General features: G+C 34.4%; 4 protein-coding genes across 5 annotated transcripts; 3 read left to right on the top strand and 1 right to left on the bottom strand.

Annotated features, from left to right (window-relative positions):
- Nucleotides 1-14,935: 14,935 nt before the first annotated feature.
- On the top strand, nt 14,936-19,686 carry LOC110899676 (deSI-like protein At4g17486). 2 transcript variants are annotated; one of them, XM_022146566.2, is made up of 5 exons: nt 14,936-15,043; nt 15,147-15,387; nt 16,687-16,974; nt 18,375-18,455; nt 19,313-19,686. In XM_022146566.2, the coding sequence occupies exons 2-5, from the start codon at nt 15,249-15,251 to the stop codon at nt 19,453-19,455; spliced, it is 651 nt and encodes a 216-aa protein (XP_022002258.1). In that variant the 5' UTR covers nt 14,936-15,043; nt 15,147-15,248; the 3' UTR covers nt 19,456-19,686. The 2 variants fall into 2 exon arrangements, with proteins under 2 accessions (XP_022002258.1, XP_022002257.1); XM_022146565.2 differs by having other exon boundaries at nt 14,958-15,387.
- Nucleotides 19,687-23,826: 4,140 nt separating this feature from the next.
- Nucleotides 23,827-26,593, top strand: LOC110901920 (butyrate--CoA ligase AAE11, peroxisomal). Its single transcript, XM_022148677.2, has 2 exons — nt 23,827-24,026; nt 24,927-26,593. The coding sequence occupies exons 1-2, from the start codon at nt 23,829-23,831 to the stop codon at nt 26,388-26,390; spliced, it is 1,662 nt and encodes a 553-aa protein (XP_022004369.2). The 5' UTR covers nt 23,827-23,828; the 3' UTR covers nt 26,391-26,593.
- Nucleotides 26,594-42,899: 16,306 nt separating this feature from the next.
- LOC110899677 (putative RING-H2 finger protein ATL21A) lies at nt 42,900-44,013 on the top strand. The gene is made up of 2 exons (XM_022146567.2): nt 42,900-43,566; nt 43,680-44,013. The coding sequence occupies exons 1-2, from the start codon at nt 42,984-42,986 to the stop codon at nt 43,805-43,807; spliced, it is 711 nt and encodes a 236-aa protein (XP_022002259.1). The 5' UTR covers nt 42,900-42,983; the 3' UTR covers nt 43,808-44,013.
- A 7,324-nt stretch (nt 44,014-51,337) lies between these two features.
- On the bottom strand, nt 51,338-53,611 carry LOC110899678 (homeobox-leucine zipper protein HAT4). The gene is made up of 4 exons (XM_022146568.2): nt 53,327-53,611; nt 52,606-52,922; nt 52,436-52,515; nt 51,338-51,973 (listed from the first exon to the last, which is right to left on the bottom strand). The coding sequence occupies exons 1-4, from the start codon at nt 53,496-53,498 to the stop codon at nt 51,625-51,627; spliced, it is 918 nt and encodes a 305-aa protein (XP_022002260.1). The 5' UTR covers nt 53,499-53,611; the 3' UTR covers nt 51,338-51,624.
- Nucleotides 53,612-72,089: the final 18,478 nt, after the last annotated feature.

Genomic DNA, 72,089 nt, shown 5'->3' with positions numbered 1-72,089 from the left:
TGGCCGAAAAGGGCATATTCGGTATTTACCGAACCGTAGCCATAACCGCAGGTTATGAGCGAGGTAAAAATTATTTAAAATCTTTAAAATTCCCAAATATTATTTTAATACAGTGGGTAAAAGTTTTTGTGACGAAATCTTGGGTTAGATGAGCGTTATGCTAATTGCGCCGTTAATTACTAAAATTTACTTTAATTGCGCCATTTAGCATAACTCTCATTCTAGACCTCGGATTGACGTGAAACTTTAAGGACATGCTTATAATTTAATAAGCAAGGTTCTGGTCCGTTCACGTGTCCGAAATACTCGTTTTATTTTCAAAATGGCGTTACGGTCAACTTTTAGGCGAATGACGGAAATGCGCAAAAGACTCGGATAACTCATGAACCGATCACAGAGGTTTATACCGACATGTGACCTGGTCCTAAGGGAGTCCTAAGGTATATCTATACCTCACTAAAACGGGTCAGAACTGAAGTCAAAGCAAAAGTCAAACTTTTGCGACATTCGGCTCCGAACCGGGTCAATATAGCAAATGATCGATTCAAACGAGCGCAAACAAGTTTATATACTTAGTATCATATTTTATAAGTGTCAAAACAGGTTTCATAACATATACATTACAGATTATGCATAAATCGCTAAAATAGCTTTCTGTTGACTTTTTAACCGCACGTTTGACTCGATATTTGACATAGTTAGAGTGGTGATCAGGGGGAACCCTTTTAGGGGTTTATTACCCACATAATTACCTACTCAAAACTACTTTTGATCCGTCATAAGACTGAACCATTTGCAAGTTATTGTAATGACAACCGTTAGTTACGACGGTTGTGTTTATAGGCTAAAACTATGGAAATGTAAGACCAAAATGGTTGTGAACGACTTACAGAAGTGTGTTCTTGCTTATAGAACAGAGAAGGGTGCTTGGGAGCTCCTTAGAATGATCAGAGATGTATGTTTGAGTTGTGTGAATGTTATGCACATGAGTTTGCTATTTATAGCCAAAGAAAGCACCTAAGATCATCACAACTCAGTCTACATTTGATCATGGATCATGGGCAGGTGTCCCTAAGTGATATGGGTCAAGTGTAGGGTGCCCATGCCTCATTTATTGAGGTTTGATCGTTCACAATGCTCAAAAGGCAAGAAACTACAAAGTTTCTGCATCTGGGCACTTAACGCGACCCGCATGGACATTCCCATGCACTTTAACGCGGGTCGCCTGATATTCAAATATCAGGCGCGTATTTTAGGAGGCTCGCGACCCGCCTACACTTAGGCGATTACTTAACGCGGGTCGCGAGAGGCCAGATTTCCAGAAATTTTAAATCTTTTGTAATGATTATCAGAATCCGGTAATTAATAACGAAATCTTTCGTAATGATTTACCTGACCTTTCGGGTTTGAAGGGGTAACTTTGCGGTTTGGCCCTCGGTTATTTACCGATAGGGGCCTCGTGTTATTTACCCGCATTATAAAGTCCCCGGTTAATTTATTAATTATTTGGGAAAGCCTTAACTTTCACTGTTGACGCTTTTAACCCTTCTCATACGAATTTGAGTATAACTCTCTCGTTTTAAGACGGAAATTTCGCGGAATTTATACAGTATATTCTAGTGAGCGTATAATACTGTTACGAAGCCTTGGGAACGTTAAAGGGTCACTCAGAGGTATAATTAAACATGTTGACACAGTTAACCCCTGTAGTTCGTAATCTCTCACTTTCTTCCGCGTTTCGCTTCCGTACGATTTATGATTTATTCGTTTGAAGGTACAAGCATTTATTCAGGGTTATTATACAGTATATTTACCCTTGTTGACATTTATAACCCTCGAATTTATATACTTTCAAGGTTTGTCAAAATTTGTCCTTTATTTATTACAGATGCCACGTGTAATCAAATGACACGTGTTAACACATCATTGGACACAAAAATTCGAGGTGTGGTTTTAGAATGTGGTTTTGACCCAACAAGCTTGCATACTTGTTTAATATGGGTAATATAATCACATTCTGGATTTTGAGACCGAAAAGATATGGTTTGACCCGTTTCGGCTAAAATGGCCAAACTAGTCACATAAGCCGATCTGAACGCGTATAGTGCGTAACGAGTAACCATAAGAGTCAAATACAAGTTTCTGAAGTTAATATGCTTAAAATATGTTGAGATATCAGAATGATACCTTCCATTATGCCCCAAATGATTTTAAACCAAAACTATGCCTCATAAGGGCGTTTTGGTCATTTTATAAGGAGTAAAAGGGTTAAAATAATCACCTGAGTTACAGGTCTGATTAAATTAGTAAATATACTTAATTTACTAAGTTATATCAGTAGGGTATCAAATCTATGTGAAATTTATTATCTTTAACCTTACTATGCACCGTAGGGGCATTTTGGTAATTTCACATGTGCCTAAAAGGTCAATTCTGGAATTCTGAGTTCAAAACATTTGCCTACTGTTTAAAATATAAAAATTCACTGATTACATCAGTAGGTTCAATCCTTTAAGCTTAATAAGGTTCTAGAGCACACTTATGCGTTAAAAATGCCTAAAAAGGCGATTTGGAGCCATTTCCGGGTTTTCTGTAAAAAGCTGATATTTTTAATATTCTAGAAGGCTCAAAATAATTTATTTATCATAAAAAATCAGTAGAAATTGGTTTGAGGTCAAAAGGTTTTGTAAAACTCATTTTATGGCTAAAAAGGGTAAAACCGACATAAACCGAATTAATCTTAGAACACTAAGTTATGCTCAGCCTAAAAATAATTAAAAACCTCCAAAAATCCCACAATATTATTTTATAACAGTGGGTAAAAAGTTTGGTATAAAAATTTGGGTTTTGATAGGCTATACATAATTTACGCCATTTAATTAGTAAAGAAGCTCTTAATTACGCTATTGAGCATAACTCTTAATCTAGACCTCAATCTGACTTCAAATTTTGGGTGCAAGTTTATAAATCAGTAGCTAAGGTGCCTACCCTTTTACATTTTCAAAAATCATGTTTTAAGGTCAAATGGGCATAATGGTCAACATATAAGCGATTAACGAAAACATGCATGTGAATAGGATCTCTAATGAACCAAGTAGTATAATCTCAGAGAGTTATACTAACATGCAAATAGGTTCAAAAGAAGCTCTAAGGCAATCCTAAACTTGGCTTAAACGGGTCAGAACTGATAGTCAATGCAATAGTCAAACTTTGCGACTTTCGGTTCCAAACCGAGCCTAAACTGAAAATTATCGAGTTGAACATGTTGGAACATGTTCTTACATTAGTTACCAAGTTATTTTAATGACTAAACAGGTTGCATGTACCCTACATTGCTAATTATACGTTAATTCGCAAATAACCTTTCTGTTGACTTTTTATAATAAGCTTTGACTCGACAATTAGCATAGTTAGAGTGGGAATCTGGAAATACCCTTTTAAGGGTTTGTTACCCACATAATTACCTACTTAAAGGTACTCTTAATTCGTGATTTGACAGAGCACATTTTAATTAATCAGGAAGTCAAACCTTAATTACGACGGTTTGACTTTTAGCTAATTAACTAAGCTAAAATGAATTTGGAAGGGTTAAGGACACTTACAAGAGTCCTAATTAGGATTAGGGATGCTAAGGATGAGTGCTTGCTGTCCAGAGAGCTCCAGAAGTGTTCTTGTGAACTTTGCAAATGAGTGAACATTTTGTTCACAACTTGGAAGCCCTTTATATACACTCTTTGATCTTACAAGATGATGCCAACATGGTCTATGGATGATTCAAGATCATTACAGGTGCCCCCTATGCATGAAATACCATTGGGACAGCCCCTGGTATATAAAACAAGCATTCTAAGTCGGTTAACAGCTTTAACAGGCACCTGTCCACGTTTTTCTGTTACTGGCACCCTGATGCGGCCCGCTTGAGTTTACAGGGGATCCTAATGCGGGCCGCCTGGACCGGCAAAACCTACCAAACAAGTTTCAAAGTTTGCATTTTTGGTCCCTGGTCCTTTGTAACGTGGTTTTAAGCTTTGTTTTTGCACTTTTGACCTCTTAACCTTATTTTTAAGGGCCTTGGGACTTTTACTAACTTGGTTAAGTCCTTGACCAACCTTGTAACCACTCATAAGGCCATAGAATTCAATGTTGACGCTTTTAACCCCTCGAACACGAATTTGATCATAACTTTCTCATACGATAACGAAACTTTATGAAATTTTAACCACGTATTCTAGTGAGTATATTTTATCATTACAAAGCTTTGGGTCTGCCAAAAGGTCACTCAGAGGTAAACTTTGCACATGTTGACACTTTTAGCCCCTGTAGTTTGTAATTCCTCACTTTCTTTCATGTTTAGCTTCGTATGATCCATAATTCATTCGCTGGGAGGTATAAACATTATGTAGGGCTATTTTAGAATATATTTATCCATTGTTGACACTTTGGACCCTTATATTCACATAGTTTCCCCGTTTGTCAACTTTAGTCCCTCCAAAGTATTCTTTCTCACGTTCAGAGCTTATGACACGTGTTTATACATTATTGGACACAAATTTTCAAGGTGTTACAAGTGGGCTCAACAGTAGATGCCTGAGGAGCAGTGGTAGCTGCTAAATTTTCCTCAGGCACCTCTGCTTTTGTTTTTATAGGTGCCATCATTCTAGAAAATGTTTCAGTTGTCAAACCACTTATTTTAAAAGATGCACCTTGTTTGAGTAAATTTTCATTTTCTTTTCCAAATTTTTCTTTGAAATAGTAGCTTAGAAACCTTGGAAAAAGTAAAAATGATTTGGTATCAACATTCTTTACTAAGTCATTAAAGATCTCCTAGGAATAGTTATAATTTTCATTATTTAAAATAGCATAACCCAGACATTGGATCTTCAATGGTATTTCGTTAAAAGCAGTTGTTTTGTTTGAAACACACATTAAAAGTGTGTGGAATAAAAACCTAGCTGCAGAAGAGAAGAAACCCTTTTCTAAGGTATCTCTTTTTGGTTGTTCTGCATACCCCCTTTTCAAGAAATCAGTTTTCATCTCGGTTTTAGAAAAAGAAGTTTTACCTTTCTGATCATCGAGTTTAAAGACTTGTGAGATTGATTGTGGAGTAATCTGAAATGTTTTTCCCTGTATAGAAGAATTGATGGCTATGACGATGTCTCCTTGTTTTTCAAGGGTAGCATTTTTCCAGAACTCTCTTTGAGTTTGTTGGAAAATGGGAGAATCTACTGTAAGCAAAGTTTTGTACTTTGATGCAGATATGGTGTCGATGATGGAATCAAAGGTGTGGTTGATGGTGGGTTTTGTGAGTAGACCCAAGTAATTGTGACGGGATTTGTAAGGGATTTCAATGGGTTCAGCTGCCGTTTGAGCGACCTCTTTGGAAGATGATGATGATTTTGACTTTGACTTTGATTTAGATTTCGTCATTTTGATGAAGAAGACGAAGAATGGTTCGAAAAGGAAGGTTGGAAACTGCTTCGAGAAGAGAATTTTTAGAATTCAATTCGACAGTGTAAAACACTGTTTGAGGGTTTTGATCAGGCTTTTATTTAGGGAAAAAGTAAGTGCTGATGTGTCAGCGGTTACAAAGATCTGAAGGCTAAAAACTGACCACGTGTCAACCGCTGATGAAAAAACCAATGATTGTAAATTTCAGTGCATGTCAACAATAAAAAGGGGAGCAGTGACTATTTTTTAACTATCAGTGGATATCCAACAAAATGTAACACAGATGTTTGGTCAGTCAGTGGTCAACATGAAGAACGAAGAAACGGAGGGTGGCCTTCAGCAGTGGATAACATTTAACAATCACATGTTTGCGCTTAAACAAATGTTTGACATTAAAAAGAAGTTGGCCCATAAACAACTGTTTGCAAGAAAAGACCAATTTCAAGAATACTATACCAAAACAATCAAAATGAGGAGCTTAATAATAATCCAAGTGTAGTTCATTTTTATTCAGTGGATGTCAACTAACAAAATGTGAGCAGTAGTTGTTTTTTATCTAACAGTGGATAGCCAATAGTAATTGAAACACTGATATTTGGAGTTAAATAAATGTTTAACCTTAAACAGATATTTGCAATAAACAGATATTTGGCCATAAATAGATGTTTAGCCTTAAACAAATGGTCTTAAACCAAACATCTGTTTAAGGTCAAGATGTATTTGACTATTGGGGAACCTCAATTTAACTTTTGATGAACAAATGTTTGACGTTTGGTCAACAGATGTTTGGAAACCCATGATAGATTAAACACTATGAACGAATAAACACTGAAGTATCATAAAACTTTGAATGAAAATCGTGAAACTCTCAACATGATACAACAGTTGAGAGGAGACGTTTGAATCATGTTGAGAATTTTTATTCACACTGAGATTATTAAAATAAAGTATTACATAGAAAAATAAAATTTAATGAAATATTTATAAACTATTACACGCTAGAGTTAACACTTGTTAGGATTTCGTAAACTCTGGCCTTTCTCCATGTCATTTCATGCTCTCTTTTGTTTTTCAGATCCATTAGCATGTTGCAGATTATCTGATCCTGTTTTAGAAGTTGGGTAACAAACTCTTCTGCATTTTTCTAGAAATCTGATGGAGGAGAGTAGAGGACTTCATCAAGCAATGCTATGCTGTTCCAGGTTTTCTTGTAATTAGTGTCATTGATTATGTCGACTTTCATGTTTAGTTCTTCGTCTGTTATTTTTTCTTTAAGTGACCACATCGAGAATTGGGTTTTAACATCGCTGGTGTCTGACCAGTGGTAGAAGTTGAAGTTTGCCATGTAGATTTTTGTTGAATTTTCTGATGTTGAAAATATTTCACAGACAATGATTAGTAACACAGTTTGTTGATATTTTGAATGAAAAGTAATTATCGATCTTTTATAGAGTTTAAAAACGCGTGTACATGGTAAATGAATAGGTTAATGGTAATTATGATAATATGCTTTTGTTCTTTGAACTTCGAAAATTTGTCCCTTGGGTTTCTTGATATTTAATTTTAAAATTTCCCCATAAAAATTGGGGTTTGGAAAGGATTTTGCATTAAAAGAATGCTGTTTTGAAATATACATTAATAGGTTTATATTAAATCTACACGTTTAGATTGATTAAGTATATAAACTCATGACCACTTCACCTGTTTTTTTATCACAATTTCCTAACAAGATTCATAATTTCAAAAAAGTGGACTAATATAGTTTATTGTTGATATGGTGTCATTCACTACTGTAAAATCAGATGATTTAAAGCAGCATTTTGTCAAGCATATAGAGGAACATGTGTATGAAGATAGGACTACTCTTCAAGAGCTGAAGAGATGTTTTGATGGATTGCAAGTTGGCCTGTTCACGAGAGAGCAGGTTTCCAGAAATCTTATGCGAATGCTTTTAACTGCAGTTCGTGACCTTTGTGTTGTCAGCAATATAGAGTGCGGTAATAGAGACGTTGAGTTCATGGCGATGCTGAAGGACATTCATCAAGAAGTTCAACAATCGATGGAGTTGAAGCTGTCATTTCTTAATTCTCACGGTTATTGTTAGATTTAAAAGTTTATTGGTTCAGTATGTTATTTATGTAATAATTGGACTTTCAAGGTTATGAATAAATGAATAAATTTTAATCTTATGAATCTATGTTGCGCTTGTAGGAAAAAAAAAGAGAGAGAATGTCAATCTTAAATTACCATTTTGCATATTTTGCATCTAAAATATGCTAGAAAGTATTATTTGAGAATACCCCTGAATTTTAAATTACCATTTTGAATATTTTGAATTTTAAAAGTTATGGATATTGTCAGTAATTACTGATTTGATTTGAAAGCAATTGTCATCATGACATTTCTAATTTTTATTTTAACTTTTATTAAAAGAAAAGCACCGTCAATTTCAAATTCCCAGTTTACATATTTTCAATGTCCAAAGCTCAAGAAATTAACATTAATTACTGATTTGATATGCAACAAAATGTAATTGACAGTTATTTTTATTTTTTATGTTAACTTTAACTTTTATCAAGAAAACAATATTGGAGGAACTCTTATCTCATTGGAATGTAACGATTAGGTTAAACGGTAATTTCATTGTAATTCTTCATTAGATAATTTCATTCTATAATTAATTAACCGCATCAATTATAAAAATGTGAGCAGTGGATGTTTTTTAGGAAAACCAATGATGGTCAATATCAGTGGATATCAACAATAAAAATGTGAGCAGTGACAATTTTTTAACTATTAGTGCATTGCCAACAGTAATTTAAATTACCATTTTACATATTTTGAATTTGAAAAGTTAACGATATTGTCAATAATTACTGATTTGATTTGAAAGCCATTGTCATCATGATATTTCTAATTTTTATTTTAACTTTAATTAAGAAAAAATATCTGTCAATTTGAAATTCCAATTTTCCATATTTAAGATGTCCAAAGCTCAAAAAATTACCATTAACTTTTAATTTTATATGGAACATAATTTCATCAACAGTTATTTGGATTTTTTATGTTAACTTTAATTTTTAAATATCAGTAGATAGCTAACAGTGATTAAAACACTGATGTTTGGACAGTCAGTGGTCAACATAAAGAATGAAGAAGAGGTTGTCTCTCAGCAATGGATAACATTTAACAATCAGATATTTGAACCAAAACAGTGGTTCCAACAGACTTTTAAGGATTAATGAAAACTATCATTTTTTACTATTTTAAATATCTTTGACCTTAAACAGATATTTGACCTTCAATATCAGTTTTTTGGAGTTAAACAGATATTTGACCTTAAACAGATGTTTGAACATAAAAACATATTTGAGGTTAAACAAATGTTTGAGGTTAAAGAGAAGTTTACCCATAAACATCTATTTGCAAAAAAAAAAAAAAAAAAAAAAAACGAATTTCAAAAACATTATATCCAAAATTTAATAAACAGTTATTTTGATATTTTATGTTAACTTTAATTTTTATCATCAAAACAATATTGGAGGAACTCTTATCTCATTGGAATGTAACGATTAGGTTAAACGGTAATTTTATTGCAATTTTAGTTTTCATTTGATAATTTCATTCTATAATTAATTAACCGCATCAATTATAAAAATGTGAGCAGTGGATATTTTTTAGTAAAAGCAATGATGGTCAATATCAGTGGATATGAAGAATAAAAATATGAGCAGTGACAATTTTTTAACTATCAGTGGATAACCAACAGTGATTTAAATTACCATTTTACATATTTTGAATTTGAAAAGGTAACGATATTGTCAATAATTACTGATTTAATTTGAAAGCCATTGTCATCATGACATTTCTAATTTTTATTTTAACTTTAATTAAGAAAAATTATCTGTCAATTTGAAATTCCCATTTTCCATATTTAAGATGTCCAAAGCTCAAAAAATTACCATTAATTATTAATTTTATATGGAACATAATCTCATCAACAGTTATTTGGATTTTTTATATTAACTTTAATTTTTAAATATCAGTAGATAGCTAACAGTGATTGAAACACTGATGTTTGGACAGTCAGTGGTCAACATAAAGAATGAAGAAGAGGTTGTCTCTCAGCAGTGGATAACATTTAACAATCAGATGTTTGAACCAAAACAGTGGTTCCAACAGACTTTTAAGGATTAATGAAAAATATCTTTGACCTTAAAGAGAAGTTTACCCATAAACATCTATTTGCAAAAAAAAAAAAACGAATTTCAAAAACATTATATCCAAATAATCATAATGAGAAACTTATTTAACATCCAAGTGTACTACATTTTTATTTAGTAGTATAAAGATCAAACAACTGTTGTATTTATAATACAGATCAAACAACTGTTGTACTACATTAAATACTAAAGTTACATAAGAACCACTGATAATTAAATACTAAATTTGAATCCGTTGTAGATGCCGAACCCCTGCTGATACTAAACAGTCGTTTTCCTTTGGTTAATCAAACTCTAGTTACATAAAGTCAATTAATTTATATCTCCAACAATCGCCATGAACTCCATGGAAGGACTCAATGCATAAACATCAGGATTTATAGAAAGCTGATCTCTAGTGAACAGACGAAGATGCAGTACATGAAAACACTTCTTCAGCTGCTGAAGAGTAGCCCTGTCCTCATATACTTAATCCTTAACTTTGTTTATAAAGAGCTGCTTTAAACCAAACTTTATGCTTCTTTTAATACAAAAAATGCAGGAAAGACCATTACTCTAGTAAGATAAAATCTTATCTTACAACAGTAGCAGATCCTTTCTTGGACAAGTCATCATCATCTTCTGCACAAGTCAATTATAATCATCATTTACTCATAAGAAAAAATTATTTTAACTGTAAATTTAATAATCTTTCTTTGTGTTTAATTAAACTTTATACTTCTTTGAATACAAACCTATAATAACCCGCAACATATTGTATGAACTTCAAACAACTGTCATTAGACTGAAATATAAAGCGAGAATTAGAGTATATCACTTCATAATTAAAAACTCAAAATTTGAAAATCGGAGTAGCAAAAAACACATACTTTAAACAATGTTGGAACAATGACACTGGAAACAACAGTAGAACAATCATCATCATTATCATCTGCAACAGATCATTGACAATCATCATTTAGTCACAACTCAGATAACAAAAAACTTTAGTAAAAATCAAAAACAAAAACACATACCATGATTATGGAAAACCACATATCAACAAAAATTAACCAAAAAATCGGAAGATTCAAATCTCAAGCAAACGAAACCCTAATTTCAAAACGAATAAGCGGTGAACATATTCACAGATCAATAATCAACAAATGTTGTACTCTATATCATAACCCTAGCAATGGTTACATGAAAAGACACAAAACACAAAGGATTAGTATAAATAAGAGGAAATGATGAAAGTATTTCAACTAAAAAAAAGAAGAACAAACCTTTTGATGAAGTAATCGATGAACAAAAGAAGATTTTATGGTGGCGTCTGCAAGAAGATTAAGGTTTGCAGGGTTTGTGAAATTTGAATTTGAATCACCGGAATAGAGAGAGAGAAGGAACCCTACGCATTTGTAAAGAAAAAGGAGAAGTGAGAAGAGAGATTATATAAGGAAAAGGGCAGTGGTACTATTGGGCGGGAAAAGAGAACTGAGGATGCCCTAATTAAGTGACACGTGGCCCAAATAACTTTCATTTATTATATATAATAGATATGAATACGATAGATCGATTTTAGGAAATAAAAGTCGAACTAAAAAAATTTGGTCTTATCTTTTTTTATTATATGATCCAGCCTGACTTAAACCAAAGGTAATATTTAGCAATAGACAATCTATAATCCAAAAAAAATTCAATAGATCATGTTCATCATTATGCTTGAGGTTGCTATTCCCAAATTGGTCTTAACCCAACGCAACCCTTCTAACCTTTGACCGCCCTTTCATGGTCCAGTCCCTAGGTTTCATTCTTGGGTTGATTTGGTCTTATATTGACCCAATGCACACCCTCATTATGGTATGGTATGGTATGTATGGTATATATGTTACGTTACGTTACGTTACGTTACGTTATGTTATGTTATGTTATGGTGGGGTTCGGCTACAAAGTCTCTATTTTCCTACAAAGTGTACAAAGTCATAAAACACACTCCAAACCCACAATTACAAAGTGAAGATCTCTAAAACACGATATTCAAACCCTAACAATCCATTAAAACTTCAAACACATCATCGTAGAATTTTGAATATAAAACACAACATGATAATCAACATAAAACACACGAATGTTAGTCATTCGAGAATCAAAGCCATATCAACCAAAACACAACACAAAACGCACAACTATGGCATTTTAGTAATCTTCACTTTGTTATTTGTGGGTTTTGAGTGTGTTTTATGGTTAGCATTATGGTGTTTTATGACTCTTTACACTTTGTAGGAATATTATATTATATTTATTTATATTTTATATTACTATATGGTAATAAAGAAAGGTAATCAACAGTTAAGGAGGGCATGTTGGTAATTTTCAACGCCTGATCAACTTAAGAAGAAAACATTGGGAATACGGCATACGAGAGAACAGTTACAAAGAGAGAGAGGGAATGCGGCATCGAAGAGAGAGAGAGCGCAACGTCGGAGAGAGAGAGCGACCAACGTTTGTGACGGTACAAGAGTAGAGGGCGACGGGGGATGTTAGCTCAGAGGCTGCCATGGCTCTGACAGTGACGACGGTTAAACGGCTAGGGTTCCGATCAAGTTCCGACATCTTTCCGGTAAGCCCTTTTCTCTTGCATGTTCGCTATTTGGTTAGATCCGACAACTCATGTTGATCTGATGAGTAGGTAACCTCCGGTGAGGTTCCAACGAAGATTTCAGGGAACGAACTTGAAGATGCATGTTTCTTTTTCGAGTAGATCAACAAACCCCGAGATGGAAGACAGAGACAGATTAGGCTCTCCGACATCGACACTGTGAATGCGCTGAACATGGCTCTCCATCAAAGACAGGATAAGCCGCACATGGTGGCGGGGTTATGGCAGCGCACCGGCATCGACAACGATGAAGAGGCATCCACCGGCCGGAGGCAATCCGGCGTTATCAACAGGTTATATATTCTTGATATCTATTTCACACTTCGAGGGTTTTCCGGGAACCCTAACAACGGTGGTGGCGCCTTTCAAGGTGTCGATATTGCGCTGATCGTGCAGCTGATTAATCACAGGTTTAATCATTCATATTTCATTTTACCATCATGTTGTTTGAAGTTTTTATGATTTGGAGTTGTTTTGTTAAATTTTGGTTGATATGAAGATTTTCATGTAAAATGGCGCCTAGATAATCAAATTATTAGAATCGGTAGAAATGATGGTGGTCCTGCTTCAAGTTTTGGAGTCCCAAAATGGATATGACAGTTCTATGATATACAATGCATTACATACAAAAAGAAGCCCTAGATCCTTAAACCCATCTCTTGAAATTTATACACACTAAATTGATAGATTAATTTTTAGTGAACTTATGCTTCTTTTTTAATATAATCTTTCATCTCACAATACATCACAAATTTAGGAGGACACTAACCGTGAAACTAGATAATTGAAGAGAACAAAAGAGGAGGGTTGTGATCAAGAGATAGTGAAGATGGTAGCATTTCTTTTCACTCAAGAGTTAATTACCATAGAGTCAAGTTTTTGTTTTTTGACATTTACTTTATTCGTGACATTCAGTTTGCTTCTGCAATTATTTGGGTTGATGTCCATATCTCAAACTACTATAGGATAGAGATGCTGATGATGTGAAAGTTGCTAATTTGGAGGCCCACCTAAGGAGAGACACAAAATTTTCTAACAAGTGGTTAGCTGATGAAGAAGGGACTGATGAGAGGAATGGATCAAAAGAAACTTCGAGGTTAGGTATGCAAAATTTTAACTTTTATAGTCAATTAGTAAGGCATATTAGTTAAATGTTGGGTGATTTATGACCTGATAACATATGTTTCAAAAGAAAGGGTTAATCATGTCTTTGTAAAAGGTTTAACTTGTGAAATATTAATCGATATAAAAGATAATGGTTTTCTTTAAATTTACAGTTACATTAACCCAATACCATGTACAAGAGTTGGAGAGTTGTTGGTGCTAAAGTTTTATCAAACTAGGATGGTTTTTATGTTGTAAGGGTACTGTGTTTGACTAAAAAAGTCAAGATGCAACAGTTCAACCTCGACTATAAAGGTATTTCGGTATGCTTATTGCTTATCTTGATGTTAATGTTTGAGATAATGCTCGCTTATAATCGTTTTTGTGCTTTGTTAGTTTGAAGATTTCCCCTTCACTATCCAATATACATACACTCATCAACAGTGGCGAATCTTGAATTTTTCGGCCGGGGGGGGGGGGGGCGAAAACGTATATACCCAAAAAATTCTATAGAACCAGGGGGGGGGCGAAAACGTATATACCCACAAATTTCTATACGGAAACTACATATATAACACTACTGAGCGAAAAAATCCGGGGGGGGGGGGGCGCCCCTCCCCGCCCCTCTTATCCTTCGCCCCTGCTCATCAAGATTGGCCACCAGTTGTTACACATATTATAGCGGTAGACTTTAGGCCACCACTCAACAACTGGAATAGACTACTACCACCCAGCAACATCAGCCGGCCAGCAAACAACTAGAATGACCCACCACCGCCGCAAAACACTGGAGCAATACCACCAAACATGGTAGGAGGGCCTAACTACCAGCAGTAGGGGGCAGTGTGGACAAACAATGGAGGCAACAATCTTAAATGGATCTGATTTGATACTTATTTTATCCTAAACGTTATCCCGTCCAATTCAATACAGATTGTGTATGTACATCGTATAAAGTCCAATACACACATACTAGAGTCAAGTCCAATTCACACATACTAGAGAATCAAATACATCTTATACGAAACACCATAAAAAAACATATTGTAAATCGCGCAACACGCGACGATAAATAACACTAGTTTTTTTATTAAAAAGTTACTAAGTGAATAGTTCATCTGCTTAATTTTCATTTGGACCCATTTTACTATTAAACAATATTCATATTTAACTTATTTAGTTTTCAGCTAATTTAATTTTCTTTAGTAACTTATGTTCGTTAGTTTAACAAAAAAAAAAAAATTGAACACGCAGCTGCGTTTAAATTTTCTCTCCGGTGTAAATGTTGTTTAGAATACAATTGTGTTTGAAATAATGTATATTTTGGGATTGTGGCTATATGAGTGTCAGTAACGTACGTACTGTACTACTGGTATTTTGACGAACCGAACAGATTTCGACCGAACGTCGATATCAGTATCGTTATTAACAAAACAAGTACCGGTACTCATTTTTATGATTTTTAACCGATGTAAAACGATATGTTGATATTTTCTGAGTATTTGTTCAAAACAAAACGAACTAAATTGATACCAACTGAAATCAAGGTTAGAAATTACATAGGTTATCAAGCCGACATCTCTCTCACACCCCCTCTCCACTCTGGCTTCAACTTGCAGCTCAAATCAATGTAAGTTATCACAATTCACAACAAATCACCAACTCTACCGTCACAACCCACCTTTCAATTTCTTCATCACTTCAACTTCTGAACCCCCAATTTCTGTTTCTAGGGTTTTTCAAACTTCTATTTAGGGTTTACAACCAATAACCCTCACCAGATAAACAATTCAAGAGCTAAATAGGGGCAAAACAGTGTGCTTGAACAGATTACAATGCGGCTGTTTCCGATTAATTCGTCCAGAGAGGTTAACAATGATGAAGCTGTAGTGTATCTTAATGTGTATGATTTGACTCCTGTTAATGATTATCTTTACTGGGTGGGCTTTGGAATCTTTCATTCTGGTATTGAAGGTACCTCTTATTAAAGTTTTTGTTTTTATGATTAATTTGATTCTTGTTTGAATTGGGTATTGCATGTTTTGTTTAGTAATGATTAAGATAGAGTTGACTTTGAGTGTTGAAGTTGAGAGATGAATCTAGTTGACTGTGTATCTTTTAGGTTTATGTTATTATTGTTTGCCCCCTTTGCAATTCTGAGTGTTTTGTAAGTTTTTGGTATGCTAATAAAAAAAAAAGGTTTTAAGATTTTTGTAATTGTGTGGTGTTTAGTTGTTTCGGGTACATTGAAGGTGATAATGGTAAATGTGATACGGATCGATTGGAGGAACTAGTTATCATGGTTTTAAAAAACGTTTGAGGCATGCGCCTCAAGGCGCGCCTCGAGGCGAAAAGGCCAAAAACGAGTCTGAGGCGTGCCTCATGGTGTTTTTAATGTATATGCGCCTCAGAGGGGCTGAGGCGCTAAGAAAGCTGCGCCTCAAGGGATTTGATAGTTGTTTTTTATGTTTTTGACTTTTTGTGTCAATTTCAAGCATTTCATGTCTTTTTAAGTGTGTTTTTGATGATTTTGATGAATCTGATGATGAAATTAGTTAGTATTATTATTTTTATAATATATATAATTTTTATATTTATTTATTAATACCGCCTCGAAACTTGTTTCCGTTCTTTTAAACCTTGCTAGTTATAGGAAGATCTTTTGATGTTTAGATATATGAAAACACCGATAAGTTACTAAGCTAAAATGAGACCATTAGCTGCGAGAAGAGGAGCACAAACACTATGACCATGAAGCCTGCAAAACCAGAGGCGTTAGTTTCGAGAGTCAGATTGATTTAGAGGAATACTATTAAGTATTAACCCTATATTATTTAAGGTTTCCTTGCATTTGGTATCATTATAATCTGCCATATCTTTGATGAAGTCTTCAAAAGTACCACACGTGTTCAGGAAAACAGACTCGGAATTGAAATTTACCAAAAAAAAAGTAGTTATATGGCTTCAATGTTGTGGAAATCTTTACCACACAGTGTTGTCATCCACACAAACCAATAATCACTTAAACAAGTCCTGGGTTAAAAGATTTATTTGATTCACCTTTGACCTTTTTTTAAAGTCAATCTAGAGGTTGTAATACGTATCTATGGCAGCTTTGATCATATTGAGAGATGACCCGTATGGCTGTATTGTCTCGCTTGTTTTTTCATAGACAGGGTCACTTTCTTTATTCACGCACAGTATGGTTTATCAAGAATCCACTTTATGAACTAATTAAGTAATACGTTTGCATTCTCTGATATGATAAACCAGTATATGACATGGAATACGCATTTGGGGCCCACGAGTACCCGACCAGTGGGGTGTTTGAGGTGGAACCCAAAAGTTGCCCGGGTTTTATCTTCCGGCGATCGATTCCTTTGGGCACTACGAACATGTCTCCTTCAGAATTCCGGTCGTTCATGGAGAATCTTTCTAACAAATATCATGGTGATACTTATCATTTGATTGCCAAAAACTGCAATCATTTCACTAATGAAGTGTGCATCCAGTTGACCGGAAAACCAATCCCTGGATGGGTCAACCGTTTGGCTAAAGTTGGTAAGATATATCATCCTCTCGTTTTGTATATGGTTTGACTTATTGACTTTTAAAACCATGGTCATTTGACTTTCTTGCAGAAAGTTATATTTTTTAAAAAGTGATTTTGGATGTAAAGGTTTTTTCTTTTTTTTTTCTTTTTTTTTTTTAAATTAGTTTGCGCTTCAACAATTCATCCACTATATTACATTACTGTAACGTTGTGTTTTATTGGTTCTTTTTTTTTAGAGTAAAATGTCATTTCGTCCCTAAGGTTTGGCCAGTTTTGCAACTTTCGTCCAAATGCTTGTTTTTTCCACATCTGGATCCAAAAGGTTTGAAATCTTGCCATTTTCATCCGGCTCATTAACTTCATCCATTTTCTCTCCGTTAAGTCAGGGGTATTTTCATATTTTTTTGCTAACTTAAAGGGCAATTCTGTCTTTTTTCACTTTATGTACAAGCATTTAGCATAATGAATAAGACCGAATTGCCCTTTAAGTTAATAAAAAAGACAGAAACCCCTGACTTAACGGAGAAAAATGGACGGAGTTAACGAGCTGGATGAAAATGGCAAGATTTCAAACCTTTTGGATCCAGATGCGGAGAAACAAACCTTTGGACTAAAGTCGCAAAACTGGCCATACCTCAAGGACGAAAATGGCATTTTACTCTTTTTTTATTTATATATTTTGCAAGAATTACTAGCTTGTAATCAATGATAGTTTGCAAAGTCCATAACTAATATATATAGGGGTAAAGTTCTTGTACAAATAATCTTAACATACTAAACATACAAATTGAAGGAAAACTCAAAAAGACAAGGTAACATTTTTGTAATTATCAATAACTATCAAAGTTACTCTACAAATATACCTAAAAAACCTAACCCCTCCTTCCCCCCCCCCCCCCCCCCCCCCCCCCCCCCCACACCCCCCCACCACCACCCAAGCTAAAATGCTAAAAACTAAACCCCCCAAAAATCTAAAAAAATAAAAAAAAAACACACACAAATTATTTTATTTTATTTTTTAACATTTTTTATTAAAAAATCGCTACTTTTATAGCAGCAAAAAAAAAAGTTTTTTTTTCGCTAACGAAATGTAGCGATTTTTTAATAAAAAATGTTATTTTATTTTATTTTATTTTTTTTGTGTTTTTTTAGGTATTTTTGGTTGAGTTCACATTTGTATAGTAACTTTGATAGTTGGTGGTAATTACAAAAATGCCACCTTGTCTTTTTGAGTTTTCCTTCAATTTGTATGTTTAGTATGTTAAGATTATTTGTATTTGATCTTTTGCCATATATATAGTATGATACAAACTTTATAAATCTTATTCAACTTATTTTAATATTTAAATTCAAGCGTTTTACAGACAATATCAAATTTCAGTTAAATTTTAATTGTTTTGATAAACAGGTTCTTTCTGCAACTGTTTACTGCCGGAAAACATTCAAGTTGCAGCTGTCAGACATCTTCCTGATCATGCAACATATTCCAGTGAGTCTCTACTTGTTTTTTTTAGCAAAATATAAACATACGAAAGAAAATCGGATTTTAATAATCCCAACTTTGACCTTTTGGCCGAGATTAATTCCCAACTCGGTAAATGTTTACCGACAGTCCCAACTCTGAACATATTTTCCTTCGTCAATCCCATACTAACTGAAAGTTAACCCAGTTAGTTTTTGCCTATGCAGTTAATATCGGTGATATATCAGTCCCTTAGTAAAATATCAGTGTCAAATATCGGTACCGATATTATCGGCGATATTGACCGATATAACCGATACATCACCGATATTTGACCGATATAACCGATATATCACTGAATTATTGGTGTTAAATTGCTAAATATATAAATTCTGCATTATATTAAAATTACCGATATCTCACTGAGATAACCTATATTTCAAATATCGGTCCTTGACCGATATCCGATATTTCACCGCATTAACTGCATAGGTTTTTGCTGACGTGGACAACTTATTTAGCAACAAAGTCAACATTTTGATGACGTGGACTGCTTATGTGGCAAATAAATCAAATTTTGATGATGTGGACTACTTATGTGGCAAAGTTTTTCTGATGTGGACAGCTTATGTGGCAGTCCAAGTCAGCAAAAACTAATTGGGTTAACTTTTAGTTAGTATAGTCCAAGTCAGCAAAAGCTAATTGGGTTAACTTTTAATGAGTATAGGATTGCCGAAGGAAAATATGTTCAAAGTTGGGAGTGTTAAATGTTTCCTGAGTTGGGATTATTAAAATTCAATTTTCAATATATGAATAATCAATCTTTAACAAAGTTGAGGAATGAAGAAGATACAAATTATACGAGTGTTTTATTGTTGAAACAGATGACGGGTCGGGTTCTGGTAATTCGTCTTTCACAATGGAGAGTGAAGAAGACGAAGTAGATCATCATCTGTTAACTGCGCCAAACAGTGATGTAGCATTTTTGCAGGACACACCAGTGAGACTAGCTAAAGACCTCCTTTAATCTCTATTTTTATCAATATTTTACTCGATAATCGGTATTTTTATAGTTAGAGTGTATAGATTTTTCCTTCTTGAGTGCCACTTCTTCCTCTGGTAAAATGCTTATGTTGTCTGTTGTTTTGTGTATGAGTAAGAAAAAATGTTTTGTGATTAATCAAATGACTTGTATAACGGCGTTTTTTCTCGGCACGTTTAAAACTAAAGTTTGTGTATAAATTTAGCGAGTTTATAACAGGTGGACTGACGTGTCACTGTTAGAGCTTTGTTCGGTTTGTGGGTACTCTAAAAATAGTATTTTTACTTTTTAGTGTAAAAGAAATAAAATATAAAATTGTTTTTTCTGTACCAACCTTGAAAACTGCCAGGACAATTAGAGGTAGTTATGTTGTCTCATAGTTTCAAGGGATAATTTTCAGAAATAGTATTTTGTTATCTAAAAAAAATTAAATATATATGTGTAATATGACTATATATGTATGTAATCTTTGATGTATGCAATGATTATTGAAATGTCTTTTACTAGCTTCTTAACAATATCTAGTGTAAAGACAACTGATTATAGATATATTTCTTTGTGAATAACGGTTTCCTAGCTTCTTGCTAGTGGTCTCGGATAATATATCGTCGTTCCAAAAAAAGGAATAGCGGTTTATTAGATTAGGTATATAGTGTATTGATTTATAGGGTACATCAGAAAGAGAATAACGGTTTTTAAATTATTTTTAGGAAAAATTACAAGTTTTGTTCTTTATCTTTATACCACTTTTTAGACGGTGTCCTTTTAACGAATGTTGACAGACGGTGTCTTTTACTAGGTATTTTGTTGCAATTTTAGTCCTTTACACCCAACTCAGTTAAAAAACCTTGTTAATTGTTGGGTGTAAAGGACTAAACTTGCAACAAAATACCTAGTAAAGGACACCGCCTGTCAACAATTAACAGTGTTTTTTAACTGGGTTGGGTATAAAGGACTAAACTTGCAACAAAATACATAGTAAAAGACACCGCCCATCAACATTCATTAAAAAGGATACAGCCTGAAAAATGGTATAAAGATAAAGGACAAAACTTGTAATTTTTCCTTATTTTAAACAGTGTATTAATTATTTTCCCATTAAATAATTTAAAAAGGAATAACGGTTTTTAAATTATTTAATGGGAAAATACGAAAACGATTTTAAACAAGCCTACACTAACCAATTTTTACTCACAAACGAGATAGAGTTCACTCGTTCATGTACATCGAGAAAGAGATTTTCAACCGGTTTCATCTTTCGTAATAACTTATTACATGGTCGCATGTGTTCCTAGTAAAATATCCATGCCTGTTACGTTAGTTATTTCATCAACTATATTTGTCAACAAATGTCACGCATTTGAAAAACAAAACATCTATTACGCTTTTAATTTGCATTTAAATTTAATGAGCATGTGACATTCAAGAGGTTATGATAGAAAAATAGCGTAAACAAGATTCAAACTTGAGAGAGAGGGGAATCATGTTCCTACCGGTGCATCACCCCTCCATGATTTTAAAACCATTGTTACACGGAATTCACTTCGCTACACTTATTAGTAAAGTATCGTAATGATGTGTTCATTTTACATATTTACGTCATTTTTCATGAATTTGCATGTACGCAATCATGTTTCTTAAAAACTTGGTCAATATCTTAAAAGATATTCATGATATTTGTATATTTTTCTTCACTTTTTATAATTTTGTTTATGTAAATACTGGCAAGACTCTCTAATTTTCAGAATAAATATAATATGATAAGCGGGCAAAAATAGATACATGACCAAAAAGTATTGTATCTCATGACTATATACATCTCACATGTCTATACAGTTGTAGCCCACCCGTACTTGTTGAGCTACTCAAGACCGGGTCGTGAAAAACTCAACTGGAGCCGAGCTTAAACTTGCCGTTACTTTTATTAAGGCTCATTTAATAAAAGGGCCCGAGCTTCACACATCGAGCTCGAGCCGGCTCGCAAGCTTAAATGAGTCTTGGTTATATAATTTGTGTTTACTGTATTAAAGATATATTTGTATAATACTTATTATTATGTATAAAATTATGATAAAAATAACAAAGTAATGTATATTATAATATATATATATATATATATATATATATATATATATATATATATATAATTATAGTGTAAGGATCAAATACAAATGAGTGTTAACATACAAAATGGTCTTAAAATGAGAACTGAAGCAAGGTTTTCTTTCTTTCTTTTTTTTTTCAACTACTTATATTTAATGTTTAATTGCAAGATGTAAAAAAAAACTAGTAGAGTAATTATGCAAGAGTAATTACATAATTACTCTACTAGTGTAAAAAAAACATTTAAAAAAAATTCTAGGACTAAAATACATGTTTGATTAGATGGGAAAAAATTTTCCTCCTTCACTTCTCATGTTAAACTCAATTTGTATGTTAAGACTCAATTATACCAAAACCTAACCCTACAATTATAATCATATATATGTAAATAATTTTAAAAATATAAATAAAATAATTAGATGATTAATAAACAATAACAAGTCAAGCTCAGACTTGAAAAACTAGTCAGAAACCAAACCTCTATAGATAGAACTCTAAGGCCACTTGGTGTGGGGTCATCCAGGCCCGGCGACGCCCGACGACGCTCCCACCAAACACCATTCCGGGTGGCTCGTCAGCGTCGTGAACGTCAGGGGTGGGACGTTGAGGATGGGCGCATAAGGATAAAATTTTGTGCCTCTTCTTCTCACACACACATATACATACAACATATACATATATATTTTAGGTCCATTCCTCATTTCCTTAGTTCCATCCTCTTTGCCTTATCTTTACACCCATCCTACATGGTGCTGACGTGGAAGCCCATCCTCTATCAACCATACCGAGTAGTCTAATGAGTACAAGCCAAGGATATAGAGATTTTTGTGCCGGCAGAAGGATGAAGAAGGATCCGACAGATAGTGACTGTGCAGAGAGATTTTAAGGTAAAGTTTTGTCTTTTCACTTATGGTATTGACAACATATATATATTTTAAACACAACTATTATAAACTTGACATATGCAAATCTCTAAATTACAACTAAGTTCAATAATTGTTTATAAAAAAATAAACAATATTAAATCGAGCATTCACGTCCCTTCCCTTATATTACGTGAGAGTTGTTTCCTGTTATAAGTGGTTCTGAGTGAATGAGAGGGAAAATATTATTGTTCATTTGTATATTCGGGAAAATTATTCTTCTTCTATAATTTTTTTAATATATTTTAGAATTGGTTGCGGGTAGATGTAAGATAACTGGTTGATGCACCTGGGTTTTTACCCGTGGTACCCGAGTTCGATCCCCACTTAAAGCGGTTTATTCCCCTCTGTGGCGGCTCTCAACTCGTGAAGCCTTGATCCAGGCCGAGGTACCTGTGGGGTTTTTTCCCTGAACGCCGGTCACTCTCTGATGCCAGCTGAGGCACGGTTAAGACACTCACGTCTGGCCGGAGAGGGGCGATGGGCCTCCCCAATTGGGGGGGGGGGGTGTGGGGTGTCTCGCACCTTTGTGACACCTTGCCGTTAAAAAAATGATAAAAGTAAAAAAAAAATTAATATTATTTAATTAAAAAAAGCCAGAAATATGATGGTTTTTAATGTGATTATAGAGTAGATTTGATGGTAGGATATAATGCTCTAGGGGATGGATCATCAGAAAACTAGTTTAAATGAGAAAACCAAAAAACTAATTAAAAAAAGCCTAAAAAACATACCAATTTTTTTTACATTTTTTTATAAAAAATCGCTATATTTTATGCATGGAAAAAATTTTCAAAAAAAAATAATTTTTTTTTGTCGTATTACGCATGTGCACTATTACGGATATAGTGCACATGTGTAGTGCACACATAATGTACATGTGCAGTACAACAAATTTTTTTTATATATATAAAATAGCGATTTTTTATAAAAAAATTTAAAAAAAAAATGGTACGTTTTTTAGCTTTTTTAAAAAATTTTTAGTTAGTTTTCTAGTTTTCTCATTTAAATGTAGGTTTTTTTTATGATTCTCTCTCTAATGCTCTAAAACATAAAACAATAAAATAATTGTTTAACTTATGTTGTTGTTTTTTCGTTTTTTATTGTTTAACATATGTTGTTGTTTTTTCGTTTTTTGCAAATGATACCGTCAATCACTTCGTTGCCGTCAGATTCCATAAGTTTTAAACACATGACACGTGTTTTATCTTGATCGGTAAGAGAAACATTGTTTGTTCGGAGCAGATTCGGACCGTATATCCATATCCGTATATATACAAACAAGCCACAAACAAGGTTTTTGCAACCAAACGTGTGTGTTGTTGAAGTATTATGAATAGACTTGCAAAATGTTTAGCAAACTATGTCCCTCTTACACCACTCACTTTTATCAAGAGGGCCTCCGCGGTTTATTCGGACCGCACTTCAGTCATATACAACGGAGTTCACTACAACTGGAGCCAAACATATGAGCGATGTTGCCGTCTAGCGTATTCTCTCCGATCGCTTAATGTTGTCAAGAATGATGTTGTAAGTTTCTTGTTTTCCTAACATATAGTGACCACTTAGTGTCAACAGACTAAAAATATAAATGCATACTTTTCATTGGATATAAAACACCAGATTTTTTTTTTTTATAAAATATACTTGTGTTCAACATTGATTACAAGGATTACGCGACACACAGTTGTAGTCTACATTGTGAGACGATAGCGAAATCCGGGAGTGCTGACCCCAGAGTCAGTGGCGGAGGTACCATATAAGAAGGGGTAGCCTCCGCTACCCCTTGACGATCCGGCGGTAGTGTAAATTTTAGAAAAATTTGACAAATTTTTAACGTTTTTTCGATTTTGTTACCCCTTTCTTTTAAGACGTTACCCCTATGAAAGTTTTCTAGATCCGCCACTGCCCAGAGTGTTATCAAAATGCTAAGCATTGTGAGATTATACCTACACGCCATCAAACTCACTCTCGTCATTGACTATACTTCTAAGCATCATGTCGTCCTTGAATCCTCAAGTAACAACCTTTCCACTAGGGTCGTCGTTGAGAATCGATCACTAAGATTTATTGGCCCTGGGAGAGTAGAATAAGACGGGTCCCTAAAAATGGACTCTCAAACGATTATCGTCCCTTCGCCAATTTGCCACCCCTTTAATTTTTAGACTTTCAGCTTTTGTGTTTTTTAAACGAGTTTAAATTTTAGAACTTTATTGGGCTTTAGTTGAGTTAAATGAGAACTGGGTTTTTTATTATTTTTTGTTGTATGAACCTAAACTAAATAGGATAATTTTCAACCAAGTTTTCTTTCTTTTTATTTTGAAAAAAAAAATATATATTTGTAATCAAAATGATGTATTCTTAAAGACTACATTTTTTGGTAAACCTATAAACCCTCCCTCTTATTTTTTGGTTTCGTTAATCCAATAGGTATCCGTACTCGCACCAAACGTTCCAGCACTATACGAGATGCATTTCGCGGTTCCAATGGCCGGGGCCGTGCTTAACGCAATGAACACGAGGCTAGACGCTAAAAACATAGCCACGATTCTCCGCCATTCCGAAGCAAAGCTCTTCTTCGTCGACTATGAGTTTGTCCCGCTAGCATCTCAAGGGCTCCGATTATTAATGTCAGAGCGCGTAGACAACAACACTTCAAACCAACCAACAATGCCAATGGTTATCGTGATCGACGACATCAAAAACCCCACCGGGGTCCGCCTAGACAACAAGTTAGAGTACGAACAACTCGTTCAAGATGGTAACCCACAATACAAAGGCGAAGACGTTGAAGACGAATGGGATGCGATCGCGTTGAGTTATACTTCTGGGACCACCTCGGCCCCCAAAGGGGTGGTTAGTTCTCACCGTGCGGCTTATTTGAGCACAGTGAGCTTGATTCAAGGGTGGGAGATGGGCACCGAACCGGTGTACTTGTGGTCCCTACCGATGTTCCATTGCAACGGGTGGACGTTTACTTGGGGTGTGGCGGCTCGAGGTGGCACAAATGTGCTGATCCGCCACACCACTGCGGATGAAATGTACAAAAGTATTGCGAATTATAAGGTGACTCACATGTGTTGTGCACCGGTGGTGTTGAACATTCTTTTAGAGGCTAAATCACACGAGCGTCGTGATTTAGCCTCTTCTAAGGTTAAGATACTCACGGGTGGAGCGCCGCCTCCTGCGGCGCTTCTCGAAAAAATGGAAGAGTTTGGGTTCGAGATAACTCATGCTTATGGCCTCACTGAGGCCACTGGACCGGCACTTGTGTGCGAGTGGTGGTCCAGATGGAATGAGCTACCTAGAAGACATCAATCTAGATTGAAGGCTCGTCAGGGTGTGAGTATACTCTCACTTTCGGATGTGGATGTTAAGGACACGAAAACAATGGAGAGTGTTCCGCGTGATGGGAAGACGATGGGTGAGATCGTGCTTCGGGGAAGTAGCATCATGAAGGGGTACTTAAACGATGACGAGGAAAATGCGAAAGCCTTCCGAGACGGATGGTTCTTAACTGGTGATGTCGGAGTTATCCATCCGGACGGATACATAGAAATCAAGGATAGGTTGAAAGATGTCATCATTTCAGGAGGAGAGAATATAAGTAGCTTGGAAGTCGAGTCGGTTTTATTTAAGCACCACGCGGTACTTGAAGCCGCCGTTGTGGCCATGCCACATCCACGGTGGGGCGAGAGCCCTTGTGCTTTCGTTGTGTTGAAAAACACATGTGAAGCAACTGAACAAGAAATCTTGGCATATTGCAAGAACAATATGCCAAGATTTATGGTTCCTAAGAAGGTAGAGTTTGTGAAAAGACTACCAAAAACATCAACCGGTAAAATCCTTAAGCACGAACTTCGGAAAGTCGCGAGATACTTCTACACAAGATAACTTTTGTGAAAAAAAATTATTTAATCATACTTTGTAACAAGACGCACCCTTATAAATTATAATCAAGAAACAACTATACTTGTAATGTCACGATTTTGTATATTCGTTTTTATGTGATAGTATTAAAGAGAACATGCTAAATGTTTTTTACTATTAAAGAGAATAAGCTCTTTGATAAAACACACTAGCTTCTTGATCCGAAACGATGTTGCATCAGGATTTATGATTAAAGAGAATAAGCTCTTTTATATTTTAATTTCTATTTACGCTATATTTCTATATCCATTTGTCTTAACTCAGTTAATTTTTAATGTTAAATCTAAACTACTGTCTTTCACATGAAGACAATATGGTTTTTTTTACCTACTTGTAAAAAAACTTACACATTGACCGGGCACCAACCCCCTTTTAGGACCCATTCTCTTCTCTCACCAGTCACCACCTCTCGATTTCTCTAACATCAACCCCAACAAAAAACAACCGCCATCCGTTGTTGCCGGAACCACCATCTCAACCTCCCCGTCCTGTAAGCCTAAACGATATCGAATCCCACAGTTACCTGGGCGAAGCCCAATCCTTCCGACACATCTTCGTCTCTTCCATATAATTGTAAAACTTGGAGTTGGAATAGCATCCAGTAAAAAGTCTAGAAATATTTATATAAGGTAAAACGACAGAAATAACAATATAAAGTACAAAATGAGTAGTAATAGTAATAATAAAAATATATCATAGTAATGATAATAACACAAAGTACAAAATAATCAAGTCGACGATTTCTCTTCATTTTGTCATATAACTAGTGTCAGTTATTGTGCATTGCGGCGACGCCATATTGAACTTCGAAAAGATTAATTTTTAACAAACTTTTTTAGCAATTTATCGATGATGTAGATGGAAATAAACACATTATATTATATTATATTATTAAAGTGACGAAATTTGTTAATGGTTTAAAGTTATCTTAATTAAGTTGTTTTGTGTCTCCTAGAAACATGGTGTGATGGTAAAGTGTCTCCCCTCTATCCTATAGGTAGAGGGTTCAAATCATCTAAACAACCCACGAATTGAAAAAAAGTTAAATGTCATAATTTCTGAAATTAAAATTCGTCAGTCGCCATCCAAGTCCCTCAAGTTTATAACCTAGTCAGATTGATAATACAACAAAAAACAAATTAATTATTCTTGTGAAACAAACCCATTTTATTTTTTTATTAAAGCCCTTGCTTTATTGAGAAGCTCATTGAGCCACCCATGATATCAATATTGGCATCAGCCCAATATGTTGCAAACGTTAGTTTGCAAAATCTCATTGTGTCACACCCTGATTTTCACGTGTCTCACCGGTGGGTCCGGTGAGGGATTACCGTGACGTAGTTGGCAACAATATAATCAAACCACACAATTATATGAATGCACAGCGTAAGCATAAAGATAATATATTTCAACGTCAAGTGTAATATCAATGTATCACCATTGTTGAAAAAATAATCCACAGGGGATCAAATAATAAATAACAAAAGTATTGTTCAACAGACTTCAGGCATCTTAAGCTTGCGAGACTTCTAGTGATGCTAAGGAGAAATCCCAGCCAATTACGCATAGTACCTGCATTTAGTCTTTTTGGGGAAAATACGTCAGTTTACACTGGTAAATACATTCAACTGACACTTTTGTAAAAATGTTTAATAAAATTGGTTTAAATGCTCAAAGCACAAACTCTTTATAACTTGGGATAATTTATAATTAAATCTTGTAAAGAATTACAAGTTACTATTGTCACGACCCCCGATCCCATCCTGGTCGGAATCGGAAGCCGCGAGCAGTCCAGCGGTACCGGTGATTATTTTGAAAAACATTGCAGCGGAAATTTCATCAGGACCGTGAGTTAGGAAAAATATCAGAGTTTTGAAACACCGGATTTTATTTAAATGGATGGAATAAATTCCATTGTTTCAAAGGTAGCTTTTTAATAAAAACAATATTTCTTAATTTGATTTAATTAATAAAATAAGCCACTTCTTGAAGTCTTTTAGTGCCGGATCCAATCCTTACTCCAATCTACTATAATTACCTGAAACGCGTTTTAAAAAGGTTTTGTCAGCGGAAAATACTGAGTGAGTTCATTCATTTTACTAAAAACGACACATTTGTTATAATTCACAGTATTAAGAGTTTTTACATATGTTTATTATCAACCAACTTTCAAGAATAGGTATTTGTCACAGACCAGCTCTGTGACTGTGGTCATATCACCATTGGCTGTCCCAATGAGTGACGTATGTCACAATTAGGCTCGCCCACCTAATGTGAAGGAAACAATAATAACAATACTGTGCACAATACCCCACATACCGGCTGTAATTTGGTGATTACATAAACTTAATCACTGTAATTATAACTCTGAAAAATGATTTGGAGTATTGTAAAACAGTTGATAAAAAGAGAATGACTCACTCATCAGCATGCAGTATTTGAATTAACAAGCTTCATGGTTCAGATTCTTCTGAGAATTAGCATCTACTTTGATTGTAAGTGTATTAAGACTAATAATCCTAATTTAGGAAAGGATGCACACAAAACCGGGTTAATGATCAATACAGCTTTTACGATAACTTACGGAATCAAATTCTCACAATGAATGACAAAGTGCAATACTTCAACTCATTTATCGTATTAACGACAAACGACAAAGTATAATACTTCAACTCATTTATCGAATTATCGACAAACGACAAAGTATAATGCTTCAACTCATTTATCGAATTATCGACAAACGACAAAGCATAACCCAATATGGGCGGCACTTAGACATTCTTTGGATATATTGATCCTGGAAATGAATCGTAATAGCGATCGAGTTATTACCCTGATTGCGACAGCGTTTCGTGATCGGTGTGTGTTGTGTGGTAAACGAACGATATCTCTGTGTATATTTTGAGTTTTTACGTCGAATTAACGGCAAACTTCAAGTGCCACTGCCCCCTATTTATAGCTGAAAAATGTCCTCCCTCGCGTGTCACGACAGGGAAACCTGGTCCTGGCGCGTGGCGCGAGAGGTCACTTTTAATATGAGGTAGCCACGCGTCTCAGTAGCTTGGGTGAGTCGACGGTTCGTTAAAATTCAATTTCTATCGAAAACAGTTTGGATAATACTAACTAGGAAATACCCCCCTTGAGTTTTAGGGGCCCTGATCCTGATTCCGATTGTTCTGAAAATTTTAGGGGTCATGCAGTATCACTTGGGGGTCTCAATTAGGGTTTCCTATTGGACAAAATATAATAAGAAATAATAGTTTTGGTGAGAGTTGTTACACACTCCCCACCTTAATAAAAATCTCGTCCTCGAGATTTGAACTATGATATTTTCTTGGGGTTATGTTTCTTAATTAAGAGGAATAATGTAGCGTGGAATGGAATCAAATGATATTCTGAGGGGTATGAAAATTTAAAATCAAAAATGATTTATAGAAACAATTGGATTTAATATTCGAAATGAACTTACTTTGATCAATTGAGGGAGATTCTGAATGGATAGATATTTATTTGTGAATGGAAGTATGGAAAATGATTTGTTAATGATTATTTGAAAATCAATATCGTTTACTTAAATGGTACTGGACAACAGGATTTAGTGTATTGTAATCTAAGTACATAATTGTACCAAGAATATGACAAATCAAACGAATGAATAGGGTTTAACACAGGTTACAGCTCTATTCGGATGCTACAAAGTGTTTGTAATGATTGAAAGAATTCAATAATGATGACCGAATAAATTCACCGTTTTTGAAATTGTGAGTTTCAAGGAAGCGAATCTAGATATTTCAAAAGATGAAATGTTCAAACGAATGAGATGAAATGGTATAGTTTTTCAAGGTGATTGGGTTTAAGCCAAAAGATATATGATCTATAGATTCTTAAAATGAATGTGAAGAACTTTTTGGAATTAGTAAAATTCTTTGTCAGAAGAAAACTTACCTTGATTGGTACCTAAGGAAGACTTAAGATTGACCGGTTCAAAATGGAATGAAAACATGAAAATGATTCGTCAAATATTGAATTATGATATGAGAAAATCAATGTGCTGAGATGGGTGATTTATAAGAATACATGAAAAGATAATGAAGTTAGAGTATTTTTGTCTTAATACACAATTGTATTCAGATGATTTTAATCAAAATATTTGATTTAAAGATAGGTGATATTTTGATTTACTAAATATCTTTTCCTTTTATGTTATCATAAAGTAGAATAATACATAAATATAGATAGGTTTAAAATATCAAAAACCCGTAATAGTTTTGATAAAATTATGATATATGTTTTATAAATAGGTTTACCCAATATTCTAGAATTCATGATTTTTTTTTTTTTAAATCAAGTATGTTTAACTATAAGATTTTATAATAGGGTATTTTAAATCATAAAAGTAAAATAATAAATGTTTATTCTAATATCAAGCATACTTAAATATTGGGTTGCGTAAATGACATTTGATATTTTAATATGTATATATTATAAAAGAATATTTCTGTAAGTATTTAATAGTTGTGAAATATTAATTAAGATGATTATTTATTTATAATATGTTTTGTTCATAACTGCTTAGACAATTATTTAGATAATTTTGTTCGTCCCTTTAATTATTTTTATGAAAATATATTTTCTCTTTACAGTACGAAGTATATATATTTCTATATATAATATAAAAATATTTTTACATGTAATTGAAATTTACTAACTAAGTATGATTACTTAATTTATATATAGTAAATAGTTATTATCATGGTTGGATATTGGTTAGTGCTGCCTTGTTTAAGCATAGGTGATCAGTCCATGCCTAACTAAGGCTAGGCTATCCAATACCCGTCTTTGACAATAACCCTAGTATAATACTAACACTATCACTATTAATAGTATTACTAATAATAAAATTAATATGAATTACCAATAATAAATAACTAAATAAAACTAAAATGAGAGTATACCACAAACATAATTTTATATGTAAAATATAAATTCTGCACCTCAATGGTTTTAACAAGAATTTTAAATATAGTAATACTATATTATGAATTAGGTAATTACTTATGTAAGTTTCCATATAAAATAAATAAAATTTATATTTTAAATTTATATAATGTTTTTCGATCAATGATGATAATAAATATCACGAAAGGCTCGATTGATGCTGTAAGAACTATTTAAGAGATACACAGAAATAGGACATGAAATGGGGTATCCTTATCTTAGCACATAATTGTGTTAAGATTGTTTGTATAGAATAAATCAACAAAGCGGATTCAAAATAAGTAAATAACTAAATAATTAATCTGAGATTAGCGCAAGCTTCAGATTTTGTGAAAACATCACCACAAGGTGATCGTGATTTAAAGAAAATGATTCAATGAAGTTGAAGACCAACAAGCATGTTATAGTTCAAGAAAATTGAAGTGCTTGTTGGGATTATTTTGAATATGATGGTTGCAATTCATCATATGGGACTTTGAATGGAATATGTATTGCGAGCAAGTTAACTGATTTTGAATAAACCGAGTTTGAATAAGAAAGTTCGACATGATCACAACAAAACCATGTATACCTTTCAAAAGAAACTCGAGTTTTTCGAGAAACTCATTGCTTCGATATTAGAGAGTCATTGCTTTGTAAAAACGCGGTTTATAATGCAAAGATCAAGTATAGTGAAATGATATTTGAACTTTTGATAAAATAACAAATTGGAATGTTGCCCTCCTATGGTTTTCATAACTCAAATGAACCATATGCGCAACAAACAGTGCATGTGTAACGTGTGGATTTACCAAGAAATGAAATGGATCAATATTTGCTGCTATGAAAGAAATCCTCATGGTATGATTACCATTAAAAGAAGTGGAAAACACGAAAGTCAACTCTTTATAGGCAGAAGTCAGAATTGCAACGAAAGAAATATAAGAGCTTCATCTAGAATTTCGTGTGATAACTTATTTGTTTAATGACATTATCAGAGAATGCCGAATGAAGTGAAATGAAATAGGGAATGTGCAAAACTTTATGACTTCTTTTGTAGTACTAATAATTATGACTCAGGTTAAACTATGTACCGATGTTTGTGAAATATTGTTCCAACGTACCTCAGCGAGATTTTGATTGTTTTGTAAGATCATGTGGCAAAATACCGCTTTTTTGATTTGTAGTACTTTTACCGACGGAATTAATATTGGTGTCATCGTGCCTAATTTATATTTTTCAAAGGTCTTGCCTTGGAAGTTGTGTGTGATAAACTTCGACCTTTGTGGACGTATAATTTTAAGTTTCATGTATTTTCTTGTGCCTTAGCACAACTTGACATGCTTCTTACTTGCGTTCACAATTTATGGCGTTAATAATTTATGGTAACGTTTTGGTAATTTTTATATTTTTGATGGTGTCCCAACTTAATGGGTTTCCATTTATTATTGTTGCTCGAGTTACGAGGTAGATGATCAAACAAAATAATGTTTGATATCGATATAGGTAAGAGATTCTTGATAAAGGAATCTAAATTTATTATTGACACATATACTTGTGCTTTATCCCTAATTATCAATTGTTATGGCTTTTGAAATTTCTTATAGATATACATATCTATATAATCATATATTTCACATGCTGTAATATACATACCCTTTATAAGGTTAATGTATTTAACAGATTCTTATTTCCAAAAACAAGTCTGATATCAGGCCATGATACTTATTTAGGGAAATCTTGTCACTTGTTTCACATTTTATATACCCCATCTTACCCGGTTCGCGCCGGAGAGGTAATCTCAGTATATCCGGACAAGCTGGAGAGTCTGCTACTCTATACCCAGTTTTGCCGGAGAAAATTTTCTATTTCCCATAAATAGTATCTTTTCAAGATTTTAAAAGTGTCTCTTTTATTAGGACTTTTATCCAGAATCAAGGAAATTTGTATTCCCATAACATATCTTATTCTAGACCAAATAATATCAATAAGCAAGAATAAATAGCAATTAAGTGCTATTGCCTGCTAACCGTTATTCTTATGACATACCAGTATCCATTACATTATACTTATATAAGTAATTTTACCTTAAAGTTTATTTTAAGGCAAAATTCTTAAGTTCAAGTCTAAATATCATTCAGAATGTTATTAGATAATATTAAGTTTTTAACTTTCTGTTTAAGCTTAGGTATTATTATAACACCTATTTGCGTAAACAAGTGGCTTAGCTTATACTAAGGCATCTTTTCTTATGTTTAAGTCTAAATTCTATCAGATGTGCTACCAGTTAATAACAATCTCCTAACTCTTTTATTTAAGCTTAAGTATTGTTATTACAACACTTTATAGGCTTAAAGTAGTGGCTTAGCTCTGATACCACCTTCTGTCACGACCCCCGATCCCATCCTGGTCGGAATCGGAAGCCGCGAGCAGTCCAGCGGTACCGGTGATTATTTTGAAAAACATTGCAGCGGAAATTTCATCAGGACCGTGAGTTAGGAAAAATATCAGAGTTTTGAAACACCGGATTTTATTTAAATGGATGGAATAAATTCCATTGTTTCAAAGGTAGCTTTTTAATAAAAACAATATTTCTTAATTTGATTTAATTAATAAAATAAGCCACTTCTTGAAGTCTTTTAGTGCCGGATCCAATCCTTACTCCAATCTACTATAATTACCTGAAACGCGTTTTAAAAAGGTTTTGTCAGCGGAAAATACTGAGTGAGTTCATTCATTTTACTAAAAACGACACATTTGTTATAATTCACAGTATTAAGAGTTTTTACATATGTTTATTATCAACCAACTTTCAAGAATAGGTATTTGTCACAGACCAGCTCTGTGACTGTGGTCATATCACCATTGGCTGTCCCAATGAGTGACGTATGTCACAATTAGGCTCGCCCACCTAATGTGAAGGAAACAATAATAACAATACTGTGCACAATACCCCACATACCGGCTGTAATTTGGTGATTACATAAACTTAATCACTGTAATTATAACTCTGAAAAATGATTTGGAGTATTGTAAAACAGTTGATAAAAAGAGAATGACTCACTCATCAGCATGCAGTATTTGAATTAACAAGCTTCATGGTTCAGATTCTTCTGAGAATTAGCATCTACTTTGATTGTAAGTGTATTAAGACTAATAATCCTAATTTAGGAAAGGATGCACACAAAACCGGGTTAATGATCAATACAGCTTTTACGATAACTTACGGAATCAAATTCTCACAATGAATGACAAAGTGCAATACTTCAACTCATTTATCGTATTAACGACAAACGACAAAGTATAATACTTCAACTCATTTATCGAATTATCGACAAACGACAAAGTATAATGCTTCAACTCATTTATCGAATTATCGACAAACGACAAAGCATAACCCAATATGGGCGGCACTTAGACATTCTTTGGATATATTGATCCTGGAAATGAATCGTAATAGCGATCGAGTTATTACCCTGATTGCGACAACGTTTCGTGATCGGTGTGTGTTGTGTGGTAAACGAACGATATCTCTGTGTATATTTTGAGTTTTTACGTCGAATTAACGGCAAACTTCAAGTGCCACTGCCCCCTATTTATAGCTGAAAAATGTCCTCCCTCGCGTGTCACGACAGGGAAACCTGGTCCTGGCGCGTGGCGCGAGAGGTCACTTTTAATATGAGGTAGCCACGCGTCTCAGTAGCTTGGGTGAGTCGACGGTTCGTTAAAATTCAATTTCTATCGAAAACAGTTTGGATAATACTAACTAGGAAATACCCCCCTTGAGTTTTAGGGGCCCTGATCCTGATTCCGATTGTTCTGAAAATTTTAGGGGTCATGCAGTATCACTTGGGGGTCTCAATTAGGGTTTCCTATTGGACAAAATATAATAAGAAATAATAGTTTTGGTGAGAGTTGTTACAACTATGCGTTCGGTCGCCCGGGTCGTGCCGGGTTAAAGTTTAATAGACACACCACATAGTATAAAACCGTGGCGGGTAACCAACGGCTACACTTTTATAGTTATGGACATAATGCCGGGTGTACGCCTACACCGGGATGTCAAGGTCGTGGCCATTCGTAAATGCTGCCAAGGATATCCGGGACATGGTCATTAAGCCCCCAAAGGCGTTAAGCCAACAAAACAAGTTTTTAAACGGATCACATTTATAATACTCAACTACTAATGAGTTGGGGTCAATTGCCCGACCAAGCGGTATTTTAGATACCGTAACCCAAGCCCGTATAACGGAAAATAAGTTAAAAGTATTTACCTTTGCAAGTATAATCCTTAATTGAATAAATCACATATAGCTTTTACTGGTCTCCTATTCTGGAACGAAGGTTTAAAATAACCTATTAGAATCCTAACGGGTCTTTATATTTGCCGTAGCTTAGACCGGTCGGTTTCAAAGGATAGATACGGTTTAATCGCGTCAGTGTTGCAAAAGTCGGATTCCTCGGCCGAGTACTCGGCGAGTACTCGGTCCTCGGACCTCCACCTTGGCGACTTCCTCCTAGGCGGTCTCAACTAGTCGGCCTCGGGAGTACTCGGTCCTAGTCGGCGCCTAGTCGGCCTAGTCGGAGCCTAGTCGGCCTAGTCGGAGCCTAGTCGGCCTAGTCGGTCTAGGCGGTCAACGTGGTTTGTTGACTTTTAATCGGTCAAACTCGGTCAAAATCGGCCTACTCGGCCTTGTACTCGGACTACTCGGCCTTGTACTCAGACTAGTCGGACTTGTATTCAGAATATTTGAACTTTAAACATGTTTCATTTTAAATTATACTCAGTTGACATGAATTATGCTTATTTTAACACATAAATAATATATAATAATTAATTTTATTTATATTTACCATGTCCACGTACTCCCCGAGTACTCTCCGAGTACTCCGATTACTCCCAACTCCCCAGTCGGCCGACTAGGGACCGCCTAGCGACTTTTACAACACTGAATCGCGTGAAAGGCGAAAACCGGGAATGGAATGTGATTTTGACCCAACAAGTTTGAAGACTTGTTTTATAGGGGTATAATAATCACACTCTGTATTTTGGGGTCATAACAATATGGTTTGACCCGTTTCGGCTAATTTATGTAAACTAGTTACATAAGCCGAACTGTGCGCGCAAAAGGCGCAACGGGTAACCGTAAGAGTCCTACACTGTTTTTCTAAGTCAATATGCCTTAAACAGGTTGTGGTATCAGTAGGATACCTTCCATAATGCCCGTAACGAGTTTAAGTTCACATTATGCCCCGTAGGGGTATTTTGGTCTTTTAAAGATTATAAAAGAGGTTTATGAGTTCTACATGAAATCTGAGTTTTCCGAACAGTTTATAAAGTCTAAAACACTTTATTTATTATTTAAAATCAGTAGCAACTGGAATCGGGTCAAAAGACCTTGTAGAACTCAAGTTATGGCCGAAAAGGGTATATTCGGTATTTACCGAACCGTTGCCATAACCGCAGGTTACAAGCAAGTTAAAAATAATTAAAAATCTTTAAAAATCCCAAAATATTATTTTACATCAGTGAGTAAAAGGTTTGGTGTCGAAATCCGGGTTTAGATAGGCGTTATGCTAATTGCGCTATTTAATTACTAAAGTTTCGCAATTTGCGCTATTTAGCATAACTCCTATTCTGGACCTCGGATTGACGTGAATTTTTAGGGACATGCTTAGAAATCAGTAACCAAGGTTATGATTCGTTCACGTGTCCGAAATTCTTTTTTTAATTTAAAAAGGGCGTTACGGTTAACTTTTAAGCATTTAACGAAAATGTGTAAAAGACTCGGACAAACAACGAACCGGTCACAGAGGGTTATACCATCATGTAACCTGGTCCTAAGAGAGTCCTAAAGCATATCTAAATCAAACTTTAACGGGTCAGAACTGAAGTCAATGCAAAAGTCAAACTTTTGCGACTTTCGGCTCCGAACCGGGTCAATATAGCAAATGGCTGGATCAAGCAAGCTTAGACTAGTTAATATACTTATTATCATGTTTTATGAGTGTTTAAACAGGTTGCATACCATCCACATTACAGATTTATGCGTAATTCGCAAAATAGTACTTCTGTTGACTTTTTCTAAGCATGTTTGACTCGTCATTTGAACTAGTTAGAGTGGTGATCAGGGGGAACCCTTTTAAGGGTTTATTACCCACATAAATACCAACTTATAACTACTTTCAATTCGAGATATGACTGAGCCATTGAGGACTAATCTCGAAGTCAAACCGTAATTACGACGGTTTGATTTTTAGCTACAATCTAAGCAAAAACTAAACCACAAAGGATTGAACGACTTACAGAAGTCCAATGCAGATAGGAGAAGACTTGGGAGTGTTCTTGAGCTCCAGATGTGATCAAGAAGGTGTGAGGAACTTGTTTGCACAAAGTGGCCTTTTATAGGCAATGTTGATGCATAGGATCATCACAACATGGCCTACAAGGGTTCCTTGATGATCAACAACTGTCCTAAAGTGTTAGGGAGTGATTAGGGGTCGCCCATATCTCTGGAAGATCTTGGCATTATTGTTTTACCGTTTAACACAGCCAACAACCAACTTTCTGTTGCTGGGCATCGCTTACGGACCGTATGGCACGGGCCTTGCGGTCCGTAAGCCTATGGCGGAAACACTTTTACCCCTTCACCCCCTTACGGTCCGTAAGGCATGACCCTTACGGTCCGCAAGCGATCATCAGTGGCAAAAAAAATTAACCTTTCATGCATTGAACGGTCAACTTTGAATTAATAATTTTGATGGCTGGCCTTTCACCCATACTTGACCAGATGTCTACCCCATTATGCAATATGGGTTTGCAAAAGAGGATGGGCTCATGTCTTATCATTAGTATTGCATAAATTTCTTAGAACCCATTTTTATTAACTTGGATGTTTTTGATTAATGTTAATGACCCGATTAAGATACGTTAGGTGCTTACAATTTTGCTTTGGGTCTCGGGATTTATAATAACGGAGTCGCTCAGAGGTATAAAATTAACATGTCGACATATCCGAAAATCCTACCGCATATCTTACTTTAAATCCGGGTTTATATTATTTTTGTCGTATTTGACACGTGTCATTTATTTATTGGACACGAAAATTTCGAGGTGTTACACATTGGTATCATATGATTCAACTCTAGCTAGGCTCTTTATGTATTTAGTTTATATGCATATATAACTAGTGGAAGGTTCAAATGAGAAAAAAAATTTGTAAGAGTAAAAAGAATAAGTTTTAAACCAATAGAAATGCTCCATTTTAGTTTATTTAATATGTGTATTTAATGTTATTAATAAGGGCATATAGGTAAATTTCTAATGGTAATTAATTAGCTAATTTATTAAACTTGTAACTCTCATTTTAAATATACTCTTTCAAGATAAAATAATTTAGGGTGAATGACAATTTTCGACATGTGTAGGATAAATTTTAGTATGTGAAGGATAAATTTTAGTATGTGTAGGATAAATTCTTAAATGTGTATGATAAATTTATATATGCGTAGGGTAAATTTCGGTAAGTGTAAGATATACGTAGGATAAATTTTGAAATGTGTAAGATAAAATGTTTTTTTTTGTTTTATTAATGAGAGATAACATAATTAATGGGAGGAGTTATAAACTATTTAATGTTTTACCATTATGCCCTTTCTTCTTTTTCTTCTCACATTAAATTTCTTCTCAAATGAACCTTCCCCATATAACTATATATGTACATATATGATAATTAGATGTTTGTACTAATAAGTAACTATTGAAATGGCATTTATTAGGTGTTTTGTGTTGGGTTAATAGGTTGACTAGTGGGAACTGATGAACACAAATAGGATTGTATGTCTATGGGATTGTATGTCTATGGTGCTGTTTGTTTTTTAAGAGGTAAAATGTCTGCAGTCTGTGGACCACATCTGAAGAAGAAGAGGTGGACCAAACATCTGCAGTCTGCAAGAAGAAAGTTGATTGTTTTTTAACGTATATAGACTTCTAAAATAAACTGGTGGTGGCGTACAAACGGTGGTGGTGGGTGGTGGTGTTGGACGATGATGGTGGTAGACGGTGGTGGTGGGTGGTGGACGGTGGTGGTGGTGGTGATCGACGGTAGTGGGTGGTGGACAGTGGTGATGGACGGTGGACGGTGGTGGTGGACGGTAGTGGGTGATGGACGATGGTGGTGAACTGTGGTGGTGGTGGTGATGGGCGGTGGTGGTGTTTAACTCTCTGCAGACCTTAGAAGAGCTCGCACAGACGTTTTTTTAATGAAACGTCTTCGAAAAAACAAACAGTCTGAGCGTGGCAATGCCTGCACGTAGTCTGTGCGGCGCAAACAGAAGAACTTGCGCGGAGCTTTACTGAAAAACCAAACAACACTTGTGTCTATTTGTATAAAAGACTAAAAGATATCAACATAACACGTTTAAAACCATATAACTCAAACATGATCCATGTAACTAGTTTATCTAAACTGATTGACGGGTAAAGTTGAAAACAGGTTAAACTGATCCTTAACATTTTGACAAATTGAACAAGTGGTAATTTGTTTGCACGTTGATTTTAAATTATTATTTTTCTTTAGGTTAATTTTAAACAAACTAACGTGTTTATTTACATGGCTAGCTCGGTGAAGCATCTTAGTCTCTTACTAGTTACTATCAATATCGTTAATCCCTGATCATATAACAAATTGTTTCTCAAGAAATGACAATTACGTGATATGATAAAGATAAAATGACCCATAAAACACCACGTTAAGAATAATATTTTTATGAACAAATTATGTATATGATATATTCAAATGCATAGATTAGTATATTACGATGATAGACGGCAATGTTGAATAAAAAAACCGAAGTGCCGGACATTGGAAACTTTTGTTTACTTCTTCCAACATACAATGAGTATGGACGTCAAACAAGTACATAGTCAAAAGTGTAGTGAAATGGATAAGCATCTTTTTTTAATATGAAAAGGAAATAGTAAATAATCTATGATCTTTATCTTTATTATGTAATGAATTAAAAAACTTGTAACTTACGTATTACGTTTTTTAACTAGTTTTTGCCCCGCTCGCGTTGCAAAGCACTAAATCGAATATTTATCTCTCGTAACATGTACGTCTGTGTTTTGATTACTTGTACATACTACTCATAACATGATCTCAAAAAAATACATTGAGTCAACCAATTAAAACAAAATACTACCATACTTTTGCTAAAAAATACTAAAACGATGGAAATACTATAATTTTATTGAGGAAAAATTGTATTTTTTTCAGAACAAATGAGCGTGTGTCAGGCAGCCATCTGGCACAAATAAAGATTACACCGAGTCAACTAATTAAAACAAAACACTACCATAGTTTTGTTAAAAAAAAAAAAAAAAAAACTAAAACGATCGCATAACCGTAATTGTACATCGGGGCCAAAATCCTAGTTTGACGTGGAAAAAAAACCAAAACGATGGTAAAACTGTAAATTTAGACCGAGGGAAGAATTGTAATTTGGCTGGGAGGGAAAAAAACAAAACTAATAGTAAAACTGTAAATTTAAACGGGGCAAAATCATACTTTTGCTGGACCTGCCTGGCACTATTGGCCGCCGCTCATTTTAACCAATGCCAGGAAACCACTATTCCCTGCCATGGTTTTTGTGTTATAGTAAAGAGTTAAATGTCATTTTAGTCCATGTGGTTTGGGCCATTTTGTCAGTTTAGTCCAAATGTTTCATTTTTCGCCTGTGGATCCAAAAAGGTTTCACCGTTACCATTTTAGTCCACTTGGTTAACTTCATCCATTTTTTCTGTTAATGAGAAGGGCAATTCGATCATTTTATATGGCCGAATTGCCTTTTTAATTAACAGAATTACATATAAAATGATCAAATTGCCCTTCTCTTTAACAGAAAAATGGATGAAGTTAACCCGTAGAGTAAAATGACAACGGTAAAACCTTTTTGAACCCACAGGTAAAAAATGAAACATTTGGACTAAACTGTCAAAATGACTTAAACCACAGGACTAAAATCACATTTAACTCTATAGTAAATAAATAAATTTATCAAATACATTTTGTATTCTAATCAAACTAAAAAAATGAATTGTCAAATTTACAATAGACAATTGATTTGATCAGTGAAATTATTGATGTTGTTTTAAAAATGGTAGTGATAATATAAGGTATATAGTTTTACTAGAATACTATAGAAAGTACACCTATATAATTTATATGGTAGGAGAGTTTTATATTTTACACACATCAATTATACTCCTTTACTCATCAATTATACTGCTTTACTCTGAAACTTCCACTCCATACAACACAATTTTTTAACTTGAGAACTAAAAAAAGCCACACAAACATATATAACTATTACTTTAATCATAATCATAAGCTTGTATTTTATTGTGTTTTTTTTTTTACTTTTATTATAACTAAATACCATATATTCTTATATTTTCAAAGATTTAAACTTATACTACTCTTATATTTTCAAAGATTTAAACTCCTACTAGTTTTACAGAGGCAAACACTATGTTTCATTTTCTTGACTAAGTAAATGTGACTAAATCTTGAATACTAAGTATAAATGATAAATGGTTATGTGATTTTCATGATTAAGTGAGATTTTGGGGGTGATATAATGCTTAACAACCATTAGGTCTTGGGTTCGATTCTCATAAAGGGGGCTTTTCCCAGATTTATTGGATTTTTCTCCTGGTATAGGCATTATTGCCTAGTGGAGACGAATATGATTGGATGGTTCCATTAATAATACGATAATACTCCAGTAGTCCGTCAATGATCCAAATTTGGTATAGGCATTATTGCCTAGTGGAGATGAATATGATTGGATGGTTCCATTAATAATACGATAATACTCCAGTAGTCCGTCAATGATCCAAATTTGTCGTTAAAAAAACTATACATTACTTTGTCTACTTGAGTATCCCCTTAGACCAATGGGTATGGGGTCCGTTAAAGGCCCGTCCCCCTCTTTTGGGCACATCCAACACCGCCCCCAGGGGCCCGTCACGGCTTTGGCGTCGGAATACCGACGGTGGAGACGGGGCTTTGGTGGTGGGCCCCCCATCTGACTAGTGGTGGGGTAGTCTTGGCTAGTCCCCACACCCTTGGGTAGTCTCCAAAAAGACTATCCTCCTCCGTGATTACGTGGCGCCTACGTGACGGGTAGTCTCCAAAGAGACTACCCTCCCAATAACCAATGGTCTTAAAAAAATTAAAAAAAAAAGTGTGTATATCATATATTGGCCCCTACACTACAGCCGCCGTGTACTTTACAACAATAGTAACAAGACTTTTTAATTTTCTAAACTACTGGTCAAATATCATTAACTCGAAAATGAAATTCTTTTCTCCACTATACAACCCAATAACATATCCACTTGTACTCCACGCATCACAAGTTGTACCATATTCTTGACTCAGCCTCACCAATATAATAAAGACTTAAAATTAAAATAACCAATTAACAATAACCACTACATCATCTCCTACACTTAACCTCTCATCCCCAAAACAATCTTTTTACAGGTTTCTTGAACACAATTCAGACATCACCATGAAACCCTTCAACCTCTTCATGTTCATCTTCTTCATCTTCTTCACATTCATCAATGTTCTTGAAGCCAAATTCACCTCCAAAATATGCAAACATGACAAACCCTACATCCATTTTCCATTCAAAGTCAACTCATTTTGCAAACACAACCACACCATGATCAACTTTCCAAATTATGGTGAATTGGGTGTGAAAACAATCACTTATGACCCCAAAAAACTCACCTTATTCGACCCGAAAGATTGTGTGTTTGAAGTGTTCTTGAATCTTGATCTTGATCGTACACCGTTTCGGTATTATCATGTCGTTAAGAACTACACGTATTGGAATTGCTCGGTTAATCTTTCGGCCTCTTTCGAAGAGGTTCCATGTTTGAGTGGTGCTACACACCATGTTTATGTTGTTGAGTCATCTTTAGATGTTCATGAGTCTTGTGAGGTTGTGAAAACTGTTTTGATTCCATTCGGGTATAGTTCGTACGTGTCGGATGATAGTTTCGGGCTCGATTTGAGTTGGGATTCTGATGGTGTAATGGATTTTGCAGAAGAGAGAAGAGAATTTGGTGTACAATCCATAATTGGAGGTAATGACTTTGGTTTGACTTTTGAAGTCAAAAGTCAAGATTTTTTTATCATTGATTTTGAAAAGTCAAAAGTTGGTTATTAATTTGATTTGGTTTTGGTTTTTGTTTTGCAGGATTAAGTGTGGTGATTTTGGTTTTGGTGATTGTGGGATTAGGGTGTGTGAAGGTTTATTGTTGGAAGAAATCAAGAATTAGCGAAGATGAATGGGAGAAGTTACTTGGAGATCTTGAAACGTTGTGATTAGAGTCCGGTTAAGACCAGTCGAGCCGGGACCGACACGGTACTGGTCGTATAGGTTTATATGATAGTTAGCGGTTAAAACTTTTAGTGAGAAAAGGAATTATTTTGTTTAGATTCTTGTTTTGTATAGAATGTTTTTTTTTTAATTTCATATCCCTTTCTAAACTTGCAAAATATGGTTTTTTTTAGTATTGTTTTGTATATAATTGCCATCTTTGGTCAATGGTCAATGGTCTTGGAAATTTCATAAAAGTATACTCAATGAGTTGTCGTAGTCACAAGGAGAAAAAACAGGGGTAGAATTGTAAAAATGGTGACAAAAAGAAACAAAAGGGTACTATGTTGAACCAAATCATTCACAAACTTTCCTGTTATCAATCAAAATCAAGAGTTACTTTTGTTTTTCTTAGCTCCCAAGAATTCCCTTTTTAGTACGTAATTTAAGAAAATCCACAATGAAGGTTGTTTACGTGTTGAGTGGACACAATGAACGTTGTTGATGTGATAAGTGTAGTTATCAAAGTTGTTTTATTATAATTTATCATTAATAGATTCTAACTGAGCGGTTCTTAAGGGACATGGTGTAGTGATACGGTGTCTCTTCTTTATTCCAGAGGTGAAGGGTTTGAATCCCGTAAAGAGCAAGTAGTGGTGGTTAATAGGAGTAGATTAAGAGTAGGTTAGTTTGCGATTAGAAAAAGATGACTGAATGTGGAAAAGAAAGATTCTATTGTATAATATCAGTTGAAAACTTCTAAGACTACTTTTGGTTGGTTTTATGTAGATAAAGATGAGAATTTGGTGTTCGATAACTAATTGTGTTGTTATCATGATTTAAGTTGTTGATCATGATTTAGGCTAGTTGTTGTGGGTTAACTAAGGCTCTATTAACAGTGTCACGTAGGCCGTTAACGACAGCACCCCCCCCCCTCAGTTAACCGTGGTAGTTAACGGAGATTATGTTAATAGGAAGAAAAGGTAATGATGGTAGGGTCCACCCAATCTAAACCAATCACATGTCTTGTTTTCTTTATTATTTTTTATTTTATTGGTATTAGGTGTTTTGTTAATCAACAACACATTGTTAATAGGTATGTAGTTAATGAGAAAATTTTTATATAACAGTAACATAGCGTGTGATATGACAATGAGTTTAGTTTTAATCCAATTTTTTAGAGGAAACCATCTACACGACTAGGCTTACATCCACAATTTTTAATCCACTTTTTTTAGAGGGAACCTTCTACACGACTAGGCTTACATCCACAATAGGTAAAAACTAAAAAAACTATAATTGGTTGATGTTAATTTAAGGCAAACATCCTTTAGTTGACAAATGCATAACATCGGATCCGTAATACTAACTAATATTACACATTTGTCCACAAGTATGTTGGAAATCAGACTCTTAATCGAACATAAAAAACACGAGATTGAACGAATTGTTTAACTCTTTTACTATTTATCAATTAAAAGCACACCAATATAATAACCCTAACCATCTATTTATACTAAACTCATTCTAGTCCTAACCCAACTCGAACTTTATTTAATTAAATAAACTTTTTTTTTTAAACGGCCAACAGAATCAATCCCGAGCACTTTCGGGGCACCCACTGGACAAACGGAGTAACCAACTAAATAAACCAATCTAATTTAAGCCAATAATTCATTAAAATTATCTATAACTCTTTTTTTATCTTTATCTCCTAATTCAAGATTAACCTTTTCAAAGTATTTCATGAGGTTTCTTTAATGTTTTTAAGTAAAGACTTCTCTGAAGATTGTCCGTCTTGGAATTACTTCTCTCATCTATAGTTAATATGCGTAGAACACAATAATGATATTTGAAATAAAGGCATTCTTATGAGCTCACTTTCTCTCGTATCCATGGTTAATTAAAATTTTGACTAGTGTTGTATATATCTATAAGTGGGCTAGATACTGATGATTTAAAGATCAAACGATGACAAAGGATTAAAATTTCATCAACAGAGAACGGTCAAGTAATAAAAATCAACTCTCAAATATCGTAAATGATCGGGTATGAAACTAACTATGTGTTGTCCATATAATTTGTAAAAGTATCTTTATTTTTATTAATAAATAGTTGTGTTACGCTTTTTAATCTCACTACTTGTTATAAAACTATCTTCAAAATATGTCTTAACCTCAATTTGTAATAGGATGCCTACAATTACAAATACAATGATACAATAAAACTAACAATGATATAAATGCATGGGCTCAAGACTAGTTTTTGGCTGGGCTTTTGCACAAGCTGACAGGCTCAAAAAATGAGGGGTTCAACTTCAAGACCCAATGGATAATAAATAAATGAAGTCGTTAGAAAAGTCAACTTAGTATAGACTTGTAAACTTTTAACACTTATCGGTTTTAAAGATTTCCAAATCTCTCTTTGACCAAAAACATCGATTATTCAATGTGTTTACCTGATGAAATTATTAAATCATTTGTTTGTTTTTTGTTGAACGGCAAGAAAACGACGTGCCAACCACCGTGACACCGGCCGCTGTGGCCAAGGTCAACTACTCGACCGCCGCCAGCCCCTTGGTTCTCCTAGATGCGTGGAAACCCGACCTCCACCCGCCCGAAGGCATGACAGTGCAATAATCGGTAAAACCTCGCCGCAGAAAATAATGAGGAGAGTGAGAGTCGAACTTGGGTCACAAAAAACATCAGATTTTTCCCCAACCACTACCTCGCAAAATAATTTGTTTGTGACTCATAGCATAAATAATATTATTCTGTTATTATAGTCAAGATAGCTTCTTCAAGTTTTCACATTGACTTATGTAAATTAGAAATTTTGTTTGTGTTTGACTAATTATATTTCTATGTTACTATTTTGACTGTTTTCTTAGACTAGTTAAATGATTTGACAAAGTAATTTTTTTAATATATTTATAATTAGATTATTTATATTTATTTTTTGAAAAGAATAAATATCAAAACAAATTTTACCTCTTAGGGGAGGAGGGGTGGTTCACTAGTGATAGTTTCTATCACTCCCACTATCCAATCAAATCATGCCATGTCATCACCCAATATTCTATCACTAGTGATAGAAATGTAGGGGGGAGGGGTGGTATCACTAGTGATGGGATTCCGATGTACAAGTATTAATGCACAATGTACAAGATACACATTCATCACTAAAGTTTTTCAACGCGTTATATATATAACGAGTGATACTCTATCACTCGTTATGGAATTGGGCGGGGCGGTGTTCCACGAGTGATAGAAATTTATCACGGTAAATAACGATGCCACCCCGTGTGGCCTTAGGGGGGGGGGGTGGTTCACTAGTGATAGAATTTATCACTCACAAGCACCAATCAAGTTTCGCCATGTCATCGACCATTTTTCCATCACTCACAACCATTTTTAGTGGGGGTGGTCATCACTCATCACCACACCCAACAATTTACCCCCAACCAACAAATCCACTCACAAAACCAAACCATAACGCGTGAAGAAAATAACGGAAATATGATTTCGTTGCACATTAACGCGTTAATGTTATGACCGGTGGCCGATATAACGAGTGATGGATGGTGGCCGTGATACTTTCACGCACCACCCCGTCCTCTCTTAGTGAAATACAATGAAAAATCCCATAAATATACCATATATTTGTGAATCGTCATATATGCATTGGAATTTTTTTTTTTTTTTGGTTACTTTTTTTTATGATTGTTTAACCTAAAAAAACCACGTAGATCTCAGAAATTACATGTATAAATTATCTATCAATTACCTTTAATTATGTTTGTCAGATATTTTTATTCAAAAAATCTCACAATTTATGAACACGTTGATATGTAAAATTCATTCGTGTATTCATAGCAATTTCGCTTCTTATGATAAAATTATAAAAAAAAAAAAAATAGCGTGTTTGTGATTTTCTTTCTTTTTAACGTGTTTTATTAATTTGGAGAGACGGAGAGTGCTAGCCATGAGTTATTTAATATTTCTCTACCAAATATTTTTCAAAGTCAATTAACTAAAGTTGTGATACATACGTCCATTTTAAGTCAAAAAAGGGTTCATTAGAAATTGACTTTAAGTAAATTGTGTGTAAATTTTCAAAATCGAATTATTTGTATTGACTTCAAATTATGAAGAAAGAAAAAACGCATTGTACATCTTTGAATATGTCGGTATGTGTTTATATATATATTTTTAGGTTTTAATTTTTTTTCTTATAATCAAATATTGACCAGAGTTTGGTTTTAAGGAAAAACAATAAAAATTTGTAATGATCATGTTTTAAAAATTCTACGGGTAATCAAGCTGAGAGTTACCCATGGCATTATAGCCTAGTGGTATTTTGGTGGTGGGATAAGGCTTATGACCATTAGATCATGAGTTCGATTCCCACAAAGGGGGTTTTTCCCAGATGTATTGGGTTTCCTCCTGAATTGGTGTATAGGCATTATTGCCTAATGGAGATGGATATGATCGGGTGGTTCTGCTGGTGGCACAATGATACTCCAGTGGTCCGTCAGTGATCCAAATTTGCCGTTCAAAAAAAAAAAAAAAATCAAGCTGAGAGTTCTGAATTTATTGGTTTAACTAGTTAACCTGGTGTTAAAAAACACGTCGAGCAAAACCGGTAGAGTTTTATTAGCTAAAAAACCGACCTGTTCATTTGTATCCCGTCTATCTTACCTCATAAGTGAACTGATAAAACCATATGAAAAAAAAAAAAAACAGATGTAACTTAACGTCAGTATTGTTTTCATTTCCCTAGTATTCTCACCAACTTAGGGGCTGTTAGTTTACCTCTTAATAAGGCTCCTAATGGTTCAGACCTTTTATTGGTTTAGCACTTAAATGTTCAGACTGTTTGTTTCACGAGCAGATGTCTGAATGGTTCAGACATTTGCCTCTCAATGGTTAAGCATTATACTAATTCTGAATGGTTAAGACCACTCATCTGAATTGGTCAGACATTTGACTCTAAACGGTTAAGCATTATACTGGCTCTTCATAATTTAGACCTCTTACTGATTCAGCATTTAATAATTCAGATCTCTTATTAGGTTCGTTTATCATTCAAAGAAATCTAATAACGATTTGTTTCTACGATCACGAGTAAGCTATAGATCAGGATGCAAAAAGTTGGTAATGGAGCTGTTTGGTTTTCCCGTCGATACCGTGTTCCATCTCATCCATCCCATTCCATCCTTGACGTGTTCCATATTCCCTAAGAATTGAATGGATTACAAAGCTATATATGTTCAGGGGCGCACCCACCCCAAACTGTGGGTGGGCGGGCGCACCATTTGAAAAAATAATTTTTAGTGTTATTTTTTACCGAAAATTCCGATTGCATCTCTTGGAATTTTTCACCCGCACCCCTTGAAAAATTTTTAACCGCCCCACTTAGAAAAAAATTATTATGAACTTATAAAAAAATAAACATTGATTATTATTTAATATATAAGTATATAACACAATTTATATAACTTATTCACTTAATTCCTTAACCTAATTAAACCACAATCTAAAATCTATTTTATTTACCCAACCCAAAGAAATTTGGACTAAATAAAATAACCCAAACCCATCCACCCATTCCAATTCCAAATCCCACAAAAAAAAAAAAAAAAAAAAAACCTTCCAGCGACTTGACGTCACTGCTCATGACCGAACGACTTTCTTTTTGCCGGAAAAACCAAAATTCCGGCAGGACCGACCCATGTTACGCCAGAATTCCGATATAAAACTAGTATGGTTTTCTTATTGAGTTTTTTGTTTTTTTATGTGATATTTAGGAGAAAATATAGATGTATAAGAGTTTGATCTTTTTAAGTTTTTTAATGTGTTTTTGGTTGTTCTAGAGTTGTAGTTAAATGATTTTGTTGTTTTATTTATAGTTTTTTTGTTTAAATGATTAGTTACAAGTAATTAACAAATAATACTAGGGCTTGAATGTTTGAAAATAAAACTGAAAATTATGGACTATAGTTGAACATGATTTTTATTTTATTTAACTGTTTAGTGCTGTTTTATGAACTTATGGAGCGATTTATATGTGATAGGAACCATGATTAAGAATGTAATGAACTAATGAAGTGTTTAGTATCTAGATGATATTTTGGATAGATTTCAAAAAATAAAACCTATAGGGCACAAGTTTAAATACGTGTGTAATGACGTTTGGCGTGATTTTGATGATTATATAAATTTTAGTTTGATGTTCTTTTGTCTTACATGACCCGACCCAATACGACCCGTTATGAACCGATTTTTTTATATATATAGGGCCTAAAATCTTAAAAATTATTCCGCACTCATCAAAAATTTCTCTTAAGTTGATACAATATGTGGCAAATTATTTATTACATCAATACATATCAAATTTGACTTAAGTTGTTACAATATGTGGCAAACATCAAAAATTTCTCTTTGACGTGTTTAATTTTCTAAATCTCATTCTCTTTATCATTATAACAAATAACTAAGTCTATTTAATATTTCTTTCTCTTTGACGTGTTTAACTTTCTAAATCTCATTCTCTTTATCATTATAACTAATAACTAAGTCTATTTAATATTTCTTTTTAGGTAAACTGCCTTAAAATATATTGAAATGGACATAAATTGCTATTATATATAATGAAACAAATGGCATGTCACCAACTTAATTGCTTTCAAATTTGTCTGTTAATGTATTAGGTTAACGTTATAATATAATTTATTTAATGTTTTCTTATGATAAATTACATCAAAATGTATCAAAGTCCACATAAATTGTTATTATACTTAGTGAAACCGGTGACATGTCACCAACTTACTTGTTTTATCATAAGTTTTAAAAGTTAGTGCATCAAAGGAAAATTTTTAAATGTTCATTAACATACAATAACACCTTATATCAATTTTGATACTTTTTAGAACGGTCAACTTTTGATTATACGAGGCGAAGCTTGAGATTTCTGACCGAGGGGCGGAAGTTAACGGACCTAAAAATTTCTATAAAACCGGGGGGTCGAAAACGTATATACCCAAAAATTTATATACGAAAACTACATACTCTTCACTACTAATCGAAAAGGTCGGGGGGTCGGTCGTTCTCTCCCGCCCCTTAAAAGCTTCGTCCATGATTACAGTTATGTTATAACAGTAGATGTTAAACTTATATTTTTTGTTATTAAAATAATATTATTGTCAATTGATAAGAAATTGATTACATTTTGTATATAAATATGTTGTATATATTATATATTATATGTTAAAAGTTGTAAAAAAATCCCAAAAAGTTGATTGTGAAAATGAATCTTAAAACTCGATTGTAACTTCTTACCAAATCAACCTAAAATATTTTCTATAGTAATCATTAAAGCAATATTTTAATCAACATATATTTTCTAATTAACTTAATCAATCAATATTATTTTAGTATTAATAAAGTTACATGTCCTTATTATAAAATTAATATTTTAGTATTAATAAAGTTACATGTCCTTATTATAAAATTAAGACTAAAATGTAACAGTTGAGAATAAAAAAATGATTAATTAGTGAAGGGAATTTACAACCTAATAACACGTCTCTTCCTTCCCATTTAAACAATGAGTATTGTCGTTTTCTTCTCTTCATGAAATTGGGAAGAAAGAATATTTAAATACTATAACACTAAGATATAAAATTACAAAGAACTAACTCTCAAAGTAAACATGACCCCCCAAATATTAATTGGTCAACTAGACCAAATCTCTAGATCCTAATCAACCAACCAAACCCCTATCATATCTTAAACTCATTCATAAAATAACCAAAATGTCCTTATGATCGTGGGTGAAGTCCACCCATCTGTCTTTGAGCGACCTGGTTAGCAGGTGTTGGCCATGGGTGAAACGGTAATGCTCGGTGGTGGATTTGGTTCGCGGATGTGAGGCGAGGCATGTTGTGTTTGTGGTTGATCGGCTTTTCCGATGGTGGTGGCGCCACACGCTCACACGAAGGGCACATAGTGAGGGTCGTAGGAGGCGCCATTTGCATATAGAATTGCGGGGAGAGTTTCAAAGCTCGTAGTTCTTGTAATTCCTTTTGTAACCTTCTGTTTTCTTCTGTTAGATTTTCACAACATCTCTTCAAAAACTCACAATCCACCTCTGTTTGTTTTAGCTTTGTCCTGCAAAGTCATCAAAGTAATATAGTTTAGCAACTTAAATCATTTCCAAGGACATAATTGGAATTTCACAAGACAATAATCCATAGTAGGCCAGTTTGAGATCTAAACAGTTCAGTTTTCGCGATTAAACAGTTTAGTGATTCAGTTCGGTTTAAAACTTGGAATCGTTAGTGTAACCTGAACCGTGCGTTCAACCTCTATTATTTATATTCATTTTTTATTTCAGATTATGTGGTTATGAAAAAATCTCTATAAAACAAATTAATAAAAACTACTTATTTTAAAACAATATAAATTTTATTTATCATTTCTCATTTCTCAATACCATATTGAGCAATTCCGACCATAACTTTTATCAGACCATGATATGTAATTTCATGCTTAACATATTGGTGACACATTATTGTGTTTCTGAAAAACCAAATTACACTAATACCCTTTAAACATAACAAAATTACTAACCTTGCCCTTCGGTTTTGAAACCAAACTTCCACCTGCCTTGGTCTCAATCCAAGCCTCTTAGCCAAAGCCAGCTTTTGTTTCTGTAAAAAAAAAAAGAAAAAGAAATATAAAAACCGGTTTTTACTCGTTGTCTAAAAACTTGTACCGTACAACATCTAAAGCATACTTACAGGGTTAAGAGTGTTATGTTCCTTAAAACTTTCTTCTAGAACCGCCGACTGATCCTTTGAAAGCCGGAGTTTCTTTCGGCTGTTATCGCCGTCTTCGTCGTCACTGCCGCCTCGAGACGACGATCTCTCGCCGACGTCGTTTTCGTTCGGGAGATCTCTCTCGCTCCTCTTCCCACTGATGCTCGATATGGTGCTCTTCGGGGAGGAGACACCGACCTCCTCCTCCGCCTCCGCTGTCGTCGCCGGAATCCGGTTCACGTCAATCCCCTTTAGAAACGACCTCGTTTCGACTTTAAACGCGTCAGCGTTGTGCCGATCTGCATGCAATAATTCGGTTCAGTTATCCGATTAAAGTAGTCTAAATTTACTAGAATTTAAATTTTGTTGATCTAAAGTTTTAAATAGATCAGTTATTATAGATCTGTTGTACTGTTATGTAATGTAATGTCATAATAGAACATAACACATAAATAATAAATTTTAAATTTTAAATAAATCAATCATTAAAGAATTATTATTAATTTATTCTGTAATATGTAATATCCAGTGGACATAACAGATAAAATTATAATTTTTAATAATTTAATAAAATAGTTATTATAGATCTGTTCTGTTATGTAAAATCCAATGGATATAACATGACAGAAAAGAACTATATGAGATTTGACTAGGGTGTTACATGTTTACACCTAACATGGCTCGATTGTAAACCAATGAATACCTGATGAAGATGGACACGAATCGGGCCAGTTAGGCGTTCTAACGGGAAGATTAAACGAAGACGGAAGCAACGTTGGGGTCAGATTCAGGTGTAGAGAGGACGGATTTCGGTCGGCGGCTGCCGGAAAGTTCAAGCTGAGGCTCAAGCCTAAATCTTCTTTCTCAGCCATCATTTACAGAACAAAAATCTTGTTATATGTTTGGGATTAAGGTTGATAAGAACAGGTGTTTTTGAGGTATGGAGATCAAGAGAGAGATTGAGAGTGTTTGACTGCAATCAGGGGGTGATGAACGGGGTTATATAGAAAGATGAGAGAAGGTGTGGCGGCTTGGTACCAAGCCGTATAAGCCGAGCTATAAGAGAGAGAGAGAGATGTGTGTGTCTTTTTGTTGTGAAGGAGACAAGGACTTTTTATGACCGTATGTGCATGCAACCAAGTGCTTTTTATTGTTTGACCTTTGACTCTTTTATTAAATAGTTAGTTACTATTTAGAATTTACCTTTATCGAATTTATCTTTATCTTTTCATAAGAAGAATAATAATATGTGGAACTATTTATCAAACAAATTACTTTTCAAAAAAAAATAAGGATAATAATAAAATTTATTTTGTTATGAAAGTATGTCAATTTCTAAAAATGGCACTTTTATTAAAGTGGAATATTGGATTTAAATAATTCAAACTTTCAACAATCGATCGAGTACACTCTTAACTTTTAATTTGTGCCACAACACTTCCAACTTTTAACCAATTTTTACCAAACTAACTAAACCCTAACCCAGATAGTTGACGTCAGCTGTCACGTCACTAATCAAGTGGCACATCAGATGCCACGTTAGCAAAAAATCGTCATGTCAATGGCCACGTCAGCAAAAAAAATGCCACATCAACAAAAAAAACTAACTAGATTAGAGTTCAGCTAGTTTGGGAGTGCTAAATGAAAATAAGTTGAAAATTGGAAATGTTGTGGTACAAATCAAAAGTTGGGAGTATTATCGGTCAATTGCTGAAAGTTTGGGTTATTTAAATCCAATATCTCTTTATTAAACCTGTTGAACCGGTTAGACCAATTTTGAAATCCGGAAAAAATTCTACGGATTTTGTTGAAGTTGTTAAACGCAAGAGTTCTTATTATATGTTACTAAGTCGAAATAAAACACAAAGATGTTATAAGGGTAGTTGGCAAAAGTCTCGCACATTTAATCATATTTTGATTAGTTTTGTAACTAGACGTGATATTTTGACTAGTTTTGTAACTAGGCGTATGGTCTCCAAAACATAATTGATGGCTTAGCTGGTGGAACTAGTTTAACTAGACACCAATGATCTCTTAACCTATTGGTTAAGGCGGGGACGGGGGGGGGGGGGGGGGGTGAGTGCTTCTCTTGGAGGTCCAGAGTTCAAATTCAGACATAGAAGAATTTTAATAATAACTTGCTGATACTAACATACTAACTACTATCCCAGTTAGCGACATCCTAACCGTAGGCCGTTAAAAAAACTAGTTTGACTAGACAGTCTCATCTAATCTTTAGAGTGAAAGTATGGCATACATGAAGTATAAAATGATTTTTTCTTTTTTTAAAGTAACATCTATTTTCTAAAATGAATGGAACTTTTTTGGCTAGACCTTAAAGTAGGGAGACCAATAAGTATCAATCTTACATATTTTTAAAAAAGTAGCTCTCAAATTAATAAAAGAAACATGGAGGTGTACCCATGAGCATTCACATCCAGAGGTAAAGCTTAAGGACATCACATGTGGGGCCAAAACCATATACCTCATCTGGTCCATCCATTGTGTCATCATGAGTAGATTGATGATTTTTATGATTGGATCCAACCAGACAAATCAATATCCATTCCACCTGCTGTGGACCCTACCCACACCCTATCAAACTCTCACTCCCCACTTTACGTTTCTGTTTCCTTTTGGGATAAATTCCACCTCAAAATTCTCGAATTATTTTTTCTTAATATTCACTCCTTCAATTTCATTTGTAAAGAAAACTCTATTTTTAGTGAAGATACTATGTTTGTGCTTGTTGTTATGATAAGCTAAGATACTATGTTTGTGTTTATGATAACATACATTGATATATAGTTTTTTCATCTCTTTAAAATCAGTCTATCACCGTCTATTGATGTATAGTTTTTTAAAACAGTCTATCACCGTAAACTATGCTTACTTGATCTAATTGGTTAAAGTGGTATTGATAGGGTCTAATAAGCGCTTTTAGGTAACTTCTAAAAATTGGTAATGTGTTTATATGTATTATTGATTTATTTTGGTTATTATAATGCTTTGTGTATAAAGTTAGATACTAGATAAGTATATTCTAAACTTTAATCATTATAATTGACAATTTATCTAGACTAAAATGACATGCAAGTTAAAGATGGAGAATGACAAGTCATTTGGACCGCAAAAGTAGAAATACAGAGGTTGCTAACGACTTTCTTAAGATATTTCATTTGTCTGTATTAAATGCACATGAATTTCTATCCGAGCAATCATTTCTTCAAAAATCAATTTTAACGTGCTCTATACAATCATGAAAAACTAGAATGCCGAAAGATATCAAACTATTTCAGTTTGACTTGCTTGTTCTACGTACGTATATTAAACTTTTAATTAAGTTCATTTAATATCATCAACCATGTTAGTATATCAGATGTATTTAGTTTTATCATTAGTTACTTAAAACTATATTTAAAAAAGAAATCTAAAAATTATTTTTTTAAGAAATGAACTTTGGCAAAGATTAATTTCAAATCTCAATAACCTATAAATTATTATAATTAGTCACATTAAAATATAACTAAAAGCTCTACAATAACCAAAAAAAACTTTTGACAATAATAGTTTTAAAATTTTATAGGCCACTTGCAAGTGGCAACATGAGGCTTGGCTTTTGAAGTTATGGGACATGTGAAACTCCACACTGAGTGGGGTGGTGGAGGGCATAATTGTCAACTACAGAAATGGCTTTATAGGGGTAAAATGGTCAAGCCGAAGCCGAGCTGGGAAGCCGAGCCCTGAGTGGGGGTCCAAACACGACCGATGAGAGTGGACTTCACGTGGGAAGGAACCTCCCCCTCCTAGAACTCACGTGTAACAACATGTCTTGTTCATATACACGTGGACCCTCTTTTCTTTTTCTTTCTTTTTTTATTATATTTGAGATCCAAAGATTCAAAAGGTATTGGAATGTCAAGTATAAAACAGGAGTATACGTATTTAAGACGATGTTGATTGTAGTATAAACTAGTAGGAATGCCCGCGCTACGCTGCGGGATTTCGGTGGATATCTATTTTGGTTTAGTATATCAACCGAAAGAAATACGCTCAAAAGAATATCGCTGCATGTTTTATATGGACCGAAAACCATAAAAATATATTTAAATTGGATAGCGAGACGAATTGATTTTAAATTAATTATAAATGGAAACGTAAATGTTATCTTAAATATAACTTTAATGAAAAGAAACCTAAAACTAAAACACTAAACATAAAGAAAACTTAAAAATAAAAATAATAAAGTTAAGGAAAAAAAATCAAGAAAGAAACAAAAAAGTTAACATGATAAAAGCACTATCCACATAACTTGCTAATTGTAATTTGCGTTAAAGCGTAGACCAACTGAAAACATACATAAAAATAAGCATGCAAACGAATTATATTTGACACATATTTCCAAAGAAAATTTACGTCGAATCATAAACCAACTTAAATTTATACCGACGCGTGCATAAAAAAATAAGCACGGAAGAAAATAGTTACAGCGTGTTGTGGCGTGTCGAAACGTAAAGTGACTTGAATTTATAGCATTTAATGAAAACGTATTATATTTTACTCGACGTGTTTCCGAACAAAATTTACGTCAAAACGTATACCATTTGAATACGTAAATAAAAATAAGCATGAAAACATATTATATTTTAACCGGCTCATTTATAGAAAAAAATTACATCAAAACGTAAACCAACAGAAAATGTACATAATAATAAGCATAAGGAATATATTATATTTGACCCAACTTATTAACAGGAAAAATTTACGTCCAAACGTAAATCAATTTAAATTTATAGAAACGCGTACATAAAAATAAACACGTAAAGCTTGATTATAAAATTTTTAGAAAGTTAAGAGGTTGAAATTGTTAACACTGAAAGTTAAAGGGGTAAAAGTTTAAAGAAAAATAATAAAGACGAAAAAGGAAAAAGTCAAAAAGCAAAAAAAAAAAAAAAAAAAAAAAACCCTACTGTACAAGCCCTTTGAAATTGTTAGGATATAGAATATTTCTTTTACAATTTTTATTTTTATAAATATTAATATACTCATTAAATATCTTAGTAACAATAACTCAATAAGTGATATGGTATAGTATACTTTTATATAATAAAAAATAGAAGATAATAAATGCTTGAATATTCGTATGATGATTTTTATATGTCGTATTTTTTTTATTTATCGACCGGGTTAAGGATAATGTAACAAATTTGCTTTTGATAAAGAGTTAGATTTCATCAACCGTGTTTGTTTGACGCATTAGGCGGAATGGTGGATTAAATCAATAAATCTGAACATAACTTATGTATTTACTCATGTCATATATATCAACTTTAATCCGGAAAAATTTAAAATCGTATATGCTTAACTTGTCTCATTTAACCCATATATCAATTTTAATCTGGAAAAATTTAAAATCGTATACCCTAAACATGTCTCATTTAACCCATAACCCATGTATCTAAATGAGACAACGGGTTGATGAACTATAAATGGTTGTAATCAAATTGTAAATGTGTTAACACTGTTGGTGGTTGTAATAAATGAATAAGATTGAATAACCTTATTATTTTAATTTCAAACATAAATGCGGTAACAGATCGACTTGTTTAGTTCAGTGAGTTAACTTTCTAACCTGAACAAACATCGGTACTCAAACACGACTTGTCTATCAAACGACTTGGAAATGATGATCTAAACTGGTTATTTTCGCAAATTGTTAGAATTTACCGTTCTTAATCACATCAGTTATAATGTGTGTGTATTATGTGGAAATTATAATACTACGAATATATGTTTAAAAGTATTTTTTAATGCGACTCGTTTTCTTTGCATAATTGCATATACAAAGTTAAGGGAGATAAAGCATGTCGTTTACACATGCATATTTCAAGTTTTCTACTTTGAACTTTTTCTTTTAAATTTGATATTGCCTGCTTTTTTGAGTAACTATGAGACTTTAAGACATCATATGTATTTAAAATGGTCATCCTTCTCTTTTTTAGACATTTTTAGAAATAAAAAACTCATTTTCGGTTGTTTGCGTAAATTTTGGGAAGAAAAAAGGGGTAATAAAAAATTAAAAGAGTTTGGAAAAGGTTGTCTGGCCCTTGGGTACTTCAAAATGTTTCTAAATCACACAATGTTTTGCCTCTTACATATTTTCTTTTATTTTTGTGTGTATTAAAAGATTACACAACTTATTATATAACTACATGAGTAAATTAGTTTTTGGAGTAAACTTCAATTTTCGTCCCTGTGGTTTGCTGATTTTAACACTTTCAGTCCAATAGTTTATAAATTACATTTATCATCCATTAGTTTCCTGATTTTAACAGTTTCAGTCCATTAGTTTCCTGATTTTAACAGTTTCAGTCCATACCAGTGTCAGTGGTGTGGACTGAAACTGTTAAAATCAGGAAACTAATGGACTGAAACTGTTAAAATCAAGAAACTAATGGACTAGAACTGTTAAAATCAGGAAACTAATGGATGATAAATGTAATTTATAAACTATTGGACTGAAAGTGTTAAAATTAGCAAACCACAAGGACGAAATTGAAGTTTACTCTAGTTTTTGAGTCATTGTGTTTTAGTGGTTTTAACCACTTAAGTTCAAAATAAAAAGGTTTAATGCTCCGAGTCCCTTAACACTTATTTTATAACGTTTTTAGTCCCTTTATTTTATTAGTTTTAACCACTTGAGTCAAAAATTAAAGTACAAGTGTTAAAAAATTGGAGTCAAGACGTTATAAATGAGCGGTTATGGACTCAAGACATTGAACTTTTTGATTTTGGATTAAAGTGATTATAACCACTAAAACCAGTGGCGGACCCAGGATTTTTATCCAATGGGGTCCATTTTTTCGGTGTTCAAAATTTTCATAACAAAACGTTAAAATTTTTGGGCCGGTCCTCGTTTGGGTCGGGTCAGAGCGAGGTTTGAACTAGATTTAAAAAAAAAGAGGAAAAACAAGCTATACAAGGATTGAACCCATGACCTCTTGTTGGTAGAGAGGGAAATTTACCACTACACTAGCTTTCCTTTTATTTTTTGTTGTCCACCTAATTGTATTTATGGGTTCGTTATACAATTTAATATACCGAATCTACTATTTTTTTAAAAACATTGGGGTCCAGGGACCCCAACCCACTCTGTATGAGTCCGCCTCTAACTAAAACACAAAGACTCAAAATGTAATTTACACTAATGACATATATATAAAACTATTTTTATAAGATAGCTTATCAAATGTTTGAGATTTTTAATTGAATCATTTTGAAGGTTTAGATTTGAGATGTGGAATGGAATGAACTATTGCGAGAGAGAATGAAAATAAATGTATTTGGTTGGTCAAGATAATGGAATCACCCATTACATAAAACATTTCATTCCCTCAACTTCATTCCATCCACTCCCCCTATTATTTTTTCCTTTCCCTCTCTCACCCTACATCACTAACACCACCCATCACCTCCACCATCACCACCCGCACCACCCTCCGCCGACCACCACCACCATCCTCCACCGCCATAGCCGACCACCACCATCCTCCACCGCCATAGCCGACCACCACCACCATCATCCACCGCCATAGCCGACCACCACCACCTGCTGTCGTTACCACCACCCGCCACTGCCATCGACGCCACCCGCCACTCCCGACCTCCTCCGCCGTCGCCGAGCACCGCCACCTACCGCCGCTGTTGCCGACCACCGCCACCCACCGTTGTTGCCGCCACAACTCGCCACCTTCAACCGCCACCGATCACCGCCTATCGCCAATTTTATTCCTTCCTCTTTTCTTCCCTACCAAACAACACAAGGTAACGATATGTGTAGGCTAAAGTGTATGATAAATTTCGATATGTGTAGGATATATGTACAATATTTGTAGGATATGTGTAGTTATTAATTGGTGTCTGACTAGTTTTAATTAGGCGTTACATGACGTGTTTACCCATTTTACATGGTATGGATGCGTGGTAGAAACATATGTACATAAAATGGATGTATATACTCTACACTCATAAACTCATGCATGTAACGTGTCGCATTTTCAAAACTTTCTATGCTTTTGTACGAGAACTTCGTATATGAAACATTATTTAAAAGTCTATACATAGAACGCTAGACTTACTTTTGCACTGGAACTTCGTATAAAATTGATGCAATCGACGAAAACAATCAAATGGCTCAATTACTCAATGATTAAAATCAAAAGTTTCAAAACCGAATGGTTTAAATAAAACCTCAAAGGTGTTTACTATAATAACAAATAAAAATTAAGAAAAAAATAACCTAGTTCCCAACTTATAGTTTGGAATCATAATTCAAAAAGGAAACAATCACAATAAAGTAAGGATGGAAAATTTGAATAGTTAATAAAAGATAACATCATGATATCTTTCCCAATAACTCGCAACCTTCCATCCAACTCTGAAAAATCAACCTCGGATGGGAATTCGATGAGGGTTCAGATCCGTTTAAAACTAATGCTCTTTGACCATACTTCGCGGGTTAAAAGAAAACTCACCCTCAAGTTTTATGTTAACCTGACAACACGAATCTAGATAACCACTTGGAACAAAAGGATCATCAACTTCATTCCAATTCATTATTATCATGATCCATCTAAGTAGTTTCACTTCATGGGTCATCTTGCCCGAACCAGAATTGGAGTAGTACAAACACATGCATCGAACAAGAATCAGATGCATTGAACAACAATTGAATACTAAGATTCCATAGGTAACTCGACAATCGGTTCAAGCACCTCAACATCCTTATTGGCCAATTAATTTCCGACCAAAATTGCACCAAAAAAACAATCCCTTTCACGAGAGCAGGAAACAAAACACGAACATCACCATCAGAAAATGAACCAAGAGAACCATATTTGGCTTAACACCAAGAATAACAAGAGGAAATTGAGGTTGCAAGTGTCGATTTGAGCACATAAAAACCCACTGCCCTATAAAAATAAGAACTCCTACCGATTGTTGATAAATCTCACTAGACATCCTTAATCACATGAGAAGAATCATTGTCAGCTAAAATCGATGACAATACCGCTGAAGAACTCATCAGTTAAACAAAGTACACACTTGTCGCCCTATCGGAGGGTCGCATGGCCTCAAAAGTTCAAACGGAGACACATGTTCTTTGAAATTAGAATATCTTGTGGTTTATCAGGCCCTTCGTTCCCAATCTTCAAGTTCTCATTAGAACAAACATCATCCACATGAACCAAACCCTTCTTCACTGTCACATTAGACTTTAAATGTCCATCCCTTGACTCCTCTTCGTCTTCACATTCTTCCAGAACGACAATACTCAAATTGGTTTCTGCCTTGCGTATCCCTCATTGCAACTTTATAACATGAACTTGTTGTCGGGCCATTTAACTATTTTCACGTTTCAAGTTTGCGAACTCGTTGCTATGGTCTTTTGGTCTTAAGATCCATTGCGTCACGGTTTTCGATCATGTTTCCTCGTCGACGGATCTACGATTACAGTTAACCTAAATGATAAAACTTCGAGATTGTCGTTCGTCGTTCTGTTTGCCTCGTATGACATATCTACAATGACAGTTGAATCGATCTTCATGAACATCCATTAGATTAACCATAGCTCAGATACCACTTGGTGCAATCGGCGAAAGCTATCAAATGGCTTAACAACTAGATGACTTGATGACTAAAATCAAAAGCTTCAAGAATCGAATGGATCAAAAAAACCTCAAAGGTGTCTTTACAATAATCAAAATTCATAAACTAACTAAACAATAACACTAGATCATAACTTATAGCTAGTAACAACCATTCAAATAAGAAACAATCACAATAAAGTAGGAAACTATTATTCATATAATTGATAAAAGATATCATATCACTCCATCCCAATAAATTCTCATCTTCCAACCAACTCTTAATTTTGTTTTTTTAACTTATCTTATTAGGTTATATTACTAATACTAATCTTTATAAAGCAACTATTATTGTTTTTAGTTTTGTTTTTTTTTAACTTATCTTATTTATTTTACTAATCCTAATCTTTACAAAGTAACTATTATTGTTTTTTCAATTTATATTACTAATACTAATCTTTATGAAGCAACTACAATTGTTTTTGTACAATGAATCGTAAAATATCTTTTAAAATATATTGTTTGTCGTTTTTACTCTTGTGTAACTGGGTTAACATAAGTTTATATGTTTTCATGGTTGGATTGGAACCATCGCCGCTATCCCTATCGTCACCACCACAACCCCACGACCTCTAATGTTATTATTGTCACACCTTAAAGACGTTGCAGTGAAAATAAAAATGTGCCGGTGATGGAGATTGGTACCTATAAGTATTTAGTGGACGATGCATTAGTTATGTTGTAACTTAATTAAAACATAGTGTTTAAAGTTTTAAGCTTAAAAACACAACCACTACATAGTCGTTTGACCCATTATAGGTCTTAATACAAACGCTCCCAAATAGTTTTAAAGTTGTCCAAAACATAGTTTATTTAATAGTAACCACTAAACACATAAACAAGCCAACATCCCGAAGCCGAACTCAAGTACTTGAAAGACACGCAAATCAAGTGGCAACACAAAGGCTGGTGAGTTCACGTATGTAAAACTAAAAGCACATTTTCTCCACAATTTCTTTTAGGAAAAGCCTTCTCATTGGAGAGTCTCTTTTCAGTTTAATCATATTATTCAGGCAAATTTTGTAATCAAATTTCCTTTTTAAAAGTCCATGGTGGCGTGTGTCACACCCCTAAAATACCACAAGCGGAAACCCCCGCGATGCGTGTGACGTACCAGGATCTAGCCACTAATCACATTAGACTAACAGTAATATAATAAATTGAAATTCCCATTCAATGTAAATAGTGTAATTCAAAGCATTTAGTTAACATAAGTTCACGTTCAGCGGAAGCATAAATTAATATTCAAGCAGTTTAACACCATAATGTTTGGAAACAAATCAATATTCAACATCTTTCCAAGTGTCACGACCCATGACCACACCAGCATCCCAGACTGCAAGTCCCATATCACGTATCTGTCGACCTGCAAGCATGCAGAAAAAGTGTGTCAGCCTAAAGCTGGTGAGTTCACAGTTTTATTAATCGTATAGTTGGTAAACGTTTAGTTTAAGACATGTTGATAATAACTCGATACTGATGTGACGTATGTTTGTTTTCCCTCATCAGTGCCTATCAACACTGGCCATGTGGTTAAGGTCATTAGTTCACGCCCGTCCTATCCAGGTACGGTGTGAGGTTTGCAAGCCTAATAGTGCTACTCCAGGCAACTAGTTCGGTAGTAAGTAGGGACTTTGGGTGATAGAATTGAGTTGATTATCCAACATCGAAATTAAACTACAGGTTGTAACGTATCTCCTCCAGGGATACATGTCCGTAAAGTATCCCCTCCAGGGATATAAGTTGTAAGGTATCCCTTCTAGGGATGTTCGTTTGTTTGTTTGTCCAACGGGGCGCATGCTTGTAAAGAGCAGTGAACTCACCTTAGATTTGCTCGGTAAGTTACGTTACTTTGTTCAAAGTTGGTCAACCAAGTCCTATTATGGTTACCAATAACAGTTAGGATTTCATCCAAGCAACTTTTGTATTTAACAGATTACATGTACTAAAAATCATCACCAATCACATAGTAGACCTTTGGTCCACATACTAGTTCAAAACACAAGTCCCTGATTCAAGTAACAACTTCCGGCCCATTATATCATTCATAACAGTGTGCGGCCCAGTTAGTACAAGGCCTAATGTGAGTGTGCGACCGGGTTACGAGTGTGTGGTCCACTGTACGATCCGGCCCAAATGTGAAGTGTGCGGCCAGTCAGTGTGCGGTGTGCATTACTATATGCACGGTTCAAGTATATATTGCAGGTGTGCGGTATGGGAGTGTGCGGCGTCAGTTATTCTTCGCCGTAAATCATGGTCAATCGGTTAACTTTCCATGTTTCCCACGATCTTTACATTAATTCACGTGAACCTTAATCATCACTTAACCACTAACAGTATTTAACATCATAATCAACATTCAAATTAGATCAATTGGCACAATTATTTCACATTTATCCATCCTCGCACAAACCCTAGTTCTATGCATCATCATCATTTGATAATAATAACTGATCTACACTTGGATATTATTGGGGATCATTAGAATTCTAGCATACGTATACCCCTTGATCTTCGATTAACCTCAAACGCACTCCCATATTAGATCTAACACTTTATCATTAACAATCGTTTATACACATCAGTTGTGGAGCATGTTTCATATGTTTAAAACAGGATTTCTAGCAAACCTTAGGTAAAAAGAAAATCTCATGGTTACCAATCAAAATCAACAAACAAGATCACAACCAAAGGTATTAAGGAATCCGATCAATACAAGTTACGCACACTAACCAGATTACAAGATGCTAGAGGGTGCTAGAATCGAGAGGAAGCTTCTTAGGAGAAGGAGTTGTCGTCAATGACTGAGAGGAAGTTAGGGTTTGCTTCTATGTGTTTTTGTAAGATAATGAAAACCACGTACAACCTTGCGTGTGTGTAAGTGTTCAAAATAAGTGAGTCAGACCCAACTTGGGCTCCGTTTCGGGCTCAAGGGAGCTGGGCCAAGAACAACCAGGTATCATGGAGGAGGTGTTCGGCTCGTATAAGAAGTGTGCGGCTCAGACGTGATGTGCGACTGGGTTTTCTTTAATATTGGTTCATATAATATCCAAATAACTCACGTACATTCAATGAGATCAAGTATAACCAAACAAGTTTAATATAGCGTACACACGATTACAACACATAATGGCAGATGAACCGTAATGATACGAGCTAAAAGTCATGGAATTAGGTAATGCTAACCTTGAAAGTTTGGGTTGTCACAGCGTGGAAGAAAATTGTGGCTCCAAGAAGTATGGGCAGCATTGGGGTAGGCGATATACAAGTTCGAATTTGACGTTGTTAGCTAAAGGGAAGTGGAAGCCAAAAGAGAACCCATCAGCAATATGATTTCGGGTCATTCAATCTATCTATACAAATGTTAGAAATGTGCAACTGATCCCAATCAAGAAGATGATAATGGGCATATGGAAAGATATTTGCCACTAGTGGTGTTTAGAATTCGATTGAGATTCGGAAAAAACTCGAAATTTGACTAAATTCGATTCAATTATCAAGAATTCATATCAATTCGAACTCGAGTTCAAATTATACATATTTATTTATTATATTTATACATAATACAAACATATGACTCCAATTTGGGCTATAATATAAATCAATCAGTAAATTTAATCTAAGTCTTAAATTAGCCCACCACCAAGCCCAAATAGCTCCTAACGGATTTACATATTTCAAATGAATTTGAATCAAAACAAATTCATTCGAATTTATCCCAATTTAATTTGAATTCGAATCGAATACGAATTGGTGTTTTAATTCGAATCAAATTGATCAATTTTTATTCGAATTTGAATTCAAATAATAATTATTCGATAAATTCGATTCGAGTAATTCAAAAATTCGTTATTCGGTTTGATGAACACCCCTAGTTGCCACAGGTAAAGAATTTTCAGATCTAAATGTTTCTTTAGATGATAATATTTTCAATAAGGTTGGTAACAGTGAAAAGATTTGGTTTTGGATCGACAACCGGATGGAAGGTGGCCCCATAAGGTATAGATTCCCTTACTCATTTGCTTTAGCTCACAACAAGTTAGCGTTGGTCTCGGATTGTTTCACTTGGAATAGCGATACTCTATCTTGGAAAGAAGTGGAAAAGTGAGCAATGAAGCTTGTTGACTAGTGACTAGTTGACGTCCTTGAAGAATCAGTTGGAGAGAGTTGCTATAAATTCAAAAGATGTAGGTGGGTGTGGAACATTGCTTTGGGTGAAGAATTGTCCGTGGCTCTTGTGTGTAATCTAATTGCGACTGCAGAGAACCGGGAAAATGATGGCAAATGGCCTTTATAGAACATTTGGGATCCCTTAAAATAAACTTTTTCATGTGGCGTGCGTCATTAAATCGGATCCCGGTCAAAAAAAGCTTGTTGTGAGGGGCGTGTGGCTTCCTAATGGCTTATATGGGAGGTGTGGCTTGAGTGATGAATTCGTTGATCTTATGCAGCCTCGTGTATTGGTGCACAATTTGTTTGGTGGCATGTTCTGGTATGGTTTGAAATCCCGATCCTCTTGGGGAGTTTTCGTGCAATGCGGTTTGGGATCTTCTACAGAATTTAAACGACTTAGAAGATTGGAAGAATGTTGTCAGCATCGTATTCATGGCCACTTCTTGGAAAATTTGGAAGGCTTGAAACATCAAAGAATTCGAAGGTTGGAACGTCCCGGTGGTGAAAGTCATGGAGGAGATCAAGTTGAACTCGTTCCTTTGGGTGAAATGTCAATCTAAATTTAATATGGTAAATTAGGATAGGTGGCAAGATTTTAACCTTCGAAAAGTAATAACTTAACGTTTATATGTTGTGTTGCTCGGGTTTTTAGTTCCTGATTGGTCCACTTCTGTATAAGGATTAGGATCAAATACAAATTGCAAAATAATAAGAAAGGTTTTATTCCATTGATCTTAGATTTGGAGGATTGAGATTACGTTTAGGGAAAAGAAAATGGTGGAAAGGCATAAAGAGAATAATAAAATAAAAAAAAAATCATTTTTACTGAGTTTTTCTTTGCATTGTCTTAAAGGTTCTGGTCATTGTGTCTTTCAACTAGGTTTTGGTCATTACATTTTTACTTGGATTTCTATACATTGTGTTATTATAAACGTTAATTTGGGTTTTCTCATATGTACTTTTATTAGAATATATAATACAATGTATGACACAATGAAGATGGAGTTGTATTTGTGTTTTCTATACGTTGTTATTGGTTTTGATTATTGGGTTTTTCAACTAGGTGGATTTTCTACATTGTGTTACAGGTTTTGGTCATTGTGTTTAGTCTCCTATTCATTATGTTTTAATATGTTGTCCATTGTGTTTTTGTTTTGTTGCCCATTGTGCTTTAATATGTTGTTCATAGCCTTTTAGTTTGTTGTTCAATGTGTTTTTACTCTGTTGTCTATTGTGTTTTAGTCTGTTGTCCATTCGTGTCTTTTATCTGCTGTCATCAATTGTGTTTTTAGTTCACTTTCCATTGTATTTTTAGTTTGATACTCACTGTGTATTACGTTATGTCCATTGTGTTTTAGTCTACTGTCTATTGAGTCTTTTATCTGTTGACATCTATAACAACCCTCCTAAAAATATTTTGGACACCCTAAATGTCCCTAAATATACCCTGTACGTGAAAACCGGACCCGTTATAGCCCTACACTTGTAAAAATCAAGAAAAACAAGATCCAGCAGTCTCTCGCGGGCCGCGACGGAGACCACTTGGTCTGTCGCGGGGCGCGACAGCCTGATCCTTATCCAGAAACGTGGCGTTCCACGTGGCACGTGACTCAGCAGGCCTACCCCCTTGACTCAGCAAAACTATAGACGACACGTGGTCGCTTGCAGGCCGCGAAGGCCTTAGCCTTCTCTTTCGCGGGGCGTGACCAAGTGGTCGATCAGCTTATATAAAGGGGGGCCGAGCTCATTTGAATCCTCGTTCATTTCTGAATTCTCTCTCAACTTCTCTAGTAGTAGAAACTCTGCTCAGTCATAATAACCACTATATAGCGAAGCTTTGCCTCGCTGTAAGTACTATAAACCTGCTATTACCCTACACGATTGATTTAGAATTTCCGTAATGCATGTCGGCTCTGCCCGACTCTGTCATTGGAATTCTGTCTCGTGTGTACACCCGATTGATTTAGAATTTCCGTAATGCATGTCGGCTCTGCCCGACTCAGTCATTGGAATTCTGTCTCGAGTGTACAGTTAAATTAAATTGGGTTATTTTACTAACACGTGTGCATTATTTGATTTAATAGATAATAATCAGGAGATTCTCAGGAAGCCTTAGTATTATCTAAACTTGCAATGTGAGTAATCCTCTTTTTGTGAAACCTTTTTGTAAATTGTTCTTATAAAAACCTCAAATGTTTTAAATTATATTCCACAATGATTGAGTATTTGTACTCTACAATTATCGTCGATATGTTGGGGTTTTGTATACAAAATTTGTTACTACACTGTGAGTAGTAACATTACCACGAGTCATGGATTGACAGTACCATGGGTGGTAATTAAAGTAGAAATATAAACAAATGTAATTGCGAGATCGCACTCAATGCTGTAAAATAATAAAACCTGTTTTGATTAAACTGGGATTCACTCACCAGTGTTTCTTGCTGACAAAATGTTTTTAAACGCGTTTCAGGTAACGTAATATGAAAGCTCAATAGAAGCCAGTTGGAGAGCACTAGAGGCTTGGAATAGTGGCTATAAAAGTTGCCTAAATAAATAAGGCATCTTGTTTTCAATAAATAGGGTTTTATCCCTATAAACATGTTTGTAATGGAAACTTGGGTTTATCCCAATATATTTATTAATTATAAAATGAGGTGTTTTACTCTGATAAAAATATTTCCTAACTAAGGTCCTGATGTATTCCGCTGCATAATTAATAAACACCGATACCACTTTGAGTAGCTCGCGGCCGCCCGCTCCCGGGCAGGGATCGGGGGTTGCGACAACATCGATTGTGTTTTTTTTTGTCTACTTTCCATTGTGTTTTTAGTTTAATACTCATTGTGTTTTATGTTATGTTCATTGTGCAATACACAACTGTTTTTTTTTCAATATAACAATATGACACATATTAAAGATAATAAGACACTTGATTTTATGGTATAATTTTTTAAAAACAAATGATGTGTAAAAATTACAGACATCAAATAAGTGTGGGGAAATAACATATGACTTGCATATTTTTTTCCCTTAGACAAAGTTACCTTCTCACTTTATGGTATCTTTTTACGTTTTTTATTTCTTTAACCATTTTGTACTATAACTCAAGCCCTTTTGTGTATGGGGCTTGTCCCCGGTGCGTCGAGGAGCGGCGACAGCCTGCACTCCCCCCCCCCCCCGGGTCGTCCCTGTCGTCTTCGTCCTCCCCTAGACGTTGAAGCCAGACCTTTTTCTTCTTTATACCATACAAACACACACATATGGTTAGGTTCATTTGTGAATAACCCATAACCCCCTTGATAGTGAACTGTGTGAACTAATCATAGCCCTTGATTATCAATATACTAGTGTATATCAATGGCCATGATTTGAACAGGATTTGATGATGAAAATACAATAGTGTATTTTACGATTTGATGATGTAAATCAATGACCAGGATTTGTTTACGCAGTTCACAAATGCACTAGTGTTCACTTTAGAACCCCGCCATATATATATATATATTAATATATATATATATATATATATATATATATATATATATATATATATATATATATATATAATAAATGAAAGTGATTTGGGTCACATGTCAGTAGATGAGGGCATCGTTTTTCCCCTTTTTCCCGCCCAACAGTACCACTGCCCTCTTTTATTTATCTCCTCCCTCATTTACTCATTTAGGGCTTCCCACTTTCTCTCTCCCTCTGCTCTGCTCTATTCCGATCGATGTTCAGATCAATGCTTCGAATCAAGGTTAGATTATCAATAACTTCCGTTCTATAAGTTTCAATCTTTGTTTTCATTGTTCACTCATTCGATCTTCATGCGGCTTTACCTATTGTTGTGCTTTGGCTAGGGTTCCGCTGGTAACTTGATGACGGAGATGATCGAAGGTTGTCGGCTCTGCGTCCTGCAGTTCTCTTGGTTATGCTGTAATGGATTTGAGGATTAGGGTTAGTTATAAATATATTTTTCATTTTTCCATCTTGAGTTTTAGGTTAGGGTTTGTTTTATTTTTGGGCTTCTATATGATTTTCAGGTCGATTGTTTGGTGACTTGCTATTGTTGTTTGTTGTTGTTTGTTAATTAGGCTGCTGACATCACCGACCGACTCCAACGACTTCGAAAGGTTGAAGGACTATGAGGACCAACTAAAAGATTTGGACGACAAATATCAGGTGTTTGGTTTCATTTTTTTATGTTTTACTTATTTTCATATTATGAAATTTGTGAAATAAGGTAAAAATAACTATTCTAATAGTTCTGATTTCATCCCTGTTGAAATAAGGTAAAAATGGCCATTCTAATACGGCAAGTATCTTATGGTTGGATGGTTGAATTAGTTTTATTTTGGGTATTTTTGGATGATTTCATCCATTTCTTTAAATAGTTCACGATTGAAGATGCAGTTGAACGTATCTTTTGAGTGAAATGAATGTTGATTTATCAGAAAATGCAGTTGATGGTATCTTAAATAAGGTAATAATGCATTACATTCCTGTTGAAAAGCAGAGTCGATAAATTTAGGGAAAATGAGGTTCAAAGATGATAAGCCAACAGTGGACGATATCATTCTACAGGTTCGATAAATTCAGGTGTATTCTCAAATAATGCTTACTAGATGCTTCCAAACAAGCAGCACTTTGGACATTTGTCGGCCTTCAAACATCTATTATCTATTATATATAATAGATAATTATTAATAATAGATAATAGATGTTTGAAGACCGACAAATGTCCAAAGTGCTGCTTCTTTGGAAGCATCTAGGAAGAATTATTTGAGAATACCCCTGAATTTATCGAAGCTGTAGAATGAGATCGTCCACTGTTGGCTTATTATCTTTCAACCTCATTTTCCCTAAATTTATCGACTCTATTTTTCAACAGGGATGTACTGCAATCATTCCTCTCAGTTAAATAGACCGACACTTGTTTCCTCTCAAAGGGTTATGGAGTTGTTATAACAGCTGATCATGCTAAGGACTATTAAAACTAACCACTGCTCCTTATAAAGACTAATGGACTTAAAGACTAATGAGGCCTATCCACTGTTGAAGACAAAGCCCTGTTAAAGACAAGCACTTTTTACCTAGAGCTTGATTAACCAAAGGAAAACCACTGCTCAGTAGCAGCAGTAGTTCAGCATCTACAGCGGATTCAACTTTAGTATTTATGTATCAGTGTTTCTTATGTAACAGTGTTTAGTATAGCAATGGTTCGCTAGAGTTTATCTCTCGAGACAAACCCTTTACAAACCCAAAAACGAACCACTGCCCAACAACAACAGTGGTTCAGCATCAACGCCAGATACTTTATCTTTGTTTATGTTAACAGTGTTTATATGTAACAATATTTATCACATCAGTGTTTTATACTCTGTTAGATTGTTAGATGTTATATCACTGAGGTGTTTATATGTAACAGTATTTATCACATCACCTCATTGGTTTGATCTGTATTATGAATACAACAGTGGTTTGATCTTTATACTACTAAATAAAAATGAAGTATACTTGTATGATTATTAAGCTCCACACTTTGATTGTTTGGGTATAGTATTCTTGAAATTGGTCTTTTTT

Source organism: Helianthus annuus, chromosome 13, assembly GCF_002127325.2.
Source record: "Helianthus annuus cultivar XRQ/B chromosome 13, HanXRQr2.0-SUNRISE, whole genome shotgun sequence".
Lineage (NCBI taxonomy): Eukaryota > Viridiplantae > Streptophyta > Magnoliopsida > Asterales > Asteraceae > Helianthus > Helianthus annuus.
The sequence above is the reverse complement of the archived record's forward strand: the minus strand, read 5'-3'. Positions and strand labels throughout refer to the sequence as shown.

What these genes read in the sequence shown, in the direction of transcription:
- LOC110899676 (XM_022146566.2), top strand. Translation starts at nt 15,249, where the DNA reads ATGCGGCTGTTTCCGATTAATTCGTCCAGAGAGGTTAACAATGATGAA. An exon ending in CAACCGTTTGGCTAAAGTTG is followed by an intron (nt 16,975 to 18,374) that starts GTAAGATATATC and finishes TTTGATAAACAG; the next exon opens with GTTCTTTCTGCAACTGTTTA. An exon ending in TGATCATGCAACATATTCCA is followed by an intron (nt 18,456 to 19,312) that starts GTGAGTCTCTAC and finishes TTGTTGAAACAG; the next exon opens with ATGACGGGTCGGGTTCTGGT.
- LOC110899677 (XM_022146567.2), top strand. Translation starts at nt 42,984, where the DNA reads ATGAAACCCTTCAACCTCTTCATGTTCATCTTCTTCATCTTCTTCACA. An exon ending in TGTACAATCCATAATTGGAG is followed by an intron (nt 43,567 to 43,679) that starts GTAATGACTTTG and finishes TTTGTTTTGCAG; the next exon opens with GATTAAGTGTGGTGATTTTG.
- LOC110899678 (XM_022146568.2), bottom strand. Translation starts at nt 53,498, where the DNA reads ATGATGGCTGAGAAAGAAGATTTAGGCTTGAGCCTCAGCTTGAACTTT. An exon ending in TTCGTGTCCATCTTCATCAG is followed by an intron (nt 52,923 to 53,326) that starts GTATTCATTGGT and finishes TATTGCATGCAG; the next exon opens with ATCGGCACAACGCTGACGCG. An exon ending in AACATAACACTCTTAACCCT is followed by an intron (nt 52,516 to 52,605) that starts GTAAGTATGCTT and finishes TTTTTTTTACAG; the next exon opens with AAACAAAAGCTGGCTTTGGC.
- LOC110901920 (XM_022148677.2), top strand. Translation starts at nt 23,829, where the DNA reads ATGAATAGACTTGCAAAATGTTTAGCAAACTATGTCCCTCTTACACCA. An exon ending in ATGTTGTCAAGAATGATGTT is followed by an intron (nt 24,027 to 24,926) that starts GTAAGTTTCTTG and finishes TTAATCCAATAG; the next exon opens with GTATCCGTACTCGCACCAAA.